Source organism: Ochotona curzoniae, unplaced genomic scaffold, assembly GCF_017591425.1.
Source record: "Ochotona curzoniae isolate NIBS_2020 unplaced genomic scaffold, NIBS_Ocur_1.0 scaffold_4701, whole genome shotgun sequence".
Taxonomy (NCBI): Eukaryota; Metazoa; Chordata; class Mammalia; order Lagomorpha; family Ochotonidae; genus Ochotona; species Ochotona curzoniae.
The window spans coordinates 17,319,860-17,391,948 of record NW_024467122.1 but is presented as its reverse complement, the minus strand read 5'-3'; the positions used below and the strand labels follow the sequence as shown (position 1 = coordinate 17,391,948).

Genomic DNA, 72,089 nt, shown 5'->3' with positions numbered 1-72,089 from the left:
AATATAGGGAAAACAGTGGGAGGGTGGAAGGAGAAATCCCTGAGCTTAAGAAACTGTATCATGAAAAAAAAAAAACAAAGTAAATGTAAATATCTAGATGTTATATAATCGAGAGAAAGTGATTTTTAACAGTAATTATTCCCTGTTGCCTCTCAGGGTGCACATTAGCACAAAGCTGGAGGCTGGAGCAGAAACAGCACTCAAATACAACCACTCTGATATGGGATGTAGGCTCTCAACTCCTGTCTTAGCCAGTAGGCCAAATCTCATCCCTGTTTCCCTGATTTTTCTTTAAAGAAATGTGGTTACCTTCTTGATACTCTACTGACTCCTCCTGGTGTCACAGTTACTTGAGAATTCAAACGAAAACTTTAGAATTCATAATACCTTAGCAAATAAATACCAGATTAATTCATCAGTATTTACAGATCATTTTTTTCTCTTTTTCTAAGATTTATTTATTTTTATTGTTAAGGCATATCTACAAAGAGAAGGAGAGACAGAAAGATCGTTCACCTGCTGGTTCACTCCCCAGATGGCCACAATGGCTGAAGTGGAGCTAATCCAAAGCCAGGAGCCAGGAGAATCCTCCAGGTCTTCTGCACAGGTGCAGGGTCCCAAGGCTTTGGCCATCCTCTACTGCCTTGTCAGGCCACAAGAAGGAAGCTGGATGGGAAGTGGAGCATCTGGGACATGAGCCAGCACCCATATGGGATCCAGGAGCTTGAAAAGGGGGAAATTAGTGAACTGATCCATTGCCCCTGGGCCTTGTTCTCTTTCATAATGAAGGTTTAATAATCCAACAACAGAATTTGTGACAGAATTACCCACTGGGTCTGTTTCCAAATCAAGCAAATTAAGTAATAAAGATAGATTTTGTTTCATCCAATTATTCAACTGATTTTTATTCAGCTTCTAACATATATTTAGGCACTGCTAGGTCCAAGAGATGTTAGCATGAGCAAGAAAGATAAGATGGAGAGGAATGGAGGTGAGGAAGAGGGAAATTCTATACTTACAAAATTGTTATCATGGGAAATACCAAGAACAATAAAAAAATCAAAATTAAAAAGATCCAATTGTCTTAATTTATCTTAATTTCAATCTATAAGGATGTGAGTCTGGGTGAGACACCCTGCTGCCTTACTCTTATAATATCATGTACATATTCATCACACCAAACAATATCATTTAACTTAATCTATTGCCACCTCTCTATTCATCTTATTCATAGTCATGTCCCTGCTGGAACACAGTTGTTTTAGCACACTTAAATGAATAAATGAATATTGGTTCCTGCTGGATTAGTGAACCAAAGCAACCAAGAAAAAGTACTTTGATTATAAAGCCTTGGGTGATAACTCTAGCAGAGAAGGTGAATGGTAAAAATTCAAGTTCAGCATCTACTGGTTACAAAGTGCACCCACTGCAGCTGGGGAAAACTGGGTACCAATCCAACTCATCGATTCTGCTTATTTTTCAATTCTCCATTCTCAGTTATCCTTCCCTTCCTCTTAGGATCTTTCCATGTCTCCAGCTTTTATTACACTTTGCTTTCTTTCACTTGCTGCTTAATATTCCATCTTACAGCTTCACCTTCTGGCCTCCATGTCTGTTCCCAGCCTCATCCTTTTAACCTCTTTTCACGTTTCAGTGTAACTTTACAAGTGTTCACTCTCAAGTACAGTAGCAACAACCTACACCAATGCTGCCCTGCTTCTGCCTGAAAACTCTGACAAAGAGATCCAGGTAATTCAATTATACACACACACACACACACACACACACACACACACACAACACACACACCCCCCTCAAATACCGCCTACACTTTGCTGGTAAGTTCTTCGATGAAAACACAAATGGAAATGCTTTAGTAGGCAAGTCTCATTAAGAACACAATGTGTGGTTTGGGTTTGGACAGATGAACCACACAGACACTAGTCACAGATAGATCTTGTCCCATTTCTGAGCTTAGCTCTGGAAACAAGAGCAGTTTTCTTAGAGATCTGGGAAGTTACATTCATTCTACTGAAACCCAAAGAGATTAAATACCAGATTGCCACCTGAACAAAAAGAAGCATAATCTCCCAAGAAACTGGATTCTCAGTTCTAAGTCATTCATTTTTGTTTCAGGTATTTTTGGGCACTTAACTGATAAACACAGAACTAGAGAAAGGGGAATTAGTTGGATTGAAAAGGCATTTTCTTTACTTCCCTTGAAATTTCTGGAGATGACATGAAATCTATTTGGAGGTCACCTCGTTCACAGATGTCATTACAGATCACCTAGCTGTCACCACCATCTTCACCATCTTCTTCCACTAGAGAACCATGATATAAACGTACTTCATCTGGAGGGATAATCTTTACTAGCTCTGGGCTTGACTAAATTATTCATAAAACCATAAACGTTTAATAAGCATCTGTTCAGGGCTGGCCATTATGGCAGAATCTGAGATTATGAATCAAAGGAGACTATGTAGAGAACAATAGCCATTTAAACAAACATGTGTCTCAAACTTCTGTTAGAAACTTTGAAGGAAGTTCAGGCCAGGCACAGAGTTCCATTTCAGTGGCTAGGATTAGGTGGTGACTAGTAAGAAGAGGTAGGTATCTTAGGGGAAGTTATTTGTATACTAGCATATTAAAGGAAAGGAAGGGGAACACTCCAGCAGTAGGAATATCAAGGGCAATCAAAGTCACTAAACATTCTTGAATATTTAAAGAATTTCTACTTCTCTGTTTTCTAGTTTATGAAATGAGAAAGCTATATGGAAATGAAGAGCCAGAAAGTTATGAGATATTCAATTCTATGGAGGGCAGTGTGCTTTGCCTTTTAATTTGGAAAGCAGAGAGAGAATGCAAAGTAGCTAAAGAGAGTTCACATTGGCTGATTAATTCCCCAAATGCCTGTAATGGCTGGGGTTGAGCCAGATCTGGAGCTAGGAGATGAGAGTGCATTCCAGGTCTCCCAAATCAGTACAAATATCCAACTGCTTAAGCTATCACTGCTGCTTGCCAGGGTCAGCATTGGTAGGAAGCTGGAATCAATAGCCAGAGTCAGGAATCAAGCCCAGGAACTCTGGTTTGGGAATGTGTATCTCAACCATTGGACCAAATGTCCAGTCACTCTCTCTCTCTCTTTTTTAACCATTGAAATTTAGTCAAAAATGAAGGTTGAACAGAGAAACAGTAAATTAAGTCTTACAAATATCAGATGACCATGAAATTTCATTAGCTAGACAGAAGCTTTGGAAGAATAAATTTTAGAACTAGAAATTGGTGTTACGACATCTCCAGTAAACCTACTACCTGTGATGCTGGTACCCCATGTGGGTGCCAGATCATGTCCTAGTTGCTCTACTTCCCATTCAGCTGTCTGATAATACACCCAAGAAAAGCAGTAGAAGACAGCCCAAGTGCTTGGACCTCTGTGAGCAGGTTGACCCAGCTTTGGCCATTGCAGTCATCTGAGTAGTGAACCAGTGGATGGAAGATCTGTCTCCCCTTTTCTCTCTGTAACTCTGAATAAATAATTTTTTAAAAATTAAGGTGATATTAATTTCCAGATTTTTCTTTAAAAATGAATTTGCTTTGAGAATATGACGTAGAGGAATACTACAGATATTTTTTTCAGGCTGGAGTGCCAGACAGTAACTCAAATCCATACGCAACACAAGAAAGAGCATCGGTGAAGGCTGTCAGGTAATTACAAAAGAAAGTATAAATGCATGTGCTTCTCCTTCTCTTGATTTGAAACAATTGTATAATGCTCATGTCTCATATTATTGAGCAAAAAATAATAAAATATAATATATTTGCCAATAACTACACAAAAGCTATGAGAGGAAACAAGTTCTCTGAGACTAAGGAGATACTGCAGATGATAATTTGTATTCACAAAAACAAATGAAGAGAACCAGGAGTGATAAACAAGGTTAATACAACGAAAGTTACAAATATGTACTTGTTCTTCTTTCTCCTATCAACTCCTTTTTTAATACTATGGAAAGCTGATTAGTCTGTACAAGTTTGATTTTATTTAATAAACTACTGATTACTTGTTAAAGTAAATGATCACAAGTTTTCACTGCAATAGTATTCTTCCACAGATAGAAGCAACTGAGAGCAAAATGCCTTCCCCAGATCACCATTAAGCAATTTTTGTCCCTACTCCTACCTCTCAAAATACAAAAACAGATTCTGACATTTACAAAAGCCATAGACATGGATGTTTATCAACACTTCACAAAGCTACAACAAAGGAAACTGAAAAAACAGTATCAACATCTACAATGGGGGAAAAAATGGTGGTTCTGAAAGTTTTAACTACAACCAGAGTAACAGCAAACATACTATGCATGTATGACCTGAAACCAAAAACACCACACTGACCCAAAATGCTGTGCAAAGGACCATAAGTTCAATAGATCTATCACAGCATTAAAACTCCAGGTAAGCAACTGGACTAATCATGTAGGAGCTAAAATCTCTTTAATGTGTCAAAAATATTCTAGAGGCATATCTCTTTAACTTGTCAATGATAACATGTCCATAATATTCTAGGAGCATTATCAAGACAAATTGGCTGGTTATATTCTATAGAATGGGTTTAGCTTAGTGCTAGAAAAGAATCTTGAACTTCCTAGCAAAGCTACGAACTTCTGCTTACAGTTGTTTCCACAGGTTTAATGATAACTGTTTACCTCCCTAGAATTCCAGAATTCTGCATACCAAATGATTCAGTAATTGAAAGTATTTAACCAAAAGGGGTGCCATCATATAATAGAGATGGTTTCTTTCTCAAATTACATGATAATGTAAATCCTAATATCAAACACATAATGTTAAAGGTACACCTAATTTATGTTACATAAAAATTGCAGACCGCAAACCGTGCCTGCTTATGGTAACACTGAGAAAGTTGATGAGTGGGATTTCTTGTGATTGTTTACTGCCATGACACCAAACAAGGTCACCTCATAACATTCAAGAACATATACAGAATGGTGTCACTATTTGACAAACCAGGCAAGAGATGGGATTTTCCAGAGTTTATAACAGAGTTTATAATACAGAACAGTACCCACTAGAGGTGGTTGACACGGGCCTGCTTCCCTGTAGGACAGCTGGACTCCGTCATTCTGGGTCCCATGCTTCCCCGGCCCAGTGTCTTAACGATGTCTTTTAAACAGGCTTTTCAGAAGCACATAGGACACCATTGCGTGTTTTGGCACTTGCCTCAATAAATAACATAGAATGCCTTCATGCAATTTTCAGATCTACATTTCTGTCGAGTTCACAATCCTCCTTACCACAATTATTTCCAATTGGCATGTCTACTATGTTAATTATCACACAGTTTGTTATTAATCAACTGTCCAGTTTAACAAAAGTGTCCCTTCTCCTGACATTAAACTAAAATAGCACCCTGCAGACCTCTGAATAGCTGGGATTTAGTGTTCAAAACCTCTCCTGTCCAGCAGTATCCAATATTGTAAGGGTAGCCTGACTTCTACCCACTAAAATTGTTTTCACCTTAAAGTCAACATTCATTAGTTATTTAAACTCTTGATTAAAGTGTCATCTATGAACTTCAAGAACAGCGGTGACTTGCCAATTCCATTCTTACTGATGGGGGCTTTCAGTGTGGTTCGCAGGTCCTCATCCATCCTGACCTGCTCTGAGCCTGTCTGCTTACCACTTCTCCAGGGAGAACAGCCTGTACATACACTCTTGCCCTGTAGTGGCCATCTTCCTCTTGCCTTGAGTACTTCTCTCAAATTCTTCAAGAAGTCTCAACATTATACTCACATAAAGCAAGCTAAATCTGTATTGAGTTTGTAACACTTGTAGAAGTGACATATAGAACAATTATATCTATATATAATCAATACAAAGATAATAGAAATAATCTTGGCAATAGGAGGCAGGGTTTTCTACCATTGTCCATACCTATAATGTCATGAAAGAAACAGCAGAATGAACGACTTAGTTGTGACTATTGCTGAAGGACTATGCTGTTGTGATAATATAGGGGAAAACAGTGTGGGGGAGTAAGGAATGGGAAGGGTGGGAGGGGAAATCCCTGAGTCCATGGAACTATATTATAAAAAACAAAAATTTTTTAAAAGCGGGGGAACAACAATGCTTTATACAAATAATGTTTCCATATAAAATTCTGATAAGCCATGATATATATGGTTAATACCAGAACAACCACTAAAGAAATGACTCTAAAAACAGTGGAAAAAATCACTCAAAAATTAAAATATCACTATATATAATATTTTCATAACTCAAAAGAAAGTAGTAATGAATGAAATTTTTGGTTATAAATGTCTAAATTTTAAAATCTCAAATTGACAACCTAAAGATATTGAAAAAGAAGAGAAACTAAAAGAAAGTAAAAAAGAAAGAAATAACAAAATGACAGTAGAAATTAATGAAAGAGAAGTGAAAACCCTAAGAAATCAATGAAACTAAAGTTGATTCTTAGAAACAATAACCAAAACTGACAAGCCATTAGGTAGACAGAGAAAAAAAAATAGCTAAAACTCAAATAACTGGACTCAGAAATGAAACAGAAGACAATGCTGATGGATTTATAGAAAGGACTGTAAAGGAATGGGTATAGGGCCAGCACAGCTACTGCCTGCAACACTGGTACCCTGTATATGGACACTGGCTCGAGTTCCAGCTGCTCCACTTCTGATCCTGCTCCCTGCTAATGCACCTAGGAAAGCAGTAGCAGATGGCCATGTACGGGGCCACTGCCACATATGAGGGAGATGTGGCTAGAGTTCCCAAACTCCTGCCTATGGCCTGACTCAACCCCTAGCCATTGCAGCTGCTTAGAATTGATTCAACATGTGGAAGACTTTTCTGTCTCTCCTTTTTCTGTGTAACTTCACCTTTCAAATAGTTAAATTCTTAGGGAGAAAAAAAAAGAAAAGTATTTAAAAAGTCACATGTTAACAAATAAAAAGATATAGACAAAACAGGCTAATTCCTAGAAAGAGACAAACTTCAAAAGTCAACAAGAAATAGGCAACCTAAGTATACCTATAAGAAGTAAAGAGATTGAATCAATAATAAAAAACACAAAGAGAAATTTGACTCCAGATGTTTCACTGATTAATTGTACACTTAAAGAAGAATTAATGCTAATTCTTTGAGAACAATTCCCAAAATATGTAAGAGGAAGCAACACATTCCAACTCACACCATGAAACCAAGGTTACTATGACACTCAAACCAAAGACATGACAGAGTAGAAAACTGTATACCACATCACATACAATCAGGGACACAAAAATCCTCCAAAAAATTTTACTAAACTGAATCCAGCACCATACAAAAAGAATTATAAACCATGGCCAATTGGGATTTATCTCAGGATGCAAGGTTGGCTTAACATCTGAAAATCAATTAATCTAATATACCATATCAACAAAATAAAAAACACAAAACACACAATCATCTCAGGAGACAAAATAAAGGTATTTGATAAAATCCAAAACCTTTCATGATCAAAAAAAAAAAAATTCAACAAACCAGCAAACCAGTACTAGAAGGAAACCCACAACTAAATAATAGACATTTATAAAAACCATAACCAGAGAAAACATCCTATTTAAAGATGTCTAATTCTATCCCTTTCATTCATCCAGCATTGTACCAGAGACTTGAATAAGGATAAAGCAAAGGAAAAAAAGCATCCACGTTGGAAAGAAAAAGGTAAAAATGTCTCTATGGTCAGCTAACATGGTATTTCAGATAGAGAATTTCAAGAATACATTAAAATTATTAAGATAATAAATTACTTCAGCAAATTTATGAGAAATAGAATATAAAAATTGTGCATCTATACACTTGTAATATAACTAACCTCAAAGTGAAATTAAAAACCAGTTCTATTTGCATTGATACCCAAAGGAATAAAATACTTAGAAATAAATTCAGTAGCAGAAATACAAAACTTATTTCGTAAAGACTACAAATCATTTATTAAAAGTTTTTTAAAATGAAAGCCTACTATGCTTATAAATTGCAAAACTTAAGGCTGTTTAAGATGCCAACACTCCTGGCTTATTATCACAACAGCTTACCATACTCTAACAACAACAACAAAAACACCACTCTTCAAGTTTTACTTTTATTTTTGGACTAAATTAAAATACTTCTGAAATATGCATGCATTAACTTTGTGATAAGATATAATTGTGATAGTAAATTTTATTGAAATTTCTCAGGTCCTGATTTGTGTACAGGCTTCTGCTCTGGGTTCTCATGAATCAGTAAAGCATTTAAAATACTGTCTTGCAAATGCAAAATTTATGAAATCACACATCTCTGGTTGATTTATGTGAAATAATAATGCACTATTTAACGCTTAAACATGGCTAGGAGCGATGGTAGGCTATCAAGACGTACAATGGAATAATAGATTTATAAGACAGATAACCGTCTTGCCTAGAGAAGCTTATTTAAAGGTGTTGTTCAGATATATAAAACTACATGTAATTGTATACTAACAATGCTGTAGGCCTCTACTACAAGCAATAAAAGATCACACACAAAGAAAGATGCCAACACTCCCAAATTAATCTATATATTCAACACTATCTTCATCCAAATCTCTAGTGAGTTCTTCGCAGAAACTGACAAACTTATCCCCAAATTTATGGGAACTCAGAATAGCCAATACATCTTGCAAGATGTAAGCAACGTTGGAAGATTCACAGCCCAATTTTAAAATTTAATATAAAGCAACAGTAACCAAGTAATCAAGCCAGGGTGGTACTGGCAGGAAGACAGAACTGCAGACCGAGATCAAGGTACTGGAAGCTTGGTTGTCTAAGAGCCTATGATGCTTTGTCTCTATGATGCCACCTTTAACACTGCATCCCCCAGAAGGTAGGAATACTGTGTTCTCAGAGAGCAGGAGGTGGGAAGTGAGAGAGGAGCAAACTCCCTTTGTCAAGCCCTTTAATAACAGCACTAATCCATTTATGAAAGTAAAATCCACATTACTTAGAACCCTCCCAAAAAACCCACTTCCTAATACTGTTGCACTGGAAATGAATCTTCCAGTACATAAGCTTTAGGGGACACATCCAGAGTGTAACACTGGGAAAACAGGACAGCAATGTGCAAAAGAACAAAACTGAACTCTTATCTCATGCCATATGTTAAAATTAAATGAAAAGAATCCAAGATCTAATGTAAAAAGGTGAACCTATAAAATTCTTAGAAGAAAACATATATAAATATGCATTACTTTAGATTTGACAATGGCTTCTTCAGTGTGCCACCATGGATATAAGTGAAAAAGAAAAAAAAGTGATAAATTGAAATTCATTTTAAAAAATTCTATGCTGCAAAGAACATCATGAAGAAAGTAAAGCAACAACCCATAAAATATTTGCAAATCATACATCTTACTAGGAATTTGTATCTAGAATATATAAAGTTTTAAAATTCAATAATAAATCTACCTTCAGACCAGAGAAGGTCTCCCCAAGAAACCACTGAACTTATCTGGACAATAAGATGCTGGACTTTATGTTAGGTATATGCTTGCAATGAAGGAATCTCAACTGAACTTGAACTGTGGTTATGCAGCAAGGTGGAGGAATCCACCATGGGGGGAGGGTTGTGGGAGAGGTGGAGGGAATCCCAGTGCCTATAAACTGTATCACATAATAAAAAAATAAATAAATAAATAATAAAAAATGTAACCCAACTTAAAAATGGCTACAACGGACCTGAACAGACATTTGTCAAAGATATACTAGTGGCCAAGAAGAATGTGGGAAAAATGCTTAACTTTAACACCTATCAGGAAGATGCAAGTCAACACCACAGTGAAATATCATTCCATCTACTAGGATGGCTGCAATCAAAAAGACTGATACAAACAAGTGTTGACAAAAAACTGGAAAAATTGGAATCCACATGTGTTGCTGGAAAGAAGGTAAAAATGCATATCCACTTTAGTCTACTGGGTTCTTAAACTGTTAAACATAGAGTTACCATGTGATGCAGCAATTCCACACGTAGAAACATACCAGGACAAAAGAAAACATGCCCAGACAAAAACTTGTACCCAAATATTTACAGAAGCACTACTCCTACCTCAAAATGCAGAAACCACTTTAATGTCCAGTAACTGATGAGTGGATGAATCAAGCTGGTACACCCATACAGTGGAGTATCACTCAGCCATAAAAGCATGAGGTCCTGACACATGCCACAACATGGCTGAGCCTATGAAAGAAGTGTTACAGAAGTACACATAGGATTCCTATTGTCTGAAATAGGTTAAGCAGATATAAAAATACAGAAAGTAGATTAGTAGTTGCTTAGGGTTGGATGCAACAGGGCATAGAGGTCTGACTGCTAAAAGTTAACAGTTTTCTTTTTGATGATAAAAATAATACAAAATTGACTGATGAGTTGTATATAGCTATAAATATACCATTAAAACCACTAAAAGGTACACTTTAATGAATTATTTAAATGAAGCTGATATAATAAAAATATCTATGCAAGGGAATAAGATATTTTAAAATATTTCTATTTTACTTCCTGGATTTTTTTTAAAGATTTATTTTTTTTATATTTTAAAAGCAGAATTACAGAAAAAGAGAGGAAAAAAATCTGAGAAATCTTCCAGTCACTGGTTGACTGCTCAAATGGTTGCAATAGCCAGAGCTGAGCCAGTCCAAACCTAAACAGCCAGGAGCCAGGAGCCAGGAGCCAGGAGCCAGGAGCTTCTTCCAGGTATCCCGCGTGGGTGCAGTGGCCCAAACATTTGGCCATTCTCTGCTGCTTCCCCAGGCCATTAGCAGGGAGCTGGACTGGAAATAAAGAGCTGGAACTCAAACCACTAGCACCTGTATGGAAATGCTGGCACTGCAGGCAGAGGCTTAGCCTTAAACACTACCGCACTGGTCATTCTCTTGACTCTTCTAAAAGTAACACATCTGAGACCTTTTGAAAAGTTTGAGATCAGAAATCAAAATGTGGGCTAGTATTGAGGCATAGTAAGCTGGGCTTCCATGTATGGTATCATCATCCCATGTGAGCAGCAGTTCGAGTCCTGGCTGCTCCACTTCTGACCAGCAGCCTGCTTATGGCCAAGGACAGCAGCAGAAGATGGGTCAAATCCTGGGGCCCATTGCCCACTTGGGAGACTGGGAGTAAGCTCCAGGCTACTGGCTTTGGACCAGCTTAGCTCTGGCTATTGTGGCCATTTGGGGGTGAAAATTAAGCATATTTTAGATAACTTCATATAAGATGAAACCTTTTTGTCTTAAATACATTTGTCTGAATATGCTGTCCTATCTTGATTCTACTCAGGGAGGCTGCTCTAAAACTCCAGCCACAGAAACACACTGTTTTGAGAACAAAGTCTGCAAGGTAACTGTCAGGCGAAGGCCAATCTTTGGGTGCAGGTGTTGTTCTTAAAATAGCAGGTTCAGATGCTGGAGGCCATTAAGAAGAAGCATCAGCAGCCAGAGAGGACAGAGACAGACCAGTGTCAGGTGTCTGAGCGTGAAAGCTGTAAGGAACTACACTGCCTTGACAAGGCTGCTGGTTGAGAGGTGGCACATACGCATTCCTAAAGCAACTGGTCACCAGTTCCTCCCTCTCTCCTCCCTTCAAGCATGCCATGATCCACCTGAGGCTTTCCTGGCTGGTGACAGTAAACAAAGAACCCACAGGTGAGTCAAGCTACTATGAAATATGGTTCTCCAAATGAAAAACACCACCAGAACAAGCATCGAGTTGTTGAATTTAATTTCAAAAACAAAATTTGCACTTTGGTTTATGTTCCTCGGAGTTCATTTCTTAGTACGTCACCGCTTCCCCTTTTGCCTTCCCCCAAGGATCAGGTTGTGATTCAAACTTTCAGAAAGTAGTACCAATGCTTTGCCTCAAGGTGGTTTGGTTTAGGTGACTAAGATTGTCTCACCCCCCTTCACTAAAGCAGTATTCATAATGCCAGGGATGGCATTCCCAGGGCCCCAGAGTGCAGATGAGGGTAAACATCTTTCCTTAGAAAGTCTGTAATCTCTGCCCTCCTGTAATGGGAAATAAGAAGCTGAGAGAGTTCATTTCTTGGGTTAACTTGACCGGGTTAGGAGATACTCAGAAAGCCAGTAAACTATTAAAATCACAAAGGCCCAGCAATGTGGGGCACATCATCCAATGCGCAAGAGGCCAGCTCACATAGGACAAACCAGGAGAGGAAGGGCATAATCACTCTCTCCTGGAACATCTACGTCCTCTCACCCTTGGACATGACAATTGCCCTGTGACTGAGGTCTTCAGATCATGGCCCTTCCACCAGCAGCCCCAGGACTTCTGGCTGTGGTCTCAGACTAAGAGTGCACCATCAGCTCTTCTGATTGTTGGGCCTTCAGGCACAGACTAAATCCCATCACCAGGTTTTCCGTTCTCCAGCCTGCAGACAGAAAATTGTGGGAGTTCTCTGCCTCCATAATTGTGCGAGCCAACTCCCATAAGAAACCCCCTCTTGAATATCTCTGTTCTTATTGTATCCCTGGAGAACCCTAACACTGTCTCCTTTCCCATTGCTTACTAAATAAAGAGAAGTCTGCGATACAGAAGAAAGTGCAACTATGAAATGTAACCAGCCATTTCCCCAAAGACAACAGAGAAGACTATGAATGAGCAAACTAAGGTTCAACTAGCTCAATGCTATTCAGCAGCACAATTACAAATAAACTATTGTTTATCAGCCTGTGAGAATAGAACAGAGTTCGTGCCAGAATGGAAATTAAGAAACTCTTCACCCCCAAAATTAGTGGACTAAGCAAAGTTCTCCTTGTCACTTGAAATGAATAGTTTATGGACCCTCATAGATCTTGGACCACATTTAGAGAGCAAAGGATTAGAAAACATTTTTAGACATTGAGAGAATCTAAAACACAAGCAGTATTTGTAAATCCATTCGATGTAATCTCCTTGTTTGGGTTCACTTCAAACTTGCATAATATTTGATAACATATGATTGCTAGCTTATGGGTATTTGACACAGATACACATGTGTATTTATACACAAAACATTCTTCAACCATTTATCTATGTCCCACAAAAGTTTAGAATTATCTAAAGAAGAGCATAGATAAAAAGATTGAAAACAAGCCAGAGAGTAACCCGCTGCCTTATCTGAGTGATACACAGAAACAAACATGTAAACATGTGGCAGGGCTGTAGGAGGGATGAAATACTTTTAAATCTATTTTTCATATGTGTTTTTAATCTTTCATATAATTCCATGAAATAGTGAAGATTACTGTTATCTGGGGCATTGTGGTACACGATAAGTTAAGCCACAGTTTAGAATGCCTAGACCCCATATTGGAGTCCTGGGGATTGGGTTCTGCCTCCATTTCCAATGCAGCCTTCTGCTAATGAGCACTCTGAAAGGCAATAGGTGACAGCTCAAGTGTTTGGATCCAAGCCGATCATGTGGGAAATGTGGATAGGGTTTCTGCCTCCTGGTCTTGGCTTAATCCAACCCAGGCTGTTGCAGGTACTTGGATGGTGAACCAGCCAATGCAAGATCTTTTCATCATCTACTTCCCACCTCTCAAACCCCATCATTCTTTCAAATAAAACAAAAAAATTAAAATATTTATTTATTTTGGGATTGATGTGGTGGCTAACAAGCTAATCCTCTACCTGCAAGTTCCCACATCCCACACAGGAGCCAAGCAGCTCATGTCCCAGCTTCTCTTCTTCCCATCCAGCTCCCTGCTTGTGGCCTGGGAAAGCAGTAAAGGATGGCCCACAGCCTTGGGGGGACCCTGCACCTGCAAGGAAGACCCAGAAGAAGCTCCTGGCTCTGGATCAGCTCAGCTCTGGCTGTTGTACCCATCAGGGGAGTGAACCAGCTGATGGAAGATCTTTCTGTTTCCTCTCTATAAATCTGCCATTTCAATTCAAATAAAGAAACCTTCTATTTGCTGGTTCCCTGCTTAAAAGGGCACAACGTCTGGAACTGAACTAAATCAAAGCCTAGAGCCAGGAATTTCCTCAGGGTTTCCTCTGCTGCTTTCCCGGACCATTAGCACGGGGTTGGATTGGAAGGGGAGGACTGCAGGCAAAGGATTAGCCGGCTATGCCACTGTGCTGGCTCTGAAAAAAAAATAAACTTTTAGAAAAAACACTGCTACTATTTTCATGTTAAAAAATAAAAAAACTGAGGCTAACTAGGCAAAATGAAACTATGGAAACACTTACAGGTAATTGTTGACAAGTTCAGATATAAATATCCACGCTAAAAGCAAAGAAAATACTAAGGAAGCTGGAATTTTCCACTTAATCCATCATCACCTGTGAAACTCTTAGGATCATGTTAATGCTGACACAGTCAGGGCATCATGGCAAATAATAATCACAGCACTCAACTTATATTGTAGTTAGACGTAACTGTCCTGTATGAAATGTCAAGCCTCACATGCACCTAGAATTTGTACTTGCAAAAAAAAAAAAAAAAAGACTTCAATAAAAACACAAGTTGGATTTTAAAGGATCTATGATTTCCCTGTAGTAAGCCTTGTGATGATGCAAACAGACTGACCAGGACTGGGAATTTGCAGTACCACTTCAGCCCTTTGAAGTTCTTTTTCAAAAGTTGACTTTCGCCTTAAAAGTCTCTAAGCTCACAGTCTGCCCCAGTCTTGCAGCTGGGTTTCCAGAGTACTATGCCAGAGGTCAACCTGTTCAGACAGCTCCTGAGCCACCTGCACCACATCCTTGCCAATTTTGAGTCTCCAATTTTCAGAACATTATGCAATCTTTGGTTACATTTGTAAAAAATGTTTCATGGATGACAGACCCACACTTCTGACTCCTTTCATTCAAGAAATTTCAAAGGACATGGAAGGATCTAATTATACAGATAAGCCTCAGAAGACATAGACAGTCCTTGGAAACTGACCTGAACACAGACAAGCCAAGATGTATTTGCCTCCAATTCACATTCCAAGGCCCATGGCTGCCCTCAACTTAGAGGTACCAGAGATTTCTGCGGGGTCTGTTTTCTGCAACACCCTTTTCCGAGCATGAGAATTTCAAGCATAAGAAAAGGAAGAAAGCAGAAATTACCTTTTTTTAATTTATTAATCCACTATGTGATAAAGGCAAGATGAAAAGAACAGGGAGGTGACATTGCAATCTAGTAAGAAACGCTGAACTAGGTACCCACACATTTAAGTGGAAAGCAAAGCCTTCAGAGTAGCTCAACTCACATTTTCAAAGATAGAGAGGCAAAGAAGGCTGCTGATAAAAGTACCAGAAAAGCCTTCTTAAAAGAACAAGGGAATTTCTGAGTGGGGTTTTAAAAAACAAGCAAGATTTCATCAAGAAGAGATGCGAGGCAATGACCATCCAGATGGAGACAATGGCATGAGTCAAAGGTGAAATAGGGCAAGTTGAGGTTAAGACACAAGAGGGTGAGGAGTGTCATTCAACTGGAACATGAGAAGTGGCACAAGATAAATTACAAGAGGTCTGGACACCCAAGATAAATTGCCACCATCTTATTCCATAGTCACCGGGAAAAACATTGAAAAAATTTCAATAGGGAAACCATGTGGGCCAAGCACTAACCCAAGCATATTACTCTGGTGGTAGGGTATAGAATGGCCTTGAATTTTGAAAGGCTGGGTGGTTGGTAATGGCTAAGGACTCTTTTACAACACACCAACTTGAAGAAAGAAGGTTTCAAGGGAGGAGATGGTTCACAGAGTGAAAAAAGAAGAAACGGAATAACAACAAATAGAAATTGGTAGAGAAAAGGGAGAAAATAAGATAACTCCCAGATCTTGAGTTAGTGCCTGGAAAAATTTATGTTGTGGGTGAAAGCATTTGGACTCCAATCTATACAAAGATCTAGAGATTTTAAAAATTTATTTCAAGACTGTCTGCTTTGTCATCCATATATTTTTTTAAAGACCACCATTTCCCAGGATCACCCTAGACAGCTGGTTGCTCTCACCACATTCCTTCATAAGGCTTCTTTTTCCATGGTATTAGCCTGTTTTGGAACATAGAGTGGAGTGTTGGAAAGCGGATGAAGAGTTCTTATTATGGCCAGTCTAACATGAGCCTTGCTACCTTTTCTATTTGCACAGCATATGGAACATTTCACTCTGCTCCCCAGTCTAGACAGTCTGGCACACACTTCGGTGGGGAAGCCAGAGAGCATCGCAGATCCACGGATGTGTTCTGGTGGCACCCACTGTGACCTTACGGGTAGGGACAGGGGTGTGCACTTTTCATTTCTGGCCACAATGATTGAGAAAGGCAGCTCAAGAAGCAGCTCCTTGATGCTAGGACAACACTGATGGTGACACTCTGCATGAAGGAGCAGGTCTATGGGAAAACCACTGGGACAGGACTCTTTACCTATGGCAGACAGGGGGCCAAAAGAAACAAAAGCCATCTCGTTTTCAGGCTTGGTCATTCTAACCTGGCCACAGCAATTAACCTGAAAGACCATTTCATGCTGACCCAGTGGACCCAGATGTTGCACTTCACTTTAGGTAAACGTTATTTTTAGAGACATAAGAATTCGGCATCCGAAATTTATCACCCATCTGAGTGGGAGACACAGAACACAGAACAGATTTATATGTTAAGGGGGTAGGAAGGGGTTTAAGCTCAATAAAATCTTAACTGTGCTTTACTTTTTAATTTAACTTTCAAACATTTCTTTCCTGTTTTGTGACTGAGAATCTCGTACATGTCACCCTTTCAGTGAAGTATCACAGGAAAGACATTTTTGTGGTGGTTAATGGAAATAATTTTTCTTGTGGTATTGCTCTGATACCCTGGGAAACTGGCTCTTGGAGATAAATTAGGCTAAGAGCCGTCTAGTGCTAATTTATTAAGCAGTCAATGGTTTAAAACAACTTTCTCTGCTTCGGCTCACTGGAGATGTGTTACTGGCTCTTGAAGAGACAGTGAAGTGCTGAGGACTGATAAATTTCCTAGATTATCTTGAAGCACATAAGGGATGTGTTGGTGTAGGGAATGGCATGGCCAGGCATGAGTAGTATACTATGGGTAAGTCTCTGCATGACTACTGCACAAACATCATACAGTCACACATGTGTTCCAGAGTGCACTAGCTGTAATAATGGTTGAATATTCTAAAGAAACTTTACAACTCTGTCTTTAGAACAATTCCCCTAAAGAAAGTCCTCCTAAATGCTTGCCTTCTTCCAAATGTACTGCAGACAGGAAAAGTCAAGTTCTCCCCCAATATTCTAAAGATTTCAATTTCTTTTCAGGTCCTTGGCCTCGGTTACACACTGGAATCAACAGGGAGCCTCACAGAGCACCAAATGCCTCCTTCTTGTCCTGGTGATGCTGATGACTTTGGCATAAGCAGAGGTGCTAGACTTTGGAGTTTTAAATCCAGGTGACTCTAATGTGCTGTTGAGGTCAAGAAGGCATTGTCAAGGATCAGATCTACCCCACATCACATGACCAACTGTCAGGTGACTTGGCTATTGGAATGTGTCCCTTTTCTTGCCTGGAAATGCAGATCATAGTCACGGACCAGCAACACTGAGGCATTAGGAATAAAGAACTAACAGCAGCATGCTTTGGGTAACAGTTCAACTCCAAATGCTATTCTGTGTAACAGAGTTTGGATGATTGAGCCTGTGGTGGAAAATAAAACTAGGAGGAAATATGGAAAACTTTGGTTAAATGTGAGATTTTTTTCCCCCCAATGGTCATATATCATTGCCCCTCCCTCCAAAAGACAAGCTCCCATTAGAAGGCTCTAGTGGCTTTTAAAACTAGAATAATCCCTCCTCTGATGAGACCCTTACACTTTCAGACACAGAAGCATCACCTGCAGAGCTCACTGAAGATGCGCCTTTGCAGCCTGCACCTGCAGGCTCAAACTCAGGAAGGATGGGAGTGGAGCCCAGACATGTGCACTTGTGCAAGCTCTCCAGGTGATTCTGGTTGAGGTGAGCTATGCTCCACCTTTGAAAAACATTGAGTCATCCCATCTCCAGGCAACCTCCTGAACGAGGCTTTGCATAAACTGAATTGCTCATCTTTTTTTTTTTTTTCTAATAGAAGATCAAAGTCAAGGGAAAAGAAGGAAATAATTCTTCAGTGAGACTACAAAGCACTATTGTAATGGTTGAATTTTTTATTGAAAAACATTCTATGTCCTTTTGTAGATGTCCAAGTGACTCTACAGTGCCTCAGTTAATCTACAAGGAAGAACAAAGATGAATGTCTGCAGAAAGATAGGCCCATAACCACAGATATAGCCAAAATCATTCTTGGGAATGATGGGAGAATCTTTCAAAATCCACATCCTCTCATATTTTGAAGAATCACAATCATTGAGAAGGAAAAAACAATCATGACCACAAGCACACAGACTTTGCTAAAGGAATTTAGGGAAGGGAGCAGAGAGATTTCTCTATGTCTAAAAGGTACTCCTTTTTCATGATGAACTTAGAAAATCTGGGTTTATTTATATTTATTTTAAAATTGATACATTGTCACTAGAGCAGCTCTTGCAGAAAGAAGGGAAAAAATGGTATTTCCACAGCCTGGGGTTACAATATAGTCTATTGCAACTTACCTGAGCTCTCCTTCCCATCCAACCTGATAGTATAGTAGAGTGGTACATTTGGAAGATGCAGCTATAACTTTTTTGGCACCAGATTTTGGAATCCAAGATTGGCAAACCTGAGATTCACTAAGAATTCACAATTCAACCTGTAGACAGGACACTTTGTGAGAAGGTACAGTTGGACATTTCTGACTACCATGTGCTTTCCCTTCAAATTTCCCTTGGTTCTCCAAAGCTCTTTCGCCTCGGACATTGTTCCTGCACTGTGCCCACATTCCATTGGCACAGACATGGAATGGTATGCTTGGAATGTCTCCACCCTCCAAAATATTTTTGGATCAAGTTTATACCCTTTCCCCGAAAAACCTCTGTTGTACAGCACTTGCCTCACCGACTTTTATATTTTTGTATATTTTTGAATGTGAACCAAAATCATGAGAACTTCAGGACCCCAATCTACTGTTCTTTTAACCCTTGAACATCAAGAGAACTCTCACAGGAAACCTTAGCTTGAAGTCTAGTCTCTGCTTTTTGCAATGACCTGAAAGTTCCTTTCTGAATGTTCTTGGATTTAGATGTCAGCTCAGAGTTCTAACTTCATTACCAACTGACTAACCTGCAGACAACAAAGACTTCTGTAGCTGCTGCCAAGAAAGGAAGACAGAAAACTCTGAAAGACCTGCAGAAGAGATTTTCTTTCTTCTAAGTCAATATTACACCTAGTGGGCTTGTTTTTTGTGTTTTTGTTTTTGTCTGAAGGATTTTTCCTCTTTGGTTCCAATCAGGTCTGTCAGTACATAGCACTGTCATGTGCCAAGTACTGGTCTTACATGGTCACCTGTACTGTCCTCTTTAATTCAATCATTAGAGAAGGTTATCAGCATCCTCATTTTAGTGAAGAAAACCAGTAACACAAAAGCAGCAGGCAGCAGAGTCATAGTTTTGTATTCCCATTCTGAATTTATAAAAGAAAGAAAAATGACAATAGAAAGATGTTCTGTATCCTCTGGAAAACTGTGACTAAAATGGAATGCAAATGAATTTTCTAATATAACTGTGATACCAACATATTTTGGGGTCAGTAAATGGGTAAAAAGACTGGGGAAAAAATTCCTTTTTGAAACATGTTGGCATTTAAGTGACATTTTGGTGAAACACCACGGAAACATCTGGTCACATCCTCTCAACCTTAATTTCTTCCCTAAATGTTGTTTTTAATATGTCACAGTTGTTAAATTTGTAACAAGTAATGCCCTTGAGACTAAACAACCGTGCCTGGTATGTGAAAAATGAACAATACATTTATAGCAGTAAAAACCAAAAGGAAATTTTAAATAAACATTTAATTGAGGACAAATAGTCTGCAAACTCTTTTGGTGGACCTTGCCCAATCTGTGTGCTGACATTAGCAGCAGGATGTTCTACATAAACTCTGTTGAAACGAATGTTGTCGTCTCACTTGTGACATAGCTGATCAGCTTCACTTCTTCTAAAGGATTATGGCTGGAGAAGGAACATTCGTTTGTTGGAAGGGAACTCTGCTTTCACCGGAAGGCAGCAAGATGCCAGGGAGAACGGAACTGGGCATTAGGGTATTAGACAATGGCTTCACAGCAGACAACAAGTAGAAAAACAAGCTACCACCACTGTTTGCTTATCAGTTAGCCAAGGTCCATGGGCCTGATTCACTTCCTCTCTGACTCTAAAAGGATTTTTCCTTCTAGATAAAATCCTGCATATTTGAATTTAGTCCAATGTATGTACTTGACTTGGGCTATATTTTGCTCCTGCTGTATTTTAGTTGTGTGCAGTGGAAAGTCTTGCAAAGAATTTACAATGAGGGAGAAATTTAGAACATGAACTGTACCCAGGCAATTAGTAAAGTGGCAGAGGAAAGGGCTGTGCATGTCACCTAGCCAATTTTATGAAAACGATTATTTCTACAGTTCTCTGTGCTGACAATTCATATGGACAAGCAGATGCTGTTCAGCAAAAATGTCTTTCCACTGATATGGAATCCCCAAAGAAACCATATTGGCTTTGATGTGATTCAGAGATTGTGTCATTCATCAACATGGTTTTAAAGAATGTTAGCAACTTAGGGTTGATTCAACCTGAAAATAAACACAGATGGTTCCTGAGAGAACAAACTACTTTCCATAGAAGATTTATCCATACATGTAATGGAATATATAGCCTTTGTATGCAGTACCACATTTGACTTACTCAAAACCTGTAAGAATGAGGATGAATCAGACTTTCTTCCTAATGCAGTACATATATAACTTAGCATCATCTAATTTTTAATTTTTAAATTTTGAAATATATATCTATATTAATTTCAGCATATATGGCTAAAAAAACTCTCTTTCTCTCACTCCCTCTCTCTCTCTCTCTCTCTCTCTCTCTCTCTCTCTTTCTCTCACACACACAGACATAACAGCTCCCAATTACTGCTTCAGTCCCAAATGCTTGAATTGGCTCCCACCTAGGAATCAGGAACTAAACTCAGCCCTCACTCGTGAGTGGGCAGGAATCCAATCACTTGATCTCACATTGCTGCTTCCCAGCATCTGCATTAATAAGCAGCTGGAGTAAGGAATAGAGCCTGGTACTAAACCTAGGTACTCCAACAGGAAGGTGGTGTTTTAGCCACCAGCCCAAAGGCCCACCCCAAGAATATTTTCAACCATCTATGAGAGTTTCTGATATATTGCAAAAACTTTCCACTTGAATCACTGAAAAGTAAGCTGAGGTATAATTTTCTATTATCCCCAAACTACTTATTACATATTATCTGTAAATGATATTAAATTAATATTGGTATATTATCATCTATTCTGTAACTTTAATAATTGCTCTAACAATGTGTATTATAGCAATGGATGTGTGCCTAAGTGTGCATCACAATCAACAGAAAGTATTTGTAAATGTAGATTATAGGGCCCTACAGCCAGGCTCTTTGGTGCATTAGGTGTGCACACAGTCCATAATTTTACATCCCCAGTTCCTGAGTGGTGCTAAAGCTGTTGGTCTGGGTCTACACATTGAAAATCCCTGCCTTCCAGAAAAGAATCTAAGACTGCATGTTTTATTAAAGTACCAAGTTTAGTCTCTTTTGCTGTGGAGACAAATTTTCAATGGTTCTTGACTTATTCATCTTGGAAGAATGCTGGCCAGTTATTCTATACGTTGTCCTTCAATATGGCTGGGTCTAATGGTTAAACTCAGGTTACAATTTTCAGCAAAATACAGCACATGTAGTTCATCCTATTGCCTCCTTTAGAGTGTTATATGTTTTCATTTGTCTCATTACTGGTGCTAAAAACTTTGATCATTTGAGTAGGGTGGTTCCTGAAAGGATTCTCTACTGCAAAACAAAACCTTTTTTTTCTTTTTTAAAGATTGATTTATTTTTATTGGAAAGGCAGATATACAAAAAGAAGGAGAGACAGAGAGAAAAATGTTCCATCTGCTGGTTCACTCCTCAAGTGGCCACAATGGTCAGAGCTGTGCCAATCTGAAGCCAGAGGCGATGAGTGTCTTCCAGGTCACCCACACAGGTGCAGGGTCCCAGGGCTTTGGCCATCCTCGACTGCTTTCCCAGGCCACAAGCAGGGAGCTGGATGGGAAGTGAAGAGCAGCTGGGTCATGAACCAGTGCCTATCTGGGATCCTGGTGCATTCAAAGCAAGGACTTAACCACTAGGTTATCATGCTGGGCCCAGAGCTTTTCTTTTTGAAATTAAAAAATACAGTATGGGAAGGGGGCTAGTTTGAGGCTAACTAAATTAATCAACTCATCAAATTCTACCAACTGGTTCTAGCAGCCACTGATGTTTCTCACCTAAATTGATTCATACCATGACAGTTGCCAAAAGGTGTTTTTCCATCATTCATTGAGCATTATTTGCTATTTGACTGTAAGAGTTTTCTTTCTATTATAGTTTATCAGCATGGACTCATGGATTCCTAACCTATTTAATGAGTTACAATCCACAAGTACTTATTCTGATGCTCAAATGCCCTAGGGTTAGCCAATGGGAACCTTGGCATGTGGGCTTCACCTTCCTTCCATTATGTCCCAACATTCCTTAAACATTCCCTCGCTTTCCAATACCAAACAATATTCTAATCACTTCTTTTCCTTTCTCTATCAATCGTTTGCTCATAGAAATTCAGATACTTTGAATAGAGAATGGTATTTTGATAAGCAAAATTAAGGTCAAAGACATATTCTTTTCTATTTAGGTACTGCTGCTCCCAAGCCCTCTAGGTGGACAAAGCAAGGACATAAACAGAATGCACAGTAGTCACTCACACTGGAAAATGATAGAACTACATGTAAACTTAGTTCTCTACTTATATTATTGGATTGTGCATGTGTACACATAAATTTGCATTTATATTTAGTTTCTGCATGCCTCCAATTCAAATCTCACACCATAACCCTCAATCTAGTTTTCTGTCCCTCCTTTCATTAGTCCCAATAGTTTTACTTATTTGAGAAACCCTGCCCCTTCCCTCCTTTACATGTAATAAATTTCCAACGTCAACCAAAATAAGCAGTTACTAATTTTAAAGGATATGTGAATTTTCAGAAGATTTTTATCCCAAGAAAATTAAATTAGCATTTTTGACTTCTAGGTCATCTTACCACAATATATCCCAGCTGTAGTCTTGTTCCAGGCAACTCAAAAATTAGCTAGAAAACAAATGCTAAGTGCTTTAGTGTATAAGCTACCTAAAGTTAATTCTACTCACACTCAGCAGATTCCACAGTTTTCAGTTCTCTTCAGGGTCAAATTCTAGGGTTAGGTCTGATCTCTGAAGTTTCACATAGTTTAAAATTCAAGGGCTGACACCATTCTGTATCCTGCACTAAAACACCTACTGCCAAGCAGATCCCCGCCCCCCCTCAGAGCTCTTGGGTGAATCCTTTGAGCTAAATGAACCCACGGAATGCATGCATTTACTTCCTGTTCCACTTCAAACTGGATGAAAAGCAGGGGAAGAAGGAAGGGCTAGGGAGACCCACAAGTCCAAAGAGACTAGAAGAGCAGCTAACTAGCACCCACAGTTTGGGGGTGGGGCAGCACTATGGTATAGTAGGCCAAGCCTCCACCTATGGCACTGACATTCCATTTCAGTGCCTGTTCATATTTCAGTTACTCCCCTTTCCATCTGGCTTCCTGCTTATGGTCTGAGAAAGCAGTGTAGGATGGCCCATTGTACCCACATTGCAGATTCTGAAGAAGCTTCGGGATCCTCCCTTCAGATCAGCCCAGCTCTAGCAGTTATGGCCATCTGAGGAGTGAGCCAGCAGCCACTTCCCAATCTGAACAAAAATCTCTTGACACTGAGAAAAACAAACAAACAAACAAAAAAAACCAGGGAGACCAATATACATGGATGACAGGCAATGTTGAGAAGACCTCCACCATTTTGAAAGGGGAGATTAATTTATATCTAACAAGTAATTGATGAAAAACTTTGTCCTACCTCTAGACATTCAACCATACTGATAGCCAAGCTCATATACCTCCTTTAAAGATCTGAGAGTCTTCTATGGGAACATAGATAGACCTCCCATTTCAAGCCCATTAAAAAGGCCTTCAAATCCTAGAAGTGTGGGGTTCCCTAAAGAGATGACAAAGCTAGATCATTCAACAAAAATTCAATACTTGGGAGCAGACCAACTTTCCTTGCTTAACTATGAGCACACAGGAAAAGAAAGAACCCTTCAAATCTCGTGGGAGAAAGCATGAGAAAGCTGTTTGTTGGCATTTCTTGGCAATGCAATCTATGATGCCAGACATCCCAAAAACTCTTACTTTACAATAGGTGAGATTTCTCCAAGATGATAGAAAGGGGTTTTTTCATTCTCTTGGGACTAGAGAACTCTTGAGGTCTAGGAGATTGTAGGCCTCACTGTTAACAGGAAATAACACCACAAGCCCAAGCACCAGACACAGCAAATTATACAGGATATCTTTATTCAGTGGGAGAGGGGACACAGGGAAGGGTTTTATTTCAGCAAGACAGGCAGCTGCAGGGATGTGAGAGAAAGCAGGGCAGAGGAAGATGGCCACTGAATGGGAGGAAGGCAGAGAGCAGAGAGAGAGAAGAGACAGGTTTCCTGCCAAAGTAATAGGAAGGGCCTCTGAGGAAGGCCAGTAGGAGAGCAGAGTCAAGAGCTGAGAACTAGGAGTGGCGAGAGCTAGGGACCAAGAGGGGCGAGAGCTGGGAAAGCAGAGAACCAAAAGCTGGAAGAGCAGAGGGCAGTGACAGCAGAGAGCTGAGAAAGAAAGGGAGTGTGCTTTTATAGCATAGGGGCAGGTACTGGGATCAAGGGGATTGTTAGGCAACGTGGCAGGCAGGGGCCAGGGATACGGGGCCTTAAGGGATTGGTGGATAGGGCTATCACAGAACAAAATTGGGTGTGGAACTAAAGAACCTGAAACACAAACTGAAACAAAAACCAATACCAAAACATAAGGGAACTGAAAGCCTAAGGGAAACAAACGAATTTTAACGGAGCTGAACCAAGGGAAATAGCTGAAGCTGCAGCGGGTCTAAAATGGTGGTGGTGGGGGAGTCTCAACAGTCTTCGGGGCTGATATTTGAGTCATCCCTCACACTCACTCTGCAAGGTGTCTTGTTCTTGTGATAGCTTGGTTACTTCCTATTTCACTCTGGGTGCCTTTGGACGTTACATAAATCCTTTAATATATACAATGTAATTTTTTGATAGATGTAATTAGCTCTCTAATGGCTCCATTGAGCAGGAACTTTAAAACTCTGCTATGTAGATTGAGGACATTCTAACCTCTACAAATTAGAGCCACTTAACCTGTATCTGTGCCAGTAAGCCACAAGTCAGGAACTGGAGAGAATAGAGATACCATCTCTCTTGTTTTTTGAACAAAAGTTTAGGACTCCCTAGTAGGCTCATCACCACTTGCTACATTTGAGTATGGTAGAATTCCCCTTCAGGCTAACATGCTTTGTCAGTTCATGTTGTCTAAAAAGTAGGCATCAAGGCAAAATTAGACATGCCTGAAATGTAGTGGGGGTAACACCAATGGAAGGAAAAGCAGAGTGAGAAGTCGCAGCAGAAAGAGCCTTGAGATGACCATGCAAGTGTGACACCTATTTAAAAAAAAAAAAAAGCGCACATAAGGAAGGAGGAGGCTTGGGTAGGAAACGGCTCAGACAGGAATGAAGCTCTGAGTCAGCAAGGCCTGGCTAAAGTGAAGCCCCAGGACAAAGTTGTCCCTGTCCATCACAAGAGTCCCACAGTGAACAGGAAGGATCTGCCTGTACCACCACCAGCAATCTCTGCCAAAGTTTGGGAGAGGCAGTCACAAACTTGATGTGAGTTGTACTAGATGCCAGAGATGTGAACGGAAGGAGCTGAGGCCTCACTGTGCTGCTCACAGAAGGTGCCTTGTGGGAGAGAAAGCTGAGCAGGGTTCTCCCACACTGCCCTGGCTCCATTACCTGCAATGATTGATCCCAAACGAGTCTAATTCCCAAACAAGGATGGACTAACTCTGGGATGCAGGCCTCTTCGCTCAAAGGCCCGTGGTCTTTGTTCCTGCTTGTTTTTGCTGGGACCCAGACACATCAAAAAAAAAAAAAAAAAAAAAAAACACCAAAAAAACAACTTGGTTCTATTTTACTGATAACTACCAGAGGAGTCATTTCTTTACTTTGGCAATAGATGTTAGCTCAGTTTATACACTTCATGTTTAACATATACTGGTTAACTATGACTCAAGTTAACAACAGACGCAAATATAATGTCCCTTGTGATTGAACAAGAAAGTCAAAAGGGAGTGTTAGTCTTTCATCTTGGCAGAAAAACAGATTTGGATGTTCACAAAACAGTTAAAGAAGGAAGAGGGTTATAGTCTTTGTTGGTTATACCTGTTTTCCTAGAAATGTCTATCATTGTCTCCCATGCCCATTTTATTCTACATTTGATCTCAGCCCACTCTATTCTAAAAAAATCTTGCTCCACTTTTAGCTCTACCAAGGAGCTGCCACTGCTCTGGATTGGTCTTAATTTTGTCTACACTGGGTCAAATGATTTTGTCTTAGGAATTTTGAAACAAGATTTATGAAGAAGTTGAGTAAGGATTAACAGATAGCTAGGAAAATGAATGCCCTGTGGTGTCAAATTAGAACTGGAGAGAGAAACTGCCCTTATTCATTCTCTTTCCCCATCTCCAGTTTATTTAACCAGCACAAGCTTTTTGGATCAAAAAGATTTCAGTGCAAATTCTGGGTTAGGCATTCACTAGCTTGTCTCTCTGACCATCTAGTTTCCTTGATGATACAGCAAGGGTCTTTGGACACTCACCTCAGGGCTATTGTCAGGAACAGGAGTGATAATGCATGCAAAGCTCCTAATGAGATAGGTATACAGTACACTTGTGTTTCCTTTCATTAGTCCTATGGTCTTTGTTTGATCAGTAGCTGTCTCCCAGAGTTCTTTCTGCTTTGGTTCTGAGGCACTTCCATTCTCTCAGTTACTAAAGTCTAAGCTAGCTGATCTGCTTTGTACTCATTTCTAGTCAGCTGGGAGGAGGGCAAGCACCTTACTGAATGACAGTAAAATAGGACCATACATCCTGAATTTCCATGTTCATTTATTGAGCAAGTCAACAAATATTTGTGGAGCACCAAGTATGTGCCTCACACTGCATCAGATGCTGTGGACTGGTGTGGACCAGATAGACAATAGCTTGCGTCTTTCTGCAGCACACCTTCTGGTGTGATTCTCTGGGACCATTTCAAATTTACATATCCCACCCTGGGGTCCTCCTTAGCATGCTTACTTGTCACTATGCACATACCCATTTGTGGCTTGGACCATTTAGTCTTCTCAGACAGAGGTAACAAAGTTATGAAACAGAGGTTGGTTTGAGATCAAGATGCTTATTTCCCACCCTACTCCCACCTTAACTCTTAAAAAGCCTATTGAGGTCCAGAACGCAGTCTGGGACATCAGGAGAAAAGGAATTTTTGAAAGAGAGGTGTATACTCAGAGGGGAACAGGACAAGCACTGACAATTATTGCTTTCTGAATTTACAGGGGTCTACTTTGGAGTCATTTACATGTATTTTTTTCTGGTTTCCCTTGACTGTTGACTCTTCTGGGTTCCTCAAGAGCAAGAGCTCTTGATGTGAGTTTCTAAAGTAATCCTTTGGCCTTAGTTTCCCAATGGCAATGTGATGTTCAAGAGAATGGTACATCCTTTCTGAGTCATAAAGACTCCAAGGCCTTAGTTCTATGCACGGTAAGGTAGAATATGCCCAAGGCCTCAAATGGTGCAATTCATTAGACACATCCAGAGTTGCAGAAGACAAGTAGGGTTGGTGGTGGTCGGTTTATTAGACTTTGCCCCCACCAAGCATTATTTCTGTTGCAGAGATATCTAAGTGCTGCTTGGCTCCCTTCCCATCACTAGAATGTAGACTAGTCCTGTGAACACAGGACTCTTTCAGATACAAGTATCAGAAACTCAATTCACAAAGCATCTGAAATATAATGATCACTGCCGAGTTGTCCCTTGCCCACAACCAAAGGTGGCCTTAAGTGTGACTGAATACCCAACACCCTATCCGAAGGGCCTGCATTTAGAAGTCTGCCTAAGGAGATGTAAGAGGACTCTGAACATTGTCCTCCGTCACCATCATGATATTCAAACTACTCATGCTACAAGCATGCACACAGGCTTTTAGTCTGTAGTATAAGCAGTTGACCTTCAGGGATTATTACGTGTTCTGGAGTTTCATAATCTCATTGTGACTAAAACAAAGACACTACCCAATTGGCAAGACATAACTGAAAAACAAAGGTTTGAAATGTAGAAAAAATTGATTAACATTAAACTTGAGTTGGTTTAAGTTAATCTTCAAATTATTTTGATTCCTTGATGCTCCATGACATTCCTTGAGATCCTAAAACTCATCCATGACCTGTTTTAGGATCTTCTGAGTTAGATCTTGAACTGAAAACAAATAAATCACCTTTTAATGAAGACAAAGTGAACTTTGGTTCACTGAGGTTTGATGTAACACCAAACGTGTCCTCTGTGACTGGTCTGCACCCATACCAGATAAAGGAAACAGGCCTATCTCCCAACCGGCTTATCTAGAAAACCCTTTGCCCATTGTACATTCTCTATTTCCTATCACAATTTTTTACCTCTGCAAACAGGAGACCGGAATCAAGCCATTGTTACAGAAGAGGTCAGTAGCTTCTAACCTAGGGCAAAGGACACTTTGCTATATCCAGGCAGGACAAAGAAGGACAATAAAACAGGTGATACGGTGATTTGGAAACTCAAGTCTCCCTTTTCCCCTGGGAAAATAACTTCATTTGTGGGCTTGAGTCAATCAGACAAATGCCTCCTCTGCTGTAATTTGCAGTCCAGGCACATATATGAGAATACGTCCAAACTATCACACGGTTATCTTAGGCCTGTATGCTTCCACTGCCTTGGATCTCATGTGTGAATAATAGTTCTCAACACAATGCTTCTCTCACATGAGCCATCCTCTATCACCAGGGAATTTGGAATTCACCAAAACTGTGAATTCTGGGCCCAGCAACATGGCCTAGTGGCTAAAGTCCTCGCCTTGAACACACCGGGATCCCATATGGGCGCTGGTTCTAATCTCAGCAGCCCCAGCTCCCAGCTTGTGGCCTGGGAAAGCAGTTGAGGACGGCCCAAAGCCTTGGGACTCTGAACCCATGTGGGAGACCTGGAGGAGGTTCCTGGATCCTAGCTTCGGATCAGCATAGCACCAGCCGTTGCGCTCACTTGGGGAGTGAATCATCGGATGGAAGATCTTCCTCTCTGTCTCTCCTCTTCTTTGTGTATCTGACTTTCCAATAAATAAATAAATCTTTAAAAAAAAAACTGCGAATTCTACAGCCTACACCCATTGAATAAAAACTTGGGCGTGCGCTGGCAATTATGGCTTATCACTTTCAGATAAGTGACAGGCCCAGCATTACCCACAGTAACTTTTTTTCCCCAAAGGTGCCTAATACTTGCGCCTAGTCTAACAATTTTGTTCTTCAGCTTTGTTCTGCTTTTCCTAACAAAAGAAGGATGTGAATGAGGGAAGACCGTGACCTTCTTAAGAGACAGTAGGCTCATCAAGCTTGAAATGAACTCCGTTGAGGTCTCTTAGATGCACAACAGAAACTGAATCACTTAAACAATCTATTCTAACCCCCAGACTCAGTTATGGCAGGAAGCTGGAGTCAGTGGAAGCTCTACCTAGAAGCTAGGCACTTAGATTAGGGATGCAGGCATCCTAACAAGCCAAATTACACTCCTGTTCCTGAGCCCTCTTGGTCTCACCAGTTCTGTTCCAGTGATTAATGGGAATGTCTTATTTCTGGAAAGCTAATTTGCTTTCTCCATTTTCCTTTCATTCTAATCCATTTGTAGTAAATTTCCAAGACTACACCATCTTCCTTTCAATGGGACACGATGAGCCTGAAGGTCTGCTCACCCATGAGGGGTATTCTTTTGCAAAAGCTATCCGAGATCTGGATTGTCCTCTTCTCTCCCTCCTTGTGAAGACTCCAATGCCACAGGAAGAGTTCTGGCTCAGGTTAAGGCACAGAGCCACATGGGGAAAAGCTTGTTTTCATTTGTAACAATATATCCAGTGCTTTGTGCTGGTATGTTTCCCTCAGGAAACATTACCAGTAACTGTTAGTAAAGGAACATGTCTTGCACAAACCACTGGAAAGGCTCCATTTAAAAGCAACACCTTGGGGCCAACATTGTGGCACGGTGGGATCAAGTTGCCACCTATGACACCAGTATTCCATATGAGCACCCGCTAAGTACTGGTTACTCCTCTTTGTTTCTTTTTTGTTGTTGTTGTTTGTTTCCTTCTTTGTTCCATCCTCCCTTCCTCCTTCCTTCCCTCTCTTCCTCCGTTCCTTTCTTCTTTCCTTTCTTCCTTCCTTCCTTTTTATTTTAACTAACTGGCTGCTCCACTTTCAATCCAGTTCCCTGCTATGCACCTGGGGAAGAAGCAAAGAGTAGCCCAGATGCTTAAGCCTATGCCATCCATCTGGGCGACCTGGAGGCAGTTCCCGGTCCCTGGCTTCAGCCTGGCTGTTATAGCCACTTGGGGAATGAAACTATTGCACAAAGGATTTCCTTCTCTTTCTCTGTCTCATCCTTTCAAATAAATAAGTAAGCCTTAAATTTAGAAAAGGAACTTAAAATGTTAAGGCTACTTTATTTAGAAGAGTTTTCATATTCAAAAATTAAACCTTGTAAAGTTCTTTAGGAACTCTGTAGTAGGAAATATTTGCTCTCATTAAAAATGTAAAACCTTCTAAAGGAAATGACAGTCTGAGCTGCACAGCACAAATCAATGCCAAATGAAGGCCATAAACCAGGCTTTGTTATGCACTTGGCACCATCTCCAAATGTCTTGAAGAAGCAATATCACTGCACTTCAGATCCAGGGACCCCATGTCTCTGGAAATTTATGACTGTCCATTGCAGGAAAGCAGAAATAGCAGGGATTAGCAAGTCTGGATGAGGGAAACAGCAGAAACAAAGAAATTATAAAAACCAGAAACAATCTGAATATTATGAGCACCTGTTTTCCAAAACCATCGCTTGGAAGGGCCACTCTATGCCAGGTCTGTGTGCTCAGAGGAAACTGACTTGGAGTCTGGGTTACAAATCTCAGCCAAATCAAAGTGTTTAGAGCTGGCCCAGGGTACATGTGGTGTTTGTTGGTGTGGGAGGGAATCGGGAAAATGTTTCACACAAATCCCATCTGTAAGAAAAATAAGTTCCAAGGCAGCAAACCCCTGACTTCGTTGCAATGTCTGTCACGACTTTGATTGCCATTTATAAATGAACAATAGCAACTCCTACTTGGGGAATAAGTTGCTTTTAGGGGAACACCATAGTCATGGTTCCAGCCTGATAGAGAATGTATTCTCTGTGGCTACTTCTGCGGTCCGAGAACCAAGGGAAATCAGTGACACCAGGCATGATCCACTTCTAAGTTTAAAACCAACCTGAAAGCACAGGGGGAAAAGGTGTCTAAAAGAATAGGCTTCAAGAAAGTGACACTTTCGGGGCTCAGAACTTGGTGGGGGGAAGGAGAAAGGAACCCCAGACTCTAAGAAATTGTACCATAGGATTCAAATTTGAAAAATAAAAAAATACTTATATAAATTCTAAAAAGAAGTGATATTGCATATGCTCAAACTATTTCATTAAAACAAACAAACAAACAAACAAGTGGGTGCAAGGAAACAACACTAGAATGACTGATTTATGACAAAAACCTCATGAAGGGCCTGGCATGGCAGCTTAATGGCTAAAGTCCTCGCCTTGCACATCCCAGGTCTCCCATATGGGCGCCGGTTCTAATACTGGCAGCCCCACTTCCCATTCAGCTCCCTGCTCGTGTCCTGGGAAAGTAGTGGAGTACAGCCCAAAGCCTTGGGACCCTGCACCTGTGTCGGAGACCTGGAGGAGAATCCAAGCTCCTGGCTTCGGATTGCCTCAGCTCTGGTTATTGTGGCCACCTGGAGAGTGAATCAGTAAACTGAAGATCTTCCTCTTTGTCTCTCCATCCTCTGTATATCTGACTTTACAATAAAATAAATAAATCTTAAAACACACACACACCTACTTGAAAGAGGAATATTTTTTAAATAAATACCTCAGTAATTGCCAATGATGGAAGTAGATTAGCAACTTGAGAGCATCACATTACCATGTTCATCTTCCTTGGCTCACAGTGCACCTTCCAGGAAGGTGCCAACTGAATGACGGTTCATCTTAGTTTGATCACCAGGTATACTGTTAGCTACCACTGCTTCCACCTACACCTAATCATGAACATGAACACCAGCAGGAAGGGCAAGCAATCCATGGCAACCCTGGGGGTCATCTACAACTAACCATTTTTATGAATTGGCATGAGGCCTGGCATGGTAGCCTAACAGCTAAATCCTCACCTTCCATGCACTGGATCCCATATGGGTGCCAGTTCATATCCCAGCTGCTCCACTTCCCTTCTAGCTCCCTGCTTGTGGCCTAGGAAAGCAACAGAGGATGGCCCAAAGCCTTGGGACTCTGCACCCCTGTGGGTCCCAAAGAGACTCTTCTAAAATGATGAAAGTAGTAATTTGCTGGGGTCCGTGTGATGGATGTGGAAGACAGGAAGGTGTGAAGAGTGTCGTTCCTTTGTAGACAAGGCCGCAAGGAATGTCCCGCTGTGTGGCAAGGCCCGGTGGATGTCTCTACAACACCTGAATGCAGCTCTGCCTCCCTTTGCATGGACACCAGACAACCCCGCTGAGTATTCTGTAATCTATTTAGGCATTGTCTGCCTCTGCAGAGTTACTGTTAAATATCAATAGGAACTTAGAAGCTAATGTCGCTGTTGCCGTTTTTTAGCCAAAGAGCTGTTATTGCTGTTAGGGCTGCATCCTGTGGCAATATGTTAATCAATGGTGCTAACCCCCCTTTTGATCCTAAGCTAATCAAGGGTGTTCTGTCTTCAGGTGTAGTGGGAATCTATTCTTTCCCTCTTTCTTTGATCTTTTAGGCCCCTTCCTTCCTTGACTGTCTCAAGACATAGCTGTAAAGTAATTGTGGTAGGAATGTGCTACTGACTGATATGCATCATCTATTGAAAACCTTTTCCTAGCCAGGTGCCAGGTGAATAGCAACCTAGCCTTAGGTGAAAATAGTGGCAGAGTTATCTTTAGAAACCCCCGCTTGAGCGTGACGTGAAATGCCTGAGCCAGAGTTTGACTGATTTTGTATAAATAAAGCGGACAGCTTTTGTGCATCGTCCATTATGATGATGAAGAGTTCCTAGTGGTCCGTCTCTTTCTTTCTTTGCGCCTCATCCACGCACCCTTCGCGAGTTCCGAACTCAGCTGGAGCTGGACTCCGGCAGTGATTGATTTTTTTCTAATATTCTTGCAAAGGAATTCATAGAAGTATGCTTAAACAGTGTTGCAGCACAGCAAATATAGCCATTATGTATAATGCCGGCATCCCATAAAGGTGCCAGTTTTGGTCTTGGCTGCTCTACTTACGATCCAGCTCCCTGTTCATAGCCTGGGAAAAGCAGTGGAAGATGGCACAACCGTTTGGATCACTACTACCCCTGTGGGAAGCCTGGATAAATCTCTTGGCTGTTAGCTTTGTGCTAGCCCAGCCCGATCATTGTGGTCATCTGGGGAGTGAATCAACTGATGGAAGATATCTCTCTCTCTGTATCTCCCTTTTTGTCACTCTGCCTTTCAATCATTTAAACAAATCAACAAATCTTTTAAAAAAAAGGAACATGGATGCCACATATATTCACAATATAGTGCTAGGTCTATCAAATACTTGCTCATAACTTGTCGCAGATATTCTATTGCAATGTCTTTCATCTGGAAGTGCTACTGATTTATTAAGCATTGATGTAGACGTTATTTTTTATAAACTAATACTATCTAATGAATAAGCTTATGCTGTGGGTTAGGCATTGACCTAGTCTTTGGGGCTACAATTCCAAATGAAATGGACATTCCCTCTCTGTCTTCATAAGCCTTGGAATTCCGTGGGCTGTAAGCATAATTTTTTTTTTCATTTTTGGTCCCATGAAAATAACCACAGAATACTTTCCCTTGTAAAGAAACAGAAAGACAGCTGGCCGTCAGGCATTGCTGAAAGCCACCTACAACTCCCTTACTGAGATATCCTGGTTTGGTTCTCCACGCTGGGCACGTGACTCTAAAACTTTTTGCATGAGGTTTTCAGGACACAAGAAAGATGATCCAGAAAGTAGCAGCCCTGGGAGCTTACATGAAAAAGCAAAACAAAACAACAGTCATTCACATGCTGTTACAGTTCAAAGGACATCATCTTTGAAATCCAATCCTCCTCGATGACTCCCTGTTAGGTTCCCCCAATAAACTATCCCTTTGAATGTCTTATTTCTTCTCAATTGTCAGGAGCATTCCTGCTGTGTCTGGGCATAGATCTCCTCTTTGGTATTTGATTAATTTCATGCACTTGACCCAACTACGAAGTCAGATTGTAGTTCAGACATACTTTACTTGGGTGAATTAAATACAACTAGCCAGAGAAGCATGAGAATCGTTACAGGCAAAGTTTCTCAATAGAACTGATGGGAATTCTGATTTCTCCCCAGATACATAACACAACAGAAAGTCCTAAGACATCACTGGCAGAGATCATGGTTCAAAGAGAATGAGGAGAGAAGCCAGAGTGAAGAAGGGCTGCAGATTTGAGCTGTGTTGGCAAAGGACGGCACCAGAGAGGCTTTTCACCCGCCCCGCTCCCATCGCCCCTTCAGCAGTTGGCATCACCACACAGACCAGAGTACCTCTGAGTGAAGGGAATAATAGGAGCAGAGTTGATTTTGTAACTGAAGACTAGAAATAGCTCTGCAACATCTCTTTTCCCAAGGCACATATAAATCATTCAACTGTGTATCCCAATCACTCTGCCAGGATTTAACTTGGTTCAAACGACAAAGCATAAACACCAATTGAGATGGAAAACAAAATCCCTTTCTTCTCAGGAGAATCAGCTTAGTCTGTTGGCCTAATTATCTGAATCTGTTGCTCATCCCCTTATAGGAAGTTCAGTCAATGAGAACTCAATTACAATATGGCTTGTAACCCCAGGACTTACAGAAAGGCAAGCAGGGTGAGGTAGATCAGATGCCTGAGCACACTGTCCAGCAAAACTGACACGTTTGGAGCCCAGCTTGCAAAATGGCATTCTGCTCACAGCTCCAGGACCTACAGTGCTTCACTCACCAAGAGGGGTTGTAGTTATTGTCATTATCCTCTCACTTCTGACAGATGATGCACCTAACTGTGGAATGGAAGTGAGTTTCCATTTCTTCCTACTGCTCCGTCTTTATGCTAGACTCTTGCTACTCCTCTGGTGGGCTGCCTGCCCTCTGCACTGTGCCAATGGTCCCAAATGAGCTAGAAAGATAAACAGGGAGTCCTTGCCCTGTTCAAATCTTCAGCATACATGATACCACTATGGATAGCAGAGACTCTGGCTCCTCAGCTGATGGTGGAGATGTGTTCTGGGGATTTTGGAATGCTGGTTCCCTAGCCAAGCAGCACAACAATTCAGGAATGTGGTGGCTGTTTTTAGTGGCTCGCACATTTAAGTATCAGGCCTATTTGTCCCTACATCAACTACAAATCTGCTTTGGTTGCTCACTTCTGAAAAGCAAGGCATTCTGTTACTTCTGTATGCATTAGATTGTATTTGATCTCTCTTCCAATTAACAGATAAAGCATTTCTCCAAAAACAAATAGTCATTCCCTTGCTGGACTATCAGGCAAATTTCAGGGATAGATGTATCCATTCATCCCCTTCACCACTCAATAAATATTTCTAAAACTTCCATGTACAAAGTGCTCAAAAGGAGACTCCATAAAGAGTGCCAAAAAAATAACTTCATGAGAAAGGTCTAAGAAAGGTGATTGTTATTTTAAAAAACTTTAAAAAATGTTTTAAATTCATGATCTTTTGAAAAATTGCTCTTCAAATGATTCTCACAAATGCTGAAAAATTCTTTCTATGACCCAAAACTGCTCTTGAAGCAAGTTTCATTCCACTAACTTGATTGAAGATGGAGAATGATGACTTCAGCAACTTCATGGAATAATCCTGCCTTTGCATCATTAGCTAGCTACCAAACTCTTCATCTAGCTGAAATATTGTAAACATCTTTGCTCTCGCTTATGGGGCTACTCTCCTATTTCTTTAATCAGCTCAGCCATTCTAATTCAACCAGCTTATATTAAATGATCAGAGAAGGCTTCAGAGGCAATGAATATCTGAACTGCATCCTTCAAGGCAAGGCAGGACTTGGGCAACCTGAAGAGAACACAGAACCTCATTCTAGGAGAAGGCCTGGCATAAGCAGAGGAGTGCAGGAGGAACAAATTAATGCTGTAAGGAGGGAGCAGATGAGACAGGTTCCCCAGCAAGAATCTAAGTCTTCCCTACAGAGCTTCATTTGTTCTAGGAAGACAGAATAAGAACAGCCATCTCTATGGAACTCTCTCTTATCCATACACACACATTTCTGCTTCCCCCTATACATCTGACTCATTCTCTTCTGTCTATAATTGTTTCTCAGCTTCTCTAGGCACTTGATTGCCTCATAGTTCATGACCATACAGATTCCTAGCCCAGGAGACATTAGAATGGATTAATGCAATCCAATAGCTCCATTCGTGAGATGTAAGCCTACTGGACCAGCTGCGCCAGATCTCCACCTCCCAGTTTACCAATCATGGCTCAGACAAAGAGCTGAGTTCTGCCTTCCCAGTGGCAAATGGGTAGTCTTATTCCTAGAGAACCTGTGACTGTAAGCCACCGACACCAGATGGAAACCCTCAAGGGTGATTTTTCCAGAAAGAAAGGCTGAAGGGGATGCATCCTTTCAAGTAAATAGCCTAGTGATGTTGGGAAAGCACTCTGCTAGGCAGAATGCCTTGCTGGAGGTTCAGTGGCAGACAAGCCAAATAGTAGAGCCAAGGCTGTGACGGGCCCCAGGCCACAAGGGGCCAGGGAGGAAGCAGGGACTTCACCACAGTAACCATCGGCTGCTGCTGGTGCACTACCATTCTGAAGACAGAGAAGGTTCCAGGAGAGAGAGTCCCCTTATGGACACTACAGTCTGGAAACAAGGTGACGACCTGGCCAGGAGTGAATTTACTACCAAGGAACGGATTTCAAAATTGTGAAGACAATATATTTATATTTATTTATATTTATATTTATGATGCAAATATCCAAATGTGAAATCACTTAGATGACCTATATTAAGGTGTAGACCTATAATGAGGTGGCTTTCCAGTTCTCAAATTCAATGACTTTTCTCATCAGTCAAGTCATAGTTTAGAATAGACATGAGGGAATCATTATTTATGGCACATCAGGTTAAACTACAGCTTATAACAAGTCCTGACCACTCAAGTCCTGGCTCAAGTCCTGACTGCTCTGTTTTCCAATCCAGCTTCCTGCTTCTGTGGCTGAAAAGGCAGTGGAGGAAGGCCTGAAGTGCTTGGTCCCCTGCCTTCCACCCTGTGGGAAATCAGGATGGAGTTCCTGGTTCCTTGCTGCAACCTGGCCCAGACCTAACAGTAAGAGGTCATTTGAGTGAACCAGCAGCTGAAAGACCAAACACACACTCTCTCTTTCTATTTCTTTCACTCTTTCTCTCTTTCCTCCCTTCTTCTGTCCTTTTCCCTGCCAAATAAATAACTTTTTTAAAAAAAAAAGAATACACAAAAGAACCTTTCAACCACAAGTCCTCAAAAAGGGCTCTTAACAATAGAGCATGGAAGCTGGACAACACAGTCCAGTTCAACACTTCTCAAACAGCTCCATGGAGCTTCAATACACATGGGGTATTCACAGGTGTTCTACAAACACCGAACCTCATTGTCAAATAAAATGTTAGCTAAATAAAACATAATGGCTTCTTTACCACAGGATATCTTAGAGCCTTTTTAAAGTTTACATTTCTTACAAATCTCCAATAGGTACAACACACTAAGCAGTGTTTCTAAATTTAACTGACACCACTGTGGATTCAATGACGTCATAGAGTACATTAACTCCCACAAAATAACAGTTAGAGAAGTACTGGTCTGGCTCTGTTGCCACCATCATTTTGTTGGTCCACACACTTCTGAAACTAAACCAAACAAAACTGATTGAACAGCCCCACCATCAATGACATCAATGACAACAATGAAAAATAAATAAGCATAAATATACAAAATAGCTTGCACATAGCTACAGTGACTCATCCATGAATTCTCAGATTTTCCTGGACTGCCATGAACAAATCCTTATCCTAGAACACATAAGTTTCTACGTAACTTTTCAGTCATTTGTGCCCAAGGGTCATGATGTTATGCAGCATACACAGCACCTCTGTGACCTCCTCTAGCTTAACTTGTCCCAGTGGACTCTCACACACTATTAAGGCTCTTCCCAAATTAGAAGGGCTATTTAACTTGGTGGAGGAAGAGAAATGTGAAAGAAATTTTATAGTATTTTTAGAATGATTTTTAAGGTTTCCTAACATTTAAAAAAAATCTGAAGAACCAAATATGAGTATTCTTCTTTGACTCTGCAGTTGTTCTAGAAATATTATTGTTAGTAAGAACATAATCTTGGAGGAGGAGAAGCCCCCTCCTCATTTTTCATGAGCACACTTCATGACCCCAGTTCTGGTGATACCAGGGACATGAGATATTTGGGGCCAAGTATAAGATGAATGAGTGAAGAGCTAAGGATATGTGATTGACAGTAACATGTAACATGTTGTCTGCATCGGAGATTTCAAAACAGCATAGGTAGGGAAAAAAGAGAAGAAAAATAAGCTCAATGTTTCCAAATTATTTCAGTTCTATTGAAAGAAAGAATCTTGAGATGAGGAATAAAAAGGGCTAGCTCCAAAGCATGCATGTGGAAGCCAGATACATGACTTTTTATGCATCTGTCATTAATTTCATAATTGAAGTTTATGAATATCCCAGTTGAAAAACAAGCGGTTTATATCAATGGAAATGATTTAGTTTTTATTTTTATCAAAGTTAGTACATGTTAATAATTCTTTCTCAGAGTAATAGTTGTTTGCACATTATAAGCACATGTCTTGTGTTTTCCTTATAAGGATATCCGATGGAAGATTTTTTTTCCCCTTGGCCCCCTTATAGTCAGCATATTTCCGTTTGTTTGAGAAGAAAGTAGTCATTTGAAGTCTATGGAGAAATGTCTGTTTGACTAACAGATGTCTAAGCTGCAGTAAGCAGGAAGTCTTGTAGTTCCTCTCCAACACAAAGGCCCACTGATGATAAAAGGAAAGCCCAAACAGCTTGGGATAAATAAAGTAATTTCTATTCCAACAAACATCTGTCCCAAACCAACCAAGAAAGTGGGACCATGAAAATCCCTACCACTTCACAACTGAATGCATTTTTGTTTCTTTAACCTATTCTACCCTCCCAGAAACTATCTCCAATGCTATTGAAAATGGACTCAAATATTGTTTTATTTCTCCTACTACCAGTTTGTTCATCTAGAATATCTAACAACTGGCCTCTGGCTAGAAGGAAGCAAGTCTTCTCAGAAAGGGAGGACTTCTGTGAGTTGGAGATGAATTTACAACCCATTTGAGTCATTGACATTGATAGAATACCAGGCCATACCTTTTACTGTTCTGGGCACACTGGACATAAAGGTCTTCATGTAGATGTCTTTTATCAGTGACAGCAGCCAACTGAATGTCTCAGAGATGAGTAAATGCTGAAAGGAACAAAATGATATGATTTAGAATGACTAGTGGATGGTGAGAGGAAGGCTCATTTCAAGGAAGAAGTAGAAAGGGATTATGGGCAAGCAGAGGCAAGAAAATAAAAAGAACAGCTCGCTTTCCATATATCCAGGGCAAAAAGTTCCAGAAAGAAAAAACAGCAAATGCCCTGGCCCTGAAGTATAGACAAGCCTGGTCTACTCAAACAATAGAATCAACGCCCAACTCCCAGGAGCAGTCAATGTGAGGAAAACTTCCTGAGGTTAAGTCTGAGAGGAGGCCAAGAGGGAACAGAAGCCGAGATAGAACAGCAGAAACAACTGAGGCCCTAACTATGTTCAAAAGCATGCTAGTGTGTTGACACTAGCTGAGCATATTAACGCCCCTGAAGGCAGTACAAACTTCATAATGGCATTCTCCAAGAGTGGGCTCCAGGCATTGCTCCACTTTCTAACAAACAGCAGACCAGCCCTTTCTCCATCAGCAGGAGCTGTCCTCCTTTCTAGCTGTGATGGTTGTCCTGAAAGGCGTTTCTTCCACTTTCTCAGGAGTGGCTCCTCCACTGGATCAAGAACCTGGTGCTTTGATGATGCTTTCACATCATCAAAATCAGAGACAAGATCCAGCTGTGAGAGATTGTTCTGAAAATCTACCATACTACTGCATCATTTCCCAGAGTTCTGCAGAATGATCATGTTGTTTCTAGGTACAGCTAACATGGATTAACCTAGTTCATCCAAGACGAATTAGTGAATTCTGGTACCATACTGTAGGTTACTGTCATTTGCTAACCTTTGGTAGCCTTAGAAACAACCAAAATGAGACAAAATCTTACATTTCTCTCCTGAATATTTGGCCATGCTCTATTTCACTCCAAGTGGTATTCACTAAAGAAGGTTCTAGTCTGACAAAGAAAGAATGAGATTCTTATCAAGGGAATTTCTATAGTTCAATCAGAACTCATGTATTTATAAATAAACAACAGCAAATGGCAGGGAGTATGGGAAACATGGTTTAGTTCAAATTTATTTACATATCTGTATGATTTCTATAAATATATAAAAATTGTATCACCAAGTACTTCTAAAAGTTTAAGGGAAAACAGAATTAAAAATCACAGAGAAAATTTTGAAATTCATGCATAGCTTTTTCATAATATGCACTTCTATTAACTTTAAAGCTCCCCTCAAACAGCTTTTATACGTCTGTAATTATATATAATAAATGGCACATATGTATACAATTGTGTATATATATCTCTTCACACAAAGCTAAATGAAAGTTATGCAGTAACAGGACTTTAAAAATGTTTTTTCTGGGGCCAGAATTGTGGCGTATCAGATTAAGCCTCATCCTATGACAGTAACATTCAATATGGGCATCAGTTCAAGACCAGTTACAACTGAGTCCCTGCTAATGTGTCCAGGAAAGCAGAAGAATATGGGCCAATTGCTTGAGGCCCTGTATCCACCTGAGAGACCTGGAAGGTCTTTGGCCTGGTTTAGTTCTGGTCATTGCAGCCATTTATGGAATAAACCAGCACAGAGGGAAGATTCTCATTCTCTCCTCTCTTCTCTTCTCTTCTCCTCTCCTCTCCTCTCCTCTCCTCCCCTCCCCTCCCCTTGCCTCCCCTCCCCTCCCCTCCTCTCCTCTCCCCTCCTCTCCCCTCCTCTCCCCTCCTCTCCCTTCCTCTCCCCTCCCCACCCCTCCCCTCCTCTCTTCTGCCATTCTGCCTTTCAAATAAATTTTAAAGTGAATTTTTTAAAAAATATTTTTTCATCTATCTGAAAGGCAGGCTGACACATAGAGGAGGGACACAGATCGAAAGACAGATCTCTTGATCATTAGTTCACCCACCAACACCTGAAACAGCTAAAATTTGGTCAGGCCAAAGCCAGGATCCCAGATCTCGATCCAGATCTCCCACATGTGTGTCAGGGAACCAAAACCTTGAATCATCCTTTGTTGCCCCCTAGGATGCATTAGTACAAAGCTGGATCAGAAGCAGAGTATCGGGGACTCAACCAATGCTACAATACAGAATGTGGTTATCCCAGGCAGCAGCCTAAGCTGTTGCACCACAACGTCTTATGACTCTACTCCCTAGCTACATTTTATTACACGTTGATATCACACTCATTTCCATTGTTAAACAAAATATCATATTCTCTACAGCTTGTCTGCTGTTATTCCTGTTCCATTGTTCGTTCCCATCTGTGTTACTCATTTTAGGTAAATACAAGTAGAATTTAGAGAGCAGTGGCCATGTCAATTTATCACAAATATACTTACGATATCTCCAGAGATAAATTATTTTCACATTTTTGACATTTTTGTATTCAAAAATATCCCACAGTGATATTCTGACATTTGGTTTAATAAAGATTAGGAAACCAAGTTAACTACTTTATGAACAGAGCATTATGCTTATGTTACCCAAGTTATTTACTCTTTTTATTGATTAAACATTTAGAAATGGAGGAATAAACTACAGAAAAGAAATTTTTTCTAGTTTATTAGACAAAAACCTCTATGAATCTAAATTTTATAATGTTTTGTTTCAGTTTTTATCATTGGATTTACTCTTTTTTTTTTCAAAAATGGAATAAAAATGGGCTCTGGTCTACTTTCTGTGATTTCACAGTGTCATATTTATATGGCACGTATATACAGAGACAAAGGTACCACAACAGAGGTTGCAGGGGGTAGCAATACGGCATCCAAGTTAAGTTGCTACTTTGGATATCCATATCCTGTACTGAAATCAGTGCTTCAAGTCCCAGTTACTTGACTTCTGATCCTATTTCCTTCTAAAGTAAATCCTGGGAAGACAAGAAATGATGGCTCAAGTACTTGGATCCTGCACTGGCACCCATATGAAAGTCCCAGACTGAAGTCTTGGCTCCTTTTTTAACCTGGTCTAGCCCTGCTGCTGTGGAAATTTAGGGAATGAAACAGAGGATGAAGGGTGTGTATTTGTATGTGTGTGTACACATGCCTTTCAAATAAAATAAATGTTTTCAAATATTGTGAGAAATATGCACTTTCCACTAACTTCAAACATAGTGTGTGTGTGTGTGAGAGAGAGAGAGAAAGAATTATCCCTTCCACTTGAGTATATGGTCCTAATCAATATGTAGTGAAGTGTCCAACAAAATTTTTTAAAGATTTATTTTTTTATTTGAAAGGTGTTACAGAGAGGAGACACAGGGGTGGGGGAGAGAGAGAGAGAGAGAGAGAGAGACGGAGAGAGAGTCTTCCACCCACTGGTTGTCATGGGCCAGAGCTGATCTGATCTGAACCCAGGAGCACTCTCCAAGTCTTCCATGTGGGTACAGGGGTCCAAGGACTGGGTCCATCCTCCATTGCTTTCCTAGGCCACAGTAAAGAGCTTGATCACAAATGGAGCTGCTAGGTCACAAACCAGTGCCCACATGATAAGTCAGCATCATTGGCAGAGGCTTAGTCAATTACACCACGGTACCAGCCCCCAATCAAAATTTTTAAAAAGATTTTATTATTTATTTTATTGGAAAGGCGGATATACAGAGAAGAGAGACAGAGAGGAAGATCTTCCATCTGATGGTTCACTCCCCTAGTGACCACAATGGCCGGTGCTGCGCCGATCTAAAGCTAGGAGCCAGGAGCTCTTCTGGGTCTCCCACACGGGTGCAGGGTCCCAAGGCTTTGGGCCGTCCTTGACTGCTTTCCCAGGCCCCAAGCAGGGAGCTGAATGGGAAGCAGGGCTGCCCAGATTAGAACTGGCGACCACATGGGATTCCGGCACGCGCAAGGCAAGGACTTTTTAACCACTATGCTATTGCGCCAGGCCCTCCAACCAAATTTTTAAACTTGAAACAAGAGCAATTCTTGCTTTAGATCTTGTATTAGTTTCCAAGGCTCTTTTTTTTTTTAGCAAGTCTCTTAAAGATACTTTTGACAGTATGAATGATATCAAAAAGTTAAGAAGCATTTGGTGAGTTACACAATGGCGCTACCTAGATACTAGCTATTAAAAAGACTGCTGATAGGGCCCAGCATGTTGGCTTAACTGGCAAACTGGCTAGTCTTTCAACTCCAAGTGCAGCATCCCATATGGGAACCAGTTTGTGCCCCAGAAGCTCCACTTCCTATCAAGCTCCCTGCTTGTGGACTGGGAAAGTCAAAGATGGCTCAAAGCCTTGGGACCCTGCCTCGCATGGGAGACCTGAAAGAAGTTCCTGGCTCCTGGCTTCAGATCAGCTCAGCTCTGGCCATTGTGGCCTTTATCAGAGTGAATTAGCAATGGAAAATCTTTCTCTGTGTCTCTCCTTTTCTCTGTAAAGCTGCCTTCCCAATAAAAATAAATAAATCTGGTAATAAAAATGCTGAAAGTCTTCAAATTGCCAACTTCTGACTGCCTGTCCAACACTCCAGACACTAGTTCTGGAATGAACTTACTACAGATGATCTCTGACCAGCAACTGCTAATGTTTCTTGACCTACAATTCAATTCACTACTAACTGACTTTTCATTATATATATATATTTTTTTTTTAAAGATTTATTTTTATTATTTTTTCATTGGAAAGGCGGATATACAGAGAGAGGAGAGACAGAGAGGAAGATCTTCCGTCCGATGATTCACTCCCCAAGTGAGCGCAACGGGCCGATACTATGCCGATCCGAAGCCAGGAGCCTCTTCCGGGTCTCCCACGCGGGTGCAGGGTCCCAAAGCCTTGGGCCGTCCTCGACTGCCTTCCCAGGCCACAGGCAGGGAGCTGGAAGGGAAGCGGGGCTGCCGGGATTAGAACCGGCGCCCATATGGGATCCCGGGCGTGCTAGGCGAGGACCTTTAACCACTTGCGCCACCGCGCCGGGCCCTATATATATATTTTTAAAATAAGAATTTCTCATGTGTCATGTTTTCTTGCAGAATCACTCTTTTAAGTCCTATAACAAAATTTTCTTAATATTTTGAATACATTGCAAGTGAAAATCACTGAACAAAGCAGAAGCCTTTGTTTTAAATAAATTATGCAAGTAATGGCAACTTCATCTGACTACAGAAAGGCAAGCAAACAAGCAAACAAAAGCCTTCCAGTCATGAAGAGAGCTGCCACAGAGCATTGACAGGAAAACAGCAGCAAACTTCAGCTGACTCAGTCTCATCTTTAGTCCCAGAGATCAGCTGCCATGTGCCTTTCCAACTGAAAAAGGCAAGAGACAACTGGCTGCCATATGCTTTCACAAAGAAATTATAAACAGGTTACTCAGGCTTGGCCACATACTGAGGATCTACACATGAGTGCCCGGGAAAGGATTTGGCCCAAAATCTCCTTGAGTTAAAAAGCTTCAGGCATCACCATATTCCCATATGTCCACTGTCTCATGAAACAGATAACAAACAGCTTTTATCCTGAAGGCTATTTTGTACTAAGAATGAGATTAGGCAATAGGGCAGTTCAAGCAATCATTCAGGCAAGTTTTTCTGACTTATCCACATTCAAGTGGACATAAGAGATTCACATGAACATTGCTTGGCAACCACGGATAATGGGCAAGAAAATTCTAGAAATACATATTACTCTCCAAGTAACAAAACATACACATACACACACATGGCCAGAGAGGTCAAGAAGTCTCTAAGGTTATATATAAACAGTAAAACACTAATTCTGTTTGTCATGATGAATTGTCTTCCCTCTGTTTGAGCTAAGGTTTACTAAGACCAAAGGGACTAGATGCTTTGGGAGACAGTTTTGAGGGAGGGGCCAGAACAAGAAGAAGATAGAAACTTCTCTTTCATCTTCTGTCTTCAACATCATGGAAAAAGGCAAAGAAAATTTCTGAGGTTTCTACTTTGTTTATCTTGGCGAAATATGAACGGAAGACTAACAAAGATTTAGACAAAAGCTCCAGCTGTATTCCTGGTGGCATGTGTCTAATCTTCCTAGTAAATTCAGATAGGACAGCAGTTAGGACCTAAGAAGGGGTTGGGGACCTGGAGCAACAGCATTGCCATTCATTCATTCATACAAGTCATTCACTCATCCAGTTCTCCATTCACTCTGTGTCCATTGAAAGTGTGCCAATTGTGAGGTATTGAGAAGATCAAAAGATGGCTTAAACAAAAGTCTTACCATCCAAAATAGAAGAAAACCTATATTGAAATGTAGTTACATTGAAATAACTATCAATTATAACACAAGAAATGATAAATGGGATGTACAAATAAAATATGAGGAAGGAAAGAAGGCTTCTAAGCTTAGGGAACAGTGGCAGATAATCTTATGGAGAAGGCTGCATCTGGACAAATCCTGAAGTAAGCATAGGTTGTGGTTCTGAAAACACAAATACGCATGTATCACACGCAATTTCTACAAAGAAGGGACAGAGAAGATACAGTTGGTAAGTGAGTGCCTTTAAGAATTTTTACTTCTGGAAAATTATACTATTTTAGTTCTGGGGATAAAAAAGATAACTAACAACCCTCTCTAAAACCATCGCTCCCATCCACAAATGATGATGATCCTAGCCCTGTGAAAGAAACATACATGTAAATAAGTGGTTTGTTCTACTACTAAATTCAGAAAGTTCTGAGTCCACAGCAAACAACAACAGGACTGTCCCTGGACATTATAATGTTCCTTAATCCTCCAGGGACCTAGCTTTGTGTTGAGGAGACTTAAGTGCTGCCCACAACAACACATATGAATGTTTTAGGAACAGAATTCGCACCTCAGACATGAAAGATTATTTTAGAGCTTGCATTAACTTTCAAGGCTCTACTTAAAAATAATCAGCATCTTCAAAGAAACTCTCAAGAACTGTGAGTGACATATCAAAAGAAGTGTTTGATGAGTTACAGAATGGAGGTTAGTGAGTTAGTGCTCCTGGAAAGTAGCCATTAAGAAAAAAAAAAAAAAAGACTAAACTACTGGCTGACAGTCTTCAAGAATGCCAACATCTGACTGATTGACTCCCTAAAATAGGAAAATTTTGGAATAGCACACTTGCTACTAATATGCTCCTGATTAGCAACTGATACTGTTTAGGACATGTGAGAACTGAAGTAGTCACCTTAGCTCCCCAAACTCCAGGAGTGTCCCATGTTGCTCAAGAACCTGGCTGGGCAATTATTCAAGAAGCTACCAGGAGCAGATAAGGATCCTAGTTGATCCTGAGATGACCTGCCTTTCTATTCTCCACCTCTCAGCTCTTCATCAAGGCAGAGCAATGGCCTCATAGCAGCCTTTCCTAGAATAAAGTTCCCCTTCCAGATTTGTCTTTTCAAATGCCCTTGCTGCTCTTCCTTGCACACATTTCAGATAAACTGTTGGGAGAGGATGTTCCCACAGCACAGCTGTCCCTCAGCGACAGCACAAGTTTGGATCTGGGAACTTCCAAAGAAACCAAAATTCTTAGGTGCTTCAATTTCATCTATAAAAATGACACAATATTTGTATATAATCTATGTACATTTTCCTGTATATTTTAAACCATTTCTAGAGTATTTATGATGCCTAATGTCATATGAATGCTACATGAATAGCTGCTCCATGCTATCATTCAGGGAATGATGACAAGAAAAAAATGTGCACATATTCAGTACACATGCAATTTCCCCCCATTGATTGCACTGTCAGTGGTTGAATGCATCAATATAAAATGTGTGAATACAGAGCTTCAGTTTTAAGTCGACCTGTATTTGCTCAAAATCAGCTCAGCCTCTGCCTCCTCCAAACCACACTTTTGGAGATGCAGGCTTGGTGTGAAGTATCATTTTGCTCTTCAGGGTGAATTTCAGAGTCCCACTGCCCACTAATCAGCTCCTGCATACCATACCTGCTGACTCAGGACATCACAATTTGAAAATCCCTGTTAACTAGTATCTACATGTCAGTGAGCACATAGGTTGAGCAATTCGAGCACTTTAAAATTAGCCTACTTGCTTAGTCATCTGTGCTCCTGTGGGCAGCAAACACAGCTACTTTTCATATTTCTACTAGGCACTGGTCTACTAGTGAACAGTGTTTATATTACGGGTGACAATATTTTCAGATTGAAATTTAATTCATCCTTTTTTAAACAATGTTTTTAATTTTTTTTTCCATTGGAAAGCCAGATTTACAGAGAGGAGAGGCAAGGAGAAAGAGTTTTCATTCACTGGTTCACTCCCGCAAGTAGCTGCAATGGCTGAAGCTGAGCCTATCCAAAATCAGGAGCCAGGAGCTTCTAATTCATCCTTTTTATATTATTACAGAGCAGAGGGAGAAAAAGAAAGAGATCTGATGAGAAAATTAACAGATCCATTTTTCACCTGTATTTTAAAATGGTTATTGTCCATGTAGATGGAAATATTCACACCAAGCATTACAGGTTCAGAGACTCACTATAAGTTCCAATATTCCAGGGACAAGTAGGAAGAGAAAAATAAAAATGAAATGCTCCAATACAATTTAATAAGATATTCCATGTCCCTACATCCCTCATCCCTATATAACTCAAACGTGATAAGGAAAATATTGTCTGTGAAGCTGAATACAGCAGATAGCAAAACTTCCCTTAACGAGAAGGATGATGTTACCCATTTCCATATGTTTTTTGTCTTTGGATCACACCTCTCAGCATTTTTATGTCAGTGTGACAGACTGATTCGGTACCCCATTAATGATTCAAGGATTCACTTGCTTATGCTAATTTCTCTTACAATGCTAGCACTTGCCATATAAAGCTTTTTTTTAAAAAAAAAAAGAGAGATTAATTTATTTTTATTGGAAAGGCAGATTTCCAGAGAAGGAGATGCAGAGAGATAGATCTTGTGTCTGCTGATTCACTCCCAAGTGACCACAACACCCCAAGCTGAACTGATCCAAAGTCAGGAACCAGAAGCTTCTTCTGGGTCTTTCACATAGTCCCATGGCTTTTGGCCATTTTTCAGTCTCCTCCCAGGCCACAAGCCGGGAGCTGGATGGAAAGTAGGGCATCGGGACACAAACCGGTGCCCATATGGGATGCTGGCATGTACAAGGTGAGGATTTAGCCACAAGGCCATTGCATCAGGCCCATGTGAGCTTTAACAAGCTTCAGCAGATGGCGCTGGTTGGAAATCGCCCTGGCTTTGGCCATAGCCATGGGTGAGATTTAGCTCCTAGAGCCACCAGGAGCCTCAGTTCATCTCCCACTGCCTGTGTGGAAAGGTGAGACCCGGCCCCGACAGGCGCAAACCAGTAAACGACAAGCAGGTGTAAAAAGAAAACCAAAGAGTCTTCCAGCCTCAGCATGGATCGCAGGCAGCCGCTACCATGTGTGCGTCCAGAGCCGGTATCGGGCTTGCTGGAGCGCCGTGGACTACCCACGGAGCTCTGTGAAGCGGGTCTGACTGCTTCACTGCTCGCCTGTGGGCTTGAGCTGGGGGCAGAACTGGGAAGGGGTGGAGCTTGAACCTGGGGAAGTAGTCTTCCAGCTACCGCATGATGGCTGGAAGGCCCCGGGACAAGTAGCGTCCCATGCCTGGATCACACGTGGTCGCTACCATGCGCACGTCCAGAGCCGGTATGGGGCTTGCTGGAGCGCCATTTGGCAGTAGGCTCTGCCTGCTGGCCGCCCGGCCAGGGAGCTCTGGGATTTGGTTTCTATGATTGCTGCTTAGAAAGCTCCATGATGAACCCTCAGGGCTTTGGGTACATGAATCAACCCTAAAGATTCCCAATGATGTAAATCTCCCCCGATGGACCTCTACCTAATATGGTCTCAACCCATGTGCTTTTAAAATTGTATAACCAAATATATTTTCAAAACCTTTTACTACTCAGAAATTGGGCGGGAGAGCAAAGAAACCTTCCATATCCTGTGAACATGTGACAAAGCCATGTAGTGTAACCTCTCAGGCATATAACAAGTAACTTGTAGACAATAGATTCAAGACAACATTAGACAACAGTAAAACTACAAAAACATATAGGGGGAATCAAGAGTGACCCTGACAACCTATTAACAGGAGGTCATGTGCACAGAGCAGTGGGGGACCACAGAGTGGAGCAGGTGGACAGGAGGAGGCTTGTATCCCAAACCTGGAGTCTCCTGGATTCCCACCAAGGACTATCAGTACGGGCGCCAAGGACCACATCCCAACTGCCAAAGAGACCACTGGGAACTGGAATGCCTTCGGAGGCCGAGAACTCAGAGGACATCTCCCCCTACCCTTGGACCTACCACACGGGATGGAAGAAGCTGAATCCTTCATCATAGGATTCAAGGCCATTGGAACAACAACCAGGAAACCTGAGCGGTCTTCAGAAACAGAAGAACAGCAAACTCCCTTCAGGACTAGGGAGAGGAGCTATCTCTGGTTCTTACTTGGCTCCAACTTCGGGTCCCCACCCTCTCTGCAATGACCATGAGGGACACTCCAGAGGCCCCACCCCAACACACACACACACACACACACACACACACACACACACACTCACAAATTGGAATGGGTAGGCAGAGAACAACAAGGAAGGCTTGGTCAGCATGGACTCACACACACCTTACTAGGTAAGACACGGGGATTAAGTACTCCTCACCAAGGTATGGAAGATTTCTCTGCACACCCTTCCTAAAACTGTTTCGCACCTCAATTGTTGACATGTCATTGAAATAGTCACAGGAAGTTGTTAAGACCATGCATCCAATTTTGACAAATTGGTTGCTCAATACTTTGTCAATTTATCCCTTAACGTTATATATTGTTGCTGATGTAATGTTGGGGCTTTTAATTGACCGGGATTCTACTGTGTTGGCTCTGCCTTCGGGCCAGGGAAGGTCTCTCCAAGAAGCCGCTGAACTTGACCGGACAATGAGATACTGAACTCTATGCTTGGTGTATGCTTGCAATGAAGGAATCTCAACTAAACCTGAACTGTGGCTGCGCAACAAGAGGGGGAGGAGCCTACCATGGGGGAAGGGTTGGAAGACGGGTGGGGGAATCCCAATGCCTATATAGAACTGTGTCACATAATACAATGTAATTTAAAAATATATATAATAAAATTTAAAAAAACCAAAGTTTAAAAAATAATAAAAAAGAAATGTAAAAAAAAAACCAAGCATCATCAGTCACTGCACAATAGGGCTTGTTGTCATCCATCGCATTGTGCTGAAACCAAACCACCATGCTATAAATAAATCCAAGTATTCAGGTACAGAGGTCCATATGAAGGAGGCTAGAGAACCATGCCTGATAGCCTGTTTCAGCTTCCAGTCCAAAGTCATCATAAACTGCCAATCATGGACCTGAGGACATCTCAGAATTGCCAGCCATTGCAGGGTCCCTACAGTCACTTTTTGAAGCAGAAAAGTGAAAGAACACAATGATAAACAATTACAGATAGCAGTTGCTATAACCTACTAACCATTGGGGTAATTTGTCATGGAGCAATAGATAACTAAAAGAAGCTTGGAGTGAAAACCAGAAACCATATATTCAGTGAGCTCAAAATCAGGCATGAGGAAGTATTGACTTCAGGTTCCCCAAGATCTAGGTCTTGGTCCAGAGGTTTTCAGCCCAGCTGTTCAACAGAGTCACCTTCAGAGTTTTTTCAAAGTGCATGTAAGTAGGCCCACTTTGGAAATTAAGGTTCCAGAGTCCAGCATGGTGACATAGTAAGCTAATCATCCAGCCCTGCTTGGAGGTGCCAGCGCTATGTCCTCCGTGGTGATCCTTCCCAACATCCATAGCTCATCAGCTGAATGGGGCCTCTGTTACTCGATCAACTCCTTCCACACAGGCAGCTCATCTGTAGATATGTTTCCTGTGATGGCGTAAGTCAATCAAAACACAGATTTGTAGCCTCAGCTCCTCCACGGGCTTGTTGTTATGTGCCCAGACATTTAAATAACTGTTAAAACGCACAGTCTCTCCCAAGTAAAAATAAAGAGAGAGAAATAGACAGACAGAAAGAAAAATAACAAGACTGAGAATCCAAGATTCTTCAAAATGACATTCTACCAAAGCATAGTAATCTCTCTCACAAGCCTTCTATCCTGAGCCAGGCAATTAAAAAAAAATGCAATTTTATTGATTTTACCACCTCAGTCTCTTGCAGATCTGTGAAAAACGTTTAACAGTGTGTAACTTTTCTCTTTTTATAATTCTCTACAAAGCTGCTCTACATCAAACCTTGCCTGGGGGAAGGTGTTACCCAGATACAGAACAGAGCACTAGAGCTGGGATGGTTTGATTTTTCGCTGCGCTTTCTGTAACAGAGTACTTAGTGATGTAAGAAATGAGTCTCCAGACACCCAGTATGGTGGTCAAGGTATCTTGTAATCCACCCAATATCAAAACAGTTTCTACATGGTGTTTCAATGCATATGGGTGAAGCAGAAGGTCTCCCCTTCTCCGTTCTCGTCTTTCTAGCCTCAGCCTCCATGCAGACCCAAATCCTATCCCAACCAGTTGAGTATGACCTGGTGTTATCATTTATGAGCATTACCCCAAAATGCATAATCATCAAAGTATGTGTGATTGGGCAGAATGGAAAGGAGTCATGAAAAACACATATCTTTTCTTTTCTGGCTATTCACCATCCTCTGGCATCCCTTCTAGCCAGAACTAGTAAAACATAAAAGTGTAAAAGGTCTAAAAGTCACAAGGAAACTCCATCTTTCACTCTCAGGAATGCTAGGGGGATGTCTTCTGGATCACAGTGAAAAAGAACGACTTTACTCCATTCAGCAACACCGGTAAGACACTACAAAAATGCAAGGATCGGGCCCAGCGGCGTGGCCTAGTGGCTAAAGTCCTCGCCTTGAACGTGCCCGGGATCCCATATGGGTGCTGGTTCTGGTCCCAGCGGCTCCACTTCCCATCCAGCTCCCTGCTTGTGGCCTGGGAAAGCAGTCAAGGACGGCACTTTGGGACCCTGCACCCATGTGGGAGGCCTGGAGGAGGTTCCTGGATCCTGGCTTCGGATCAGCATAGCATCGGCCGTTGCGCTCACTTGCGGGGTGAATCATCGGACGGAAGATCTTCCTCTCTGTCTCTCCTCTTCTCTGTATATCTGACTTTCCAATAAATAAATAAATCTTTTTTAAAAATGCAAGGATCTTTAAATTGTGTTTCACAGATCTCCAAGATCCCACATGAAGAAGGAGTTGTTTTAATGACTTCATGTTATATTTGTATCTACCCTGTCTTTTCCTGATTTCAGCTCTTCCTGGCCAATATTAAGTCATATAGGGCATAGAATTCAAACCATGGAGGACAATTTAAAAAGCTCCTACAGTGCTGGAAGGTCTGATGAGTTGGGAGACAGACCACAGAGTCACAGCCACATGGATCTAGCTGCTGTACCTGCACTTTGAGCCTCATTGCCAGTCTGGCTCTTTGTTTAGGTGACCCTTGCCCCCTGGAGTCAATGTTTGTCTTCTAAATGGCATTTCAGCATTAACATCTGCTGATGTCCCTCCAGCCTGACATTTGGGAAGCAGATGCTTCCAGTGGCCTTGCAATGTGCCTTCTGGGTCAATGTTTTCAATAATGGCCTCTGGTATTGATCTCTGCGGTACCTCTCCCCAGGTAAGAAAAGAAAGACCACTAGGAAATGGTTAGGAGGGAACACTTTAGGACATCTGGATGTAATATCAGAATATAAAACCTCATGATTTCTTGTATAAAGAAATACCTAAAAGCAGATAGTTGGGAGTTGGGAGAGGATCAAGATTTTGGTATTTTGTTGAAAAGTGTTCACTTTAAATAGCCTAACAGTTCAATCCTAAAAACATATACTATCAGTAATTTTTTTCACTTGTTTCTTTATGATCAGGATCCTCTCTCCTGAACTTTTGCAGTAACAGAGAGCAGAATCTGCCATTACGAATAGCCAGCCTTCTTTCCTCACCCCGCCCTTCCCAAGCACACTCACGGGAACACACCAAATGGTACTTAAAGTAAGAGGCCCCTCTTGATGTGGACCTAGGAGAAACGTAAAGGAACCTTGTAAACTAGAGCACAAATCCCAGCACCATGCACTTGGACAATACTCTTTTTAAGTTAAGGATTTTCTCCCAAGAGTCTTGAGAAGCTTTAGAAAGTTGGAAATAGGTCAGTGAGAATTACTTAAGGAAACTGGGAGGTTTTTTGGTTTTTATTTTATATGTAACATGTGTCTCAAGATCTCTAACTTACTATCACCAGCAATATCTACACAACCACCTACAGAAAAATGTCCGAAAAAAATCTTCTCTATCTGCTCAGGAGGTTAGTGCAGGCAAAGCATTCATGAAGCTACTTTATAACACTCACCACATTACTATGTGGGTTTTCTTTCAAAAGAATCTAGATTCCACCATCCACTAATCCATCATTCTCATGGAAACTACTCTCCAAGTAATCAACCAAATCAAGAGTGGGCATTGAATAAACCAATTTTAAGGGTTATGGTAGAAGAAAGTATAAGATAATGCCCAGTAATTCACACTCTAACATAATTCCCTCCCCTGAATGCATGAAGAACTTGTAACTTACTTCCAACCAATGGATTATGACAATGGAGATGGGACATCCCCCCCTGATTACACCATATTGTGTGGTGAGAGTTGAAGGAAATTTTACAAATTAAGTTCTTAAATACATTGACTTTCAGTTAACAAAAGGGAGGACAGAGTGTGTCTGACCTAATCAGTTAAGCCCTGGAAGAAAGAACCCAAAGGATTTTTTGCAATAGGGTTGCTTTCAGGACACAGGTGCCATGAAAACCACCACTAAATCAAGCCAAAATGGGAAAGCAGAAACCCATATGAACATTCTAATCACTGGACACATCACTTTGGGCAAGTCTACCACTATTGACCATTTGATCTATAAATGTGTTAGTATTGACAAAAGAACCATCGAAAATTTTGAGGAGGAAGTTGCAGAGATGGGAAAAGGCTCCTTCAAGTGTGCCTGGGTCTTGGATAAACTAAAAGTCAGGTATGAGTGTGGTATCACCATCAACTTGAGACCACAAGTATCATGTGACTATTGCTGATGCCCCAGGACACAGAAATTTCATAAAAAACATGATTACTGGCACATCTCAGGTTGACTGTACTGTCTGGATTGGAGCTGCTGGTATTGGGCAGGGAATTTGAAGCTGGTATATCCAAAAATTAGCAGACTCATGAGCATGCCCTTCTGGCTTACATGCTGGGTGGGTACTGAGCTACCTCATAACCAGAAATGCTACAGGGAAATCATTAAGAAAGTCAGTGCCTATGTTAAGAAAATTGGCTACAATTCTGACAGGGTAGCATTGTGCCGATTTCTCATTATAATGGTGACAACACACTGGAGCTAAGTACTCATATGCAACAGTTCCAGGGATGGAAAATCACTTGCAAAGATGGCAAGGTCGGTGGAACCACACTGCTGGAAGCCCTGAATTGCATCCTTCACTCACTAGGCCAAATGACAAGCCTTTGTGTCTGGCCCTGCAGAATGTATACAAAATTGGTATATTGGAACTGTCCCTGTGGGTCAAGTGAAGACTGTTGCTCTCAAATTCGGCATGGTGATAACCGTTGTTCCATTCAACATCCCAACTGAAATGAAGTCCATCAAAATGCACCATAAAGCTTTCAGTGAAGCTTTTTCTGGTGACAACATGGGCTTCAATGTCAAGAACATTCTGGCAAAGATGTTCATCATGGGGCCTGGTGCAATGGCTCAGTGGCTAAATCCTTACTTTGCACATGCCGGGATCCCATATGGGCACCAGTTTGTTTCCCAGCTTCCTCCACTTCCCATCAAGCTCACTATATGTGGCCTGGGGAAGCAGTAAAGGAATTCCCCAATCTTGGGACCCTGTACCCACACAGGAGACCCTGAAGAAGCTCCTGGCTCCTGGCTTTGGAGCAGCTCAGCTGTGGCCTTTGCAGCCACTTGGGGAGTGAACCAGCAGGTAGAAGATCTTTCTGTCTCTGCTTCTTTCTATGAATCTGCTTTTCCAATAGAAATCTTTAAATTAAAAAAAAAAAAAAGGTTACTCATGACAATGTTGCTGGTATCAGCAAAAATACCCCCTTATGGAAACAGGTAGCTTTCCTGCTTAGATGATTATTCTGAGCCATCCATGTCAAATCAGCGCTGGGTACAACCCTGCATTAAATTGTTACACTGCTCACATTGTTTGCAAGTTTGCTTGGACTGAAGGAAAAGATTGATTGTTGTTCTAGAAAGAAGCTGGAAGATGGCCCTAAATACCTGAAATCTGCTGATACTGCAATTGACATGGATTCTGGCAAACCCATGTGTGTGGAGAGCTTCTCTGACTACCCTCCTCTGGGTGATTTTGCTGACCATAACATGAGCCATGGGTGTGATGTTGCCATGGGTGTCATCAAAGCACTGGAAAAGAAGGCTGTTGGAGCCTGCATGGTTATCAAATCTGTTCAGAAAGCTTAGAATGCTGAATGAATATTATCCCTAATACCTGCCACCCCAGTCTTAACTAGTGGTGGCAGAATGGTGTCTGAATTGTTTGTCTCAATTGGCCATTTAAATTTAATTATAGAATATTAATTAATGATAGCAATGCATCGTAAAACCTTCAGAAAGAAAGGAGAATGTTTTTTGGACCATTTGGGTTTTTTGGTGTGTGTGACAGTTTTAAGTTATTAATTTTAACATCAGTACTTTTTAATAAACAACTTGACTCTGTCACAGAATTTGGAGACCCATTAAAACAAAGCTTAATGAGAAAAAACAAGAAGAAGCCAATGACAAGGAAGGAAGGTAAGAAAGGTGGCTTTAAAACTATCAGTCACAATTTATTAGTAAGTCATGAATCAGTAATCAGAGAAGTGAAAGCTACAAGTGATATGAAGATCCTGCTTCTATAAACTTTAGGTTTCAATATTTTAAAAGAAATAGTTGTTATATTAAAAAAAACTATTCAATTCAAAACTCAAGGGCATAACTGAGAAAATTCAATTACAAATGCAACTTATTCTAACCAGATGCAGTGTTAATAGGAAATTAACGGTTGCCTAGCTAACCCCTAATTCTCAATGACTAATCAATAGAAGTATTTGGTATTTTTTTCCAATCATATCAGATTTTTACTGGCAAGGAAGGGAGAAGGTTTATATAACTTTAGGGACCCAAACAGGTATCAAATCTGCCATATTGGACTCATGGCATCTGAAGAGCTCTGAACCTCAACGTTCAGTCTTCATGTTGAGGAAGATTGAGGATAAGGATTACAAGATTCTAGTAATAGCATGTCTAACTTCAATCCTGAATTCAGGCAAATGAACCTTCTTAGTTTGTGAAGGAGCTTTGATGCAAAGAAGTTGTACCTCTCAAAAAATTCATCATAAAAAAAAAGAGCTCAGAGGGCCAGTAAGTAGCATATCAGACTTGATTCTTAGTCTGTGGGACCGGTATTCCATATGGATGCCAGTTTAAGTCTTGGTGGTACCACTTTTGATACAACTTCCTGCTAATGGCCTGGGAAAGCAGTGGAGGATAGTACAGCCACATGGGAAACAACAAAGAAGTCCTTGTTCTTTGAAGCAGCCCAACTTTGTTGTACCCATTTGGAGGTGAACCAAAGAATGGAAGACCTCTGCCTCTCTGTCTCTCCCTCTCTCTGTAACTCTGACTTTCAAGTAAAATAAATCTTAAAAGAGAGAGAGAGAGCACTCAGAGTGTAAACTGATAGAAACCTCAACCTTTTGAGCTCATGTTACAAATTGTGTCATTCATTGGGGTTCCTTTACTCCTAGATGAGATAATCACCATTTATTTGAAGTAAAAATGACTTTAAACTAAAACTCAAGTCACTACACTGAAGGAGTACTTTGTAATGGAAAGACAAAATTATGCTGTGGTTGTGAAAGCCCAGTCACCTTACCCTCTCTTAGGGCACCTCTTCTAATTACTATTTAAAATATCAGCTGGACTTTAGACATTTAAAATCTTCTATATTACTATTCACTAAATTCGGTGGACTTGTTCTAACATTCACTGAGTTAAAGTTGAATTCTATTTAAAATTTTGGTTTTTTTTTTTTTGTTGAAAGATCTATTGATTCAGTAAGAGATTTTAACAGGATGACTACATATAAGGTAAATATGCAAAATCAATAGCTCTTATTTATAACTAGAAATAAATTCTTAGAAAAATAAGTGCAATAATAATCCATTCACAATAGTGACTATTTTATTAAATTTAATTTGCTCATTTAAAAATGATTACCATTGTTGATAAGTTTAAGCAAGACAATCTCATGCTATTTTAAGATACTTATTTGAAAGGCAGAATGAAAGAGAGGAAGAGATCTTCCATTGGCTGGTTTACTCCCTAATGCCTTTAGCAGCAGGGGATGGGCCAGACCAAAAGCAGGAGGAGCCAGCTGTCCTATGTGCATTGCAGGGACCCAGAGCATAAGCTGTTGTCTGTTACCCTTAAGGCACATTAGCAGGAAGCTTGATGGGAAGAAGAGCTGGCACCAGATCCCAGACACTCTAACAAAACATACAAACACCCTCAGTGCACAATTCTCATAATACTATCGAGACTATAAATTGATAAGACACTTTTGGATGGAAACTTAGCTTTTTCCTCAAAAGTCGTAGAAATATCCATTTCAGAACAGGCACTGTGATGCAGTATTTAAACCGGCACTTGCAATGCCAATTCAAATCCTGCTCCATTTTGGATCAAGTTAACATGCCGGAGAAGGCAGTGGAAGATGGTCCAAGTCTTTGGGACCCTGTTGTCCAAGCGAGAGACCAGGGCAGAGTTCCTGGTTCCCTACTTCAGCCTCTTCCAAACCTGCCTGGCAGATCTCTATTTTGACTCCCCTCTCTCCCCTCAACCCTCTCCCTCTCCTTTTCTTGCTGAATCTCTATTGTCCCACCTTTCTGATAAATAAACAACCCATTACATTTGATTTTATAATTCCACTTTTTTGATTCTAAAGAAAATAGTATACATAAAAAATACACATAAAAATACACACAAAGTAGGTCACAGATGAGTTGTTTGAGGGGGACCCTACTGAATCATAGGAACCTACGTAAATATCCTATGTTCATCATTTATTTGACATGAAAAACAAAATGTTTCCCATGGGAAGATGTTCAAACTACATACCTGAAAATGTTTTAAACAAGTGTAATATTAAATTGCTGTGAGCTTGAATAAAAGTATAGCTTTACCTACAAAGCTCAAATCTGATCTTACCTGAATCTAGGCATTCATGCTTTCTTCTTTACAAAGAAATTCAACCATCAATAGACGTTAGCTTGGTAGCTATTGGCAGATCTCTCTCACATCTGAAGATTTTTCTTAGGTGAGATCGAAAGTGAAAATACATCATTCAAAAGAAAATCTCCATTTTTTTTGAGTGAACTCATCTACCAGGTATCTGAGCTTCTTCTGGGAGTGTAGAACAACATTAGTGCCCTCATGGAGCCCAAAGTCCGGCAAAGGATACACAGTAAAAGTATAAATGATTGGTTAAGGACTACAAAGTCCTCTGAGATTAGATTCCCAGGGAGTTAGGAAGAGAATTCCAAAATAAAACATTGTAGGAGGGTATGGCTGATAGACACATACTGATCAGTATTTTTTTGCCCTCTCTGCAGTCTCACTTTTTTTTAATGGTTACACAACAGCCCTGGTCTCTGAGGACAGTGATTGACAGAGCGGGCAGTGTGCTCAGAGTCATAGCCACCATCTTGAGGTGGGTCGAGTCCAAATTGGCAGAAATCTACATCAGGAGGACCCCAGAGGAATAACATAACAGTCTTATAGGCATGGCACACAGCTTGTAACCACCACTGGTATTCCTGCCAGTTTTGACAAAATTATAAATTACTCAGGAAAAAGGTTAATAAGAATATTTCAGGATCAACATGAATAGTTGTTAGTCTCACCGAAGGACATCAATAAGAATCCACACACATACATGATGCTTTCAGATGCAAAGACTATCACACAAAAATGACGGGTAAAACATAGAAAAGACATGTACCCATTTAGCCTCCAAATTCCATTCCTTGGAACCTATCAAACATCAACACAAAAGGAATAAATAAAGATGGTTATTGTAGTATTTCTTGTCATGGGCAAAGCAAGCTGGCATTCCAAACGAAGCTCCTAAGGTTTAAACAAATTCATGATACATCAAGTGACTTGGAGAGATTTCTGTAAGGAATTCTAAGTGAAACATGCAAGACATAGAAAGCTAGATACAACATATTTCTAGTTTCATTCTTAAAAGACTGAAAACTACATAGGAATAACTATGTGTGTTCATATGTGTGCATTCAGTTGATTGAAAATTATGAAGAAAAATATGAAAGGTCATAAACCAGGTTATCATTGTGGCTTAGAGGGTAGAGGTAGTGATTGTTAAGAGGAGAGAGGTATGGGCAAAAAAAAATAAAATAAATAAAAAGGAAAGTAATGAAAAAGAACATTCAATAAAATGTAGGTGATACACTCACATTAGAACAAGTGTTATTAATTAATTGCATTTATGCATAAAGATGGAGTTTTCAAAATAAGCTTGACAAATGCTGTCAAAACACTAATCCTATTGGGGCAGCTGCCAATAGCTCTTAATGGATATAAACGATTGACAGAAAATCTCTCTGTGGCTGCAAGTTCCATGGAAGCATTTGTTCCTACTCCCCAAACAGCTATTTCATCAGTGTTGCCTACATCTGGCCTCTTCAAGGCTTTTCCCCACAATAGCACTGTAAACTGTGCACAGTGCCCCAACCCTTCTCTTAGTTCTTCCCAGCACTTGACCAAAGCTGCCTCTGTCCTAGATTCCATCTTCTCCTGCTTTCTCCAGCAACTATCATTACATATCCATTCCATATCTTCAGTTCTTTCCTCCAACCATGGGCTCAAACCCCTTCTTCCCTGGCCACTACCTGACAACTCCTTTCATGGTCAGATCTCACAAAAGCAACTTGATCTGTTGCCAACATCTACTGAAGACTTTCAAATCCCAAACTTCTAGCCCAGACTTTCCTTCCCAGTTGCAGCTTTCAGTTCCCAATAGCTACATGATAGCTCTACCAAGGAACCTCAAGGAACTAAAGATAGCATGGTTGTATTAGCTGTCATGGTTGCCTGAACAGGATACCACAGCCTGCTGACCTAAGCACCAGAAGCTTGCTTTCTCAGGCTTCAGGAGACTAGAAATTCAAGGTAAAGATATTGGTAGGCTTAGTTTCTCCTGAGGCCTCTCTCCTTGACTTGTAGATGGTCACCTCTCTCTCTGTCTTCTTAAGGCCTTTTCCTTTTGAAGCACCTCCCTGTTGTTTGCCTCTTGTCAGGAAGGACACCAATCTTAGTAGATTAGAGCCCCACCTTTAATGGCCAAATTTCTACCCAATCTTGTCTGCAAAGACCTTACCTCCCAATGCAATCACATGCTGAGCTATGGGGGATAAGCACTTCAACACTGAAATTTGAGGGGGTGGGATGAAATTCAGTTCAAGATAATGCCCCAAATAGAATATATGCTCACTGCAAATAGTCAACATTCTCCTTCTCTATTTATCCATCGTGAAAAGAGTCCTGAATGAGAAACCTGTTACCTTTAGTTTTCCTTTCCTTTCTTTATGCCCCAGCCTCTACCAGGTGCTTACCAAATGTGTACCTCCCACATCTCCATTACAGAGATCATGGTCCTTTTAGATTACTGGAACATTTCTATGCATTGTATCATTTAAACCACTTCTAGAAAATTCTACCATCATGTAGTAATAACACCTAGTTATGCTATGCCTACTCAGAAACCTCTCAATTATCACAGGAAGAAGTCCAGATTCCTTTGCTTGGCTTAAAGATTTGCCCATTACCTGTCCTCACTCTGGGGTTACACCATTATCATGGACTTCTCTACCCACTTGCAGCCTGATTTCCAAAACCACTGGACATAATCTCTCAAAAACACCACTCCCTCTCCTCTTTGCTTCACTCATTCTGTTCCCATCTACACAATGTATTTCCTTCACAAAATGTTCTTATGACTCTTCAAAAACCAGATCATATCATTTCCTCCATAAAATCTTTCAGTATTTCTTAGTCTCTCTTTTGTCCCCTAAACTGATTTTTTTACCTAAATTCTACACACATACTAAACTACTATAATTTCACACCTTAACTTTCTTTTTATTCCCCCACCAGGCTGCATGTGTCTCAAACATAGAGACATTATTTACCTGGTATTCATTAACTACCTTTTTCATGAGTGGGGTACATTGAATCCATGTGCCAAAGCTTCTCAAGCTTAACAGTCCAAAATGGTTCTCCTACTTGTCCCTCATATTTGATTCCCCTCCCAGTGTCTGTGACCCAGCCAGAGATCTCACGATTGGGCTTGGCTATGTGGTGTTCAGATGTTGAATTTCACCTCCACTTTTCATTCCCAAGATAAAGCCTGCTTCCAACATGCTGGAGTTTGTTCCACAAAAACACTTTGTTCCCACCAGAAACCAAACTCACATCAACCTGCACCTCATTTCTGCCCTCCCAGATCTCAGCCTTTCAGCCAAATCCAGTGAATGTTACTCCTGCATAGTTTTCCTTAAATATCACATTTTAAATACTGCCTCTGTGCATCCCTGTTGCCTACAGAGTTGATTTCAATCTCCTCACTCTGGCATTCAGTGACTTTAAGTCACGGATCGCCCCTCATCTCTGTACTGTCTTATTAAAGATTCCAACTGTGCCACTCACATTCCCTGCCAAGGTTTTCCCTCTTTCATTCCCATCACTCATTCAATTCCCTGCTCATTCATTCATCCCATACTAACTGGGAACTGTCTCCCCTGCTGGTCACTGTGGCAGATTGGTGAGAAGATGTAAAAAGGCAGATTTTATGCCTTCATATAAATCAGTTGTCCTCTATTTTCCTATGGCTAAAAATTAGCTAAGGGATAAGGTTACAATGAAAATGCCTGTACTTCCCTCAAAAAATTGTATCTGTAGATACAAAATGGAGTCTAGAAAGGTTCCTATTTATCAAACAGTTGGATGATTCTAATGGATCCCACTTTGAGGCACACTGACATAAATTAAATTACAATAAAGCGTAAGAATCATGCATAGGGTAGAGCCAGGTTGTATGCAAGCACACTGTACTGGAAAGGTAGTCATTATTGACAAACAATACGGATGTGGAGAGATTGGTAAGAAAGGACCATTCATTAAGAGGGAACCTGCACTGAACAGTCTTGAAAGGCTGCAGTGCTACAGATGGGAAATAAGTAACACTCAATTTCCTTTCATAAAGGTTCATCTGAAGCATGGAGCACCAAAGAGCTCAAGTCTAGAGCCTGAGAGAACGCTGGGAGAACATTGACAGCATCCAGACTAAAACAGAAAGCGGCCAAGAATTGTGGCTCTGTCGTATGCTGCTTCTGCAAGCCCAGACCCTACCACCTCAGGTTGGGTAGTCTTTTCTTAACCACAGCACTTGCTATGAACTAGATATTGTCTAAGTATTTTCTATGTTTTACTCCATCTAATTTCCCTAAAAAGCAGACACTATTACATAACTAGTGTCTTCTTATTTGCTTCCCCTCTCCATTTTCTATTATTTTATAAAAACATTATCTCATCTGTCTGAGATTATTTAAGTTTTGGTTGAGAATGATTGTTTTTTTAAAGATTCATTTATTTTTATTGGAAAGGCAGATTTGCAGAGATGAGGAGAGACAAAGAGGAAGATCTTCCATCTAATGGTTCACTCCTCAAGTGAACAGCTGGAGATGAGCTGGTCTGACGCCAGGAGCCAGGAGCTTCTTCCTGGTTTCCCACGTGCGTGAGAGTCCCACGGCTTTGGATCACCCTTGACTGCTTTCCCAGGCCACAAGGAGGGAACTGGATAGGAAGTGAGCCCACCAGGATTAGAACCAGCGCCCAAAGGGGATCCCGGCACATTCCAGGTGAGAACCTTAGCCGCTAGGCTATGGCGCCAGTTCCCTGAGAGTTATGTTTAATAAAAGATGTTTCTTTGAAATGCAGAGTGAGGGAGTAACAGAAAAATCTTCCATCCACTGGTTCAATTTCCCCAGGCCAGCAACAGTTTTGGTTGGGCTAGTACCAAGACAGATGCCTGGAGCTCCACCTGGATCCCACACATGGCTATCAGAAGCTCAAAGGCCTCCCCAGATGTGCAATCACAGGAACACAGATATGAAGTAAAGTAGCTGGGAGTCAAGCCAAATCTCCAGTATGGGTTATGCATTACCAAGTGTTAGCTTAACGTGCTGCACCACAGTATCCATCCCTGAAGTTCTACTTTATTTTTTATTATAATTCGTCTACTTTCTTGAATATTTAATTTGGTTCATTGCATTTTTGTTGTTTGACTTTCTCTCGATGGCCTCTTCTTTCAAATATATTGAGACTCTCAGCTGTCAGTTAATGTTTAAAATCAGAGAACTAGAGAGTTGAGAGGGCGAGTAGGATTTACTATTTTCTAGTTTTTATCTCAGGTTGGTCAGGTAGTGAACACTTTGTTGTTTGGCAAGTCACTGTATATCACTGTTGAAGACTGTACTTCTGGACTTGTCATACTTTCTCCTTGGAAGAATCTCATATTTAATTGGAACTTCGGAATCATGGAGGAGAGTCATCACAAGCTTAGTGCCATGTATCCTGTGAGTGGAGTAATATACAACAGCTTGAGCTACCATGGTGGTGCAGTGAGTTCAACCACTGATAGTGCAGCCAGCATCCTATATTGGAACTGAGTTTCAGTCCCTGCTACTCTGCTTCCAATCCAGCTTCCTTCTAATGTGCCTTGGAAGGCAACAAAGCATGGACCAAGTTCTTGGGCCATTGCCACCTATGTGGGAGACCAAGGTGGGGTTTTAGGCTCCTGACTTCAGCCCAGCCAAAACAGGCATTTGGGGGAGGGAACCAGGAGATAGAAGCGCTCTCTCCCACCTCCCCCTGCCATTCTGGCTTTCAAGTAAATACATCTTTTAAAATGTTACTTTATTGACCCAAACTCAAGTTTCCTCAACTATAACATAAGAGCGCTTCATTAGGACTGAGGTCATCTGATACCTATTCCAAACTCTTTGGCCTTTCCTTCTCATTCTTCTTATAGACATTACTAATTGATCAGAGAAGTCTTTCCCACTAATCCCAAACCTTTGCCTCAGAATTATTCTCAAAACATTACCTTAGACACCAGTCTCGACCAAGAGATTGGAGCCAGCAAACAAACCGAAACATATTGACATTTTAGGTCTAGATGCTATAGTGTATTCCTGTCATTTTGGTTAGATATTATTCAAAAGAAAAATGTAGAAATCATACACATTATTATGGCTATTTAGAAATTGCTGTAGTAGCAGTTGCTGCACATCAAAGCTAAAGCTGATGATTAAATTAAGGGTTTTTGAATGGCCACGGGGGTGGGGGGGATGTACGGTTCTTCACCAGTAATGTTAAGAGTATTCCAGTTGCATTGGAAGTTGAGAAGAGTAGAGGAAGATATAAAAGAAAGGAGATGCAATTTAAAAACTTTCCATTTTCCACTTAACTGGAGTGTCGAGAGAATTATAAAATCAAGAATTTATCTCTGCGGTCCCACTTTCATCTACAGAAAACAGGAAACTTATAGATTTGCCATTGAGAAGGTGCATACTGGGGACCCTCAGAGTCCAGAATAAAAGCTACGGTGGTCTCAAATCAACTCTCCAATAGCGATTAAAAATTATTATATCACAGATTTTGCTAATCATGTAAATACTCAATTGTGGTATTCATTCAATTCCTTGAGGAGAAAACAAAGCAACACATCAAGTCTACAAAGGATGACTGATGCAGGGTGCGGAACATTGAGCCTGGGGGCTGCATAAGGCCCATGAAATCATTTGGTCTGGCCTTGCCATGCTAACCACAAGCAGCACTCCAAATCCAACGCATCTGTGGTAGGCTAATAAGTAAGCTGATAAGTTGATAATGTTATTAAATATTAAATTGATCTTTAGCAGGAAGGAGAAAAAAAAGTTCCCTTACCTGCTGGAAAGAGTCACTATTGTACAAAAATAAATAAATAAATAAATAAATAAATAGTCCAGGGGCCATTACTGTGGGCAACAGGCTAATCCTCCATCTTCAAGTACCAGTATCCCATACGGGTATGGGTACCAGTTTGTGTCTGGCTGCACTACTTCCCATCCAGCACCTTGTTTATGGGTTGCGGAAGCAATGGAGCATAGCTCCAACCCTTAGGACCCTTAAACCATGTGGGAGATAGGAAGAAGCTCCTGAATCCTGACTCCTGGGATTGGCTCAGCTCTGGTCGTTGTGGCCATTCTGGGAGTGAGCCAGCAGATGGAAGATCTCTCTATCTCTTTTCTCTATGAATCTGCCTTTCCAGTGAAAATTCTTTTTTTTTTTAAATGTCCCATGCATTTGCTAAAATAATTTTTCTAGATACAGGGAGAAGAAACCCTAAAGAGTACAAAACCTATCAAAATTTCCCATAGAGATACTGGGGAAACTGATGGTTCAAAAACAAGCAGAGTGGATCATGTAACAAAACAAGCAAAGGTCCCCAACAATCCTTGCATTTTCTTTGAGAGAAAAATGGTGGCTTCCACCTCCTTCTTCTCTTCCCTAGCTTCCCCAAGTTTTCCAGAAGGGATCTGTTCACAGCAAGAGCCCTGTGGAGCCTCACTGGTTGGGCTCAGGGTAAGAAGACATCCAGGCAGAGCTGACACAACCATGCAGGAAAGAGCCATGTGAAACTCAAAACCCCTCGTTGATCAATCTTTTGGAAGGAAGGACGAGGTGTTGAATCAAATGGGTTCAGGAGCTCTGTTAGTTGCCTGTCAAAGGCTAACTCGAGATGGAACCTTAAAAGAAGGACCTGTACAGTTGAAGCTAGGCATTCCAGCTAAGACATCAGGAGATTTGCACATGACATGGGGCTGGAACCGGAGCTGTCTTTAGAGGTGTGTGTCAGACCATCCCCAAGGCTGAATCCTTTGGGAATACCATCTCTGTCACAGGTGGCTGAGTTAAGAGATCCCCCTCCCCCAATATGAAATGACTCAAGCCCCTACAGTTGAAATTAAGGAGAGAGGAGAAATAGAAAGTCTTTGTGTACTTTTCACGTGGCCCCGATTCATGCATATGCCTTGTTCAGGATTAAGATGATTCCTGCTCATGCCTGCTGACGTACATCCAAGATTATCTTGCTAAATCTCCAGAAATGCCACTGGGAAACAAACAAGGCTTGTTCTCCTCGAAGATCTGTGTTTAGCTGTGTGGTTGTGATTGTGATTGTAATGGTCCCGTCAGGCTCCTTCAAGTGTCAGGTGAAGACAACAGAGCAAGGGGCCAGAAGGAAATTCTCTGCAGAGCAGCAGGCAGGGCCGCATCAGGTGCAGCTCCACAGAGCTGGGGATGGGCAGTTCAGCCAAGGGCTAAAGCAAGAGCTCAGAACGCTAGGGCAACACAGAAGGCAACCTGAGCATAGATCTACAGTAGAGGGAGGCCTCCACACAGAAGGTCTAGCAGTTGTCCTGAATGGGATCGAAGGCTGTCGGGGGAATCAGATCTTTTGGCCTAAGAAAACTGGAGGCAGCCCTGCCAGCAAGTCCTGAAGAAGACCTGTAGTTTGTGCACACGCTCCCAGCAGTGCAACCAGGCCAGAACAAGGCCAGCTTTGCATTGTCCACCATCTCCTCTTTCACGCTGCCTTCACAGATCATTTCCCCCTATTTCCTTGGACACAATTTCTAAGGTCCTTCTGGGGAGGAGAGGGAGAAAAAGGTTTCCTCTGCCCGGCCCTTCCTCCTCCTCTCCCACCAGCAAAGAGTTGCCCTGCTCCTACCAGGCCTTGGGACCTCCCTGCTGAGCATTCCTGCAGGGCCAGCCTCCTCCCCATCAAGGTTCACCCACAGTGCAGGGCACTCAGGGATCGGCTCTTGCGCTTTTCCCCTTAATTTTAGGAATCCTAACACCAAGGCTAGGTTCAACCTGAGGACCTGTGGATGCGCCCAGCCCTAAGTCTTCCTAAAGAAGAAAGAGCCACTGGAGAACAAATTGGAGTGTTTGTTAAAGGAGATGCTGGCACATTACTGACATCCTGGCTCTCAACTTCTGCTGTGTTATTTTTCAAAAAAACACCTTCTCATTTTATAACACAACAACCAAGAAAAAAGAAAACGTGTTCTTTATTTTAAGTGCTACATATCTATTAAAATGCTTAGAAGCATTTTCTTTTATTACTACCCACAGCTGTGTGCCAGGATCATGAACTTGGAAGCGACAGCCAAGGAAACTTGAGGATCTTATTTGGAACTAACAACCTTCCTCAAAGATCTGGCCCAAGGAACCAGCCCCCTCTCAGGTTGGCATCGGAGATCAGGCCTCATCAGAACTCTTTAAAGGACAGGGTCTTCTGGAAACTCATTTTCCCAAATGCCTGAAGGATCCAGCCAACACCAAGGACAAAGCTGAGTGAGGAAGGGCTACAGCCTGAGGAAGGCCCAGAACCGGGCAGGGTAAGTGTTGGGCTCCAGGGGCTGCTCCTGCAGCTTGGGATGATAGAGCTTGGGATGATAATGAATCCCTCCCTGCTCCTATTCTCCTGTGTCTACACAGGAATGCTGGAAAAGCACACCACCAGGCTCTGAGGCTCTGAGGGAGACATTTGGTCTTTTTGTAAGTATGAAATTGCTTGATGCTCATAGCAACCTATTTTACAGATAGAAACTGAGGCACACAACAGTTGAAGGGTCTCATTCTAAGACTGCCCAGCACGTAGTAGGTAGTGAAGGAACACTGGCTATTGTTCCTGGCATGGAAGATTCCATAGCCTTTAAAAAGATCGTACATACTTACTGAACGGACAGAACAAGATCAGATGCAAATGGAGGGCTTCAGAAAGTGTATGGAAGATTGTATTTGAAGCAATTGTGCATGGATTTTAACCTTCCTTTTCCCCCATTTTTTCACACACTTGTTGAGTTATGCTTGCACTTAGCCTCTCATTTCCGTCTTTATTTCTGAATTCTCAAATCAACAGGGATGTAGTGCTGAGCATCATTGGTCCTTAGAGTGGCTTTTTCTTCTCTTTCACTATACCTTCAACCACTTTAACCTATTTCATTATCTATAAAACAGATATTTATTTTTGAAAAAAAAAATGTACATTTCTTCTTTTTCTTTTAGAACGTTCTCTCAAGTGGAACACAGAGGCCTGAGAATATAAAACTAGTGTAGAGGGCTGATAAGGAAAGTTGAGTCTTCAGGAAGAAAAAACGTTAACTCCCTGGAATCTGTGTAGACTCCAACAACGGTTCTCCAAGAGACAGCACAGAACTCACTCAGAGAGTGAACAGTCTTTTCCCAAGGAGGTACAAAGCCTTCTACTCTCAAAAGACAATCTCCTTTCCATACCTGTGGCTCCTTTATCTGGACTGCAGTTTCATATGGACTGCAGGACATGTGTCTGGACCTGCACCATCTGCTTACTGCTCCTACTCCTGCCCAGACCCCTGCCGTGGCTGAGTAATCAGAAGAAATCAGAACACCTCTGGGAAGAGATTCTAGGACTCAGACTTAACTTCCTCCGAAGAGGATCAAACACTGAAGACTGTTCCTTTTCAAGTTTTATTAATCCTGGTTCATAATTTCCACCACATCATTAGTCACTTCCTATTTCTGAAGGGCTGGCAGCAGTTGCCGAACCATCAGGCAATAAATGGTAAGATAACCGTGCCACCTGTGGACCGTATTGACAGCTACCCACAACCACATCTGGATGAGAGGCTCACGTGCTTTTTCTAAAAGGCAAGTCATTTAGAAGTACAGCCCAGTTTTTGATCTCTTGCTAAATACTTTTATCCACATCATCTCTCCATCTGGGCCTGGAAGTTATCACGTGATCCCGGGTACTTTGAAAAGAAAGCAACACCAGCAAAACTACTATGACCCTCGAGCACAGCAAGCTCTCAGATGTCTCCCAGGGATGGACCTGATTCTATGCTGCTAGGTAGGAAAACTCAAGTGGAAGCTCAAGTTTGAAGCACAAATGAAAAAAATGACAAAAATAACATCTGGCAATGCTCCCTTTTAAAAAACAGACCTGCAAAATGGAACTTGCGAAGAACCCGTGAGCTAGCTGATGACCATGTGAGAGGCGTCACCAAGCTGGTGCCAGGGTGTAGGCGGCTGCAAGGCCAAGGAACTTCTTAGACCCTGCTGCACCAACGTCAGACAGTCTCCTTAACGAAGACTGACAGAATCTCGGCATGTGACAGATAGACACAGGGTGCTGGTGGAAAGACCTGTCTTTAACACAAACCTAAGTATTCAGAGAGGGGTCTCCAGTTCTGGGCTCCAACGAGAGGGTTAACACAAGGGAAAGGTGCACAGCAACTCAGCACTCCAAGTCCCTGGCTGGAGACCTGGCTGCTCACCAGTCCAGATAACCACTATCTGTGCCCAACAACATGAGAACTGTATTTCTTCCAAGGACTGTAAGGAAAACACAAATAAACCTCATTTGAGGATATTTCAACTTCTAAAAAGGCCCAACCCTAATACATGTTCCTTCAATGGCATTTCCACCTGAACAAACCCAAACCCTTTGCCAACAATTGGGTAATCACCCCCAACTAACTAAAGTTCCCAGACTTACTACATTTCCCCTGAGGGAGAGAAAATTGAAGACTGCAATTTCAAGGGGAACTCCACTCTATTCAAAACAATGCTTTCTCTTCTAGGAGAACTACAGCTGTGGGTGCTACTCAAACACTGAAAACCCAGCCAGGACAAGGGTTTTTCTTCCCAAGGAATCCCTCCCCCCACCTCTCTAGCTCTCTGTTCAGCTATGCTACAATCAAGAGATGGCAAACACACAACTCCACAAGGTGATAATGCCAACAATCACAGGAATGAGTGAGGAAAAATGAAACCCCTTCTTGGGTTCAGTGTGATGGCTCAGTGGCTAAATCCTCACCTCACAACCACTGGGATCCCATTTTGAGTGCTGGTTCATATCCTGGACTGCTCCACTTTCCATCCGGCTCCCACTTATGGCCTAGGAAAGCAGTAAAGGATGGCCCAAGTCCTTGGGACCCTGCACTCATGTGGGAAACCCAGAAGCTGCTGGATTCCTGGCTTCAGAACAGCTAAGCTCAGGTCATTGCAGCCATTTGGAAGGTGAACCAGTGGATGGATGATCTTTCTGTCTCTCCTTCTTTCCATAAATCTGACCTGCCTTTCCAATAAAGAATAAATAAATCTTTGAAAAGAAAAAATAAAACTCAAAACCTTTCTTCTCTTTTCCTTATAGTTACATTTATCTCTAGCATTACCTATCAGTTTTAAGACACACAAAAAGAATCAACACAACTATGCCACTACGTTTGGAAGGGTCTGCTCTACACATCTGGCCTCTTGATGCCTCGGATGGTTTTTGGGAATGACTAAATGTTTAAGTTACAATCATAAAGAGCAGTTTTTCTTTTTGACTGAATGTACACAAACACTACTCCAGCCTTGGGACTCACTGTAAATCTTGAACGACTACTCTGGTTTCCCACCTCTGGATTTTACATGCTTGTCCACTATCCACCCATTAAACACAGGCCCAAGTGTCAGGAGGGAGTCATCACCACTCCCTACTCTTGATCATCACAAAGACTCTTGTCTTAGGGTGTTACCCTCAAGCCAAAGACTCCTGAAAGATGAAAACAGCAGTACTCACATTTGCAGAGCACCCCAGCTTCCTTTCTACAAATTAACTCATTCACCTCTCAGCAGTCCTGCACTTCCCCTGCTCATATTCCCTTCAGCAAATCATGCATTGATTACTAGCATTCCAGTCTAGTTATTTGAAGCTCAGTATCCCTTGATAACAGATCCTCCTAAGGATGTCCACCATGGTGGGACAATGGGTAAAGTGGCCACCTGCCAGACGCTAGCAACCCATATGTTCCTGGCTTCGTTACTTCTACTCCTGTTGCCTGCTAGAGGCCTGGGAAACCAGCAGCAGATGGGC

The 72,089-nt window shown here is 41.2% G+C and overlaps 1 non-coding gene and 1 pseudogene across 1 annotated transcript; both read left to right on the top strand.

Moving 5' to 3' along the window:
• The first annotated feature begins 49,142 nt into the window (after positions 1-49,142).
• On the top strand, positions 49,143-49,266 carry LOC121149705. Its single transcript, XR_005882837.1, has one exon. It is a non-coding gene; the product is annotated as a small nucleolar RNA ACA64 (small nucleolar RNA).
• Positions 49,267-54,782: 5,516 nt separating this feature from the next.
• LOC121149386 lies at positions 54,783-56,479 on the top strand (annotated as a pseudogene).
• Positions 56,480-72,089: the final 15,610 nt, after the last annotated feature.